Source organism: Gossypium arboreum, chromosome 11 (assembly GCF_025698485.1).
Source record: "Gossypium arboreum isolate Shixiya-1 chromosome 11, ASM2569848v2, whole genome shotgun sequence".
In the NCBI taxonomy this organism is placed as follows: Eukaryota; Viridiplantae; Streptophyta; class Magnoliopsida; order Malvales; family Malvaceae; genus Gossypium; species Gossypium arboreum.
In genome coordinates, this window is record NC_069080.1 from 132,787,989 (window position 1) to 132,855,992 (window position 68,004).

A 68,004-nucleotide genomic window follows, 5' to 3' on the forward strand; every position below is an offset into this window, starting at 1 on the left:
TTCTTAATGAACTCAAACCTGATAATGAAGGTAGCATTAGAGCTATGGAATTCATCCTTCCTCTTTGGCTTACCTTGAAAAGAGAAAGGAGATTTATTTTTAACTTAGACGGACCCTTGCATCCACTGAAAGACAAAATTTTAAGATTTTTCAATTGAGAAATGAAGGAGGGTGGTTCTTTTATGGCTGTTTCACTCAAGTCAAGCTCTTCCAAAAATTCTGCTTGCTGCAAATTCTCTGGCAAATATTCAACTTTACAGCAACCAGACAGATGAAGAGTTTTTAGATGTTCCATTTTCCCATCAATATCTGGAAACCTTGCAAGATTTGAGCAACCTGAAAGAATTAAAGTTTCAAGGGATTCCATTCCAATTTTGGTTGGAAGACTCCTAAGACTTCTGCACTCCCTTAAATTCAAGAGTTTAAGTCTCTTAAGCACTCCAAGTGATGGATGAACATCTACTAATCTGGTACAAGCTTCCATAATCAAAACTTCGAGATTTGGGGCTGTTGTAAAGTCTGGTGTCTTGATTAGGTTTTGGGACTCTTTAAGGTTGATTATTTTTAATTTATACAAGGGCTGTCCAAAACAAAAACATATTACTCAGAAAACAGAAAACATAATAAAAACTCATTTTTATTATTTTTATTTTTATCTTATTCAAATTGAACTGGTTTTATTAAAACAAGCTAAAACACAAGGAGTAGATGAATTTAATTCTTACTCTATTCCCTTTCCATAGTTGTTCAATGTGACTATATGGTAAGAGAAGAACGACAAGATTATCCGGTTGAAAGCTTGAAGGCAATGATCTTAAAGGATATCCTGTCCAATCTAAAAGTCGTAGCTCATTAGAAAGATATTTGAGATCATCACAATTTGAGAGACAAAGTACTCTGAGCAATCTCAAAGTTGTCATCTTCGAGAAAGCATTGGCACTCAAATTGAGTATCTTGCTCGATTCCCTAAAAACCATAAGCAAAACAAAAATAAGCATTAAAATATACAAAACATTCAATACCTCAAAGCAATGTTTCTCCAATACTATTTTTTAACGACTTGTATCCTGTTCTTATATCTAACACGTGTCCAAATATAGATATTGATATATGATCCTTCAAGAACTCATTAAATACATAAAAAAAAAAAGCTTTTTAAAGAAATCACACATACCCATTTTGGACATATATATCTATCTAACACTCACATTTGACTTTGAATTACCTAAGCCTTAGAAACTAAAAATAAAATTTTGATTTATATTGGTGCAATGATAATGCATAATTCTATTCATTGTTACTGAACCAAACTAGGACACATCATTAAAAATGAAATCAATTGGTTTTATTTTTAAAAACTTTTGATGACATATTAAAATTTTGTCCACTAAGATACATTACGAGTGCATCAAATACAAGCACTTAATATTAGAAAGGATATATCTCTAATGTGTTTGTTTTGAAAGAGTAATGCATAGCTAGATAAATTTTATAAATATGACATTAAATATTCAGCCTTAAAGGTTTTTTCCATTGATTCTTATTGGATACTTTTACCCCAAAAAAAAAACTAATAACAATATTAATAATATACATCATAAATATGTACATATATTTTCTTACAGTTTATTGTCAATGATCATGCCTTCAATTATTTCGTAACCTAAAAAAAGAAGAATAAATCAAAATAAACGGTGTAAACAGTATGATAAAACTTATAAAAGTTGCATACATATTTAACACTATCATAACCTTTTGGTCGCAATATAGTATATAAAGCATTTTAAATGAAGTAAAATATTTCTAATGAGAGTGATTCAACGAAATTAAATGTTATTTATATAAATCCTTACTAAGAGTTATAATCAGCAAAAGGAATTTATGTCAAAAGCTACTGAATCTCAAATTTTTTTTTTTGGACTCTACTATATAAATAAATTCCTCTAAGTCTTTTTTTTTAATTAAAAATTCTATAAAAAATAGAATGTAAGTTTTGTTGAATGACTTACTGTGTTTTTTGTTAAGACATGATGGACATCTTTTTCCTCCCACAATCTGCAACGTTTCCCAGGTTCATCAACAGATTTTTCCCTAACAATTTTTCTTCCCATTTCTTGTATCAAGCGATGCATCCACAAATGCTTGTGTTCATCAACTTTTATGAGAGATTTCTTAATGAGAACATCTATTCCAATATTTGAGAAAAATTCACAACCATCCAATACTTTCTCCTCTCCATTGAAGAAGCATGCTATATCTAGAAATATATTCTTTTCGCTTTCTTCCAATCCATCAAAGCTAATTCGAAGCCTATCGAGAATTTCTTTGTTAGAATTTCTTTGAAGTCTTTCAATTGCACTTCTCCATTGAGCTACATCTCTACCGCACAAAAATGAACCCAAAACTTCAAGAGCTAAGGGGAGACCACCAGCATAATGTACAATATGTTTAGAAAGTTCAATGAAATCATCTTTCAATGTTGTATCACTACCAAAAGCTTTCAAATTAAAAAGCCTAAGGGCATCATTAGGATTCAATGCTGTAGGCTTATACACATCATCAACTCGGTAAGATTGAAGCAAATGTTCGTCTCTTGTCGTTACAATGATCCTACTTCCTAAACCAAACCAATCAAGTTTTCCAACCAAGCATTTCAAGTGTTGTAGGTTATCAACATCATCAAGAACAACAAGAACCTTTTTGCTAGACAACCTGCGGCTAATTATGGTATTCCCTTCGTGAACATTGAAAAAATTAAAGCATTCATCAAGCAATATCTGGGAAAGAAGTTGTTTTTGTAAAAAAACAAGTCCACATTTATCCGAAACTTCTCGAACATCAGCAAGAAAGGTTTTGCCTTCAAAATGAGGTGACATTTGAGTATAAGCAATCCTTGCAAGAGTTGTCTTACCAATGCCACCCATTTCGCAAATTCCTATAATACGAACATCATCTTCCCCAATGTCTATTTTTGAATACAACTCCTCTAAATGTAAACTAATTCCAACCAGGTCATCAGGAACAACAGGATAGGTCTGACATAATTTCGCTGATATCCTCTTAACAATATCTTCAATAAATTCTGATTCATGCCTATAAAAAAATATCATTTAATTCTTTTAAAAAATTTGTTGCATCATAATATAGTGTGGAGCAAACAAAAAGCAAGAATAAGAAAGCAAGATCTGTTACCACATCAAAATGCACAACTTTCTCTTTCGTTGAAATATTGAACTTTACAATTAAATATGTAGCAACTATATTTTGCTTGGGTAAAGCTAAAATTGAGTTCGAATTTTATATTTTTAAATCTTATTATTTCTTATTATTGTAATTTTATTATTAATTAGAATTATAGCTATTATTTATTAATAAAAGGGAAAGGAAAGAGTTAAAAGAGAGAGAGAGAGAGAACTAAAACAAGACACACCCAGCGACAGGGTGAGCCAATAGAAAGACAGAAATAAAACAAAGAAATTATTGCATGCCTAAAATAGTTACATTTCGTTGTTAGGTATGTTATTAGAAAACGAGGGAATATTCTAGAGCCATAATAATTTATGAGTTACGGTCGAAATATTTAGTAATTATTTATCGTAGAAGAATACTCTTTTCCATTAATAATCAAAGTGATTGTTTTAAAAGTTTTAATCATGAATTTTTATGGGGTTGTAGCTCGAATTTTTGTTTTAAAATAAATTCATTTTATTCATAATAAAATTATTTTATAACAAGAATTATTTTTAAATATTAAATATAAATTTATTATTTTAAAATTAAGAATAGCACATGATTACATGATACCTTTTATCACATGTAACTGTACAATCAATTTTAAAATTTTATTAAAGGTTCCACCAAAAAAATAAAAAATTATATATTCTTAAGTGGGCAATCACACCTAACTAAAACAATTGAGTGGTGACCAAAAAAATAGTCTAGCGGACCTGAATACTGTTTCGACAAAACACATATATAGGAATATCCAAAAAAATAACAATCTTGTTAGACACTAAAACTAGAAAATAGAGAAGAAAGAATGACCTGTTATTTAAATGCCATCCCTTGATGTTAGCCACTTCCCTCAAAGCATTTCCCCACCTTTGGATCTTTTCTCTATCTTCCTTATATCTCTCTTCATGTTTTGCAAACGCTTCTTCAACTTTTCCCTTCTGTTTTCTTAAATCGGATGGATCTACATCGTAGAATATTGGAAATACTTTATGTTCCTTATCCTTTTTTTGTTTAACTATCTCAGCAAGCTCCTCCAAGCACCAACTTGAAAAGGCATAGGTTTTTGAAAAAACGATGATCGAGCACCATGATTGTTGAATTGCTTTAAAGAGTTCAGGTGCGATCTCTTCACCCGCCTCCAACTTTGGATCATCTCTAAAGGTGACAATCCCACGCCTCGTTAGAGCTTCGTAGAGATGATCTGTGAAGTTTTTGCGAGTATCTTCACCTCTAAAACTCAAGAAAACATCATATTCCTTTTTAGAAATGGACGATGGAGTTGAAGGTAACGACAACATGAAGATATATGAGAAGAAAAAGATATCTCAATCTAGTGCTCAAAATCAGAAAATAGTTCGCTCAATACCACAGAAAGAAACTGGGAACAAGGGGTTGATGAGGATAAGAAAGAGAAAAGCAGATCTACAAATAGATGAGGGATGATGTTCTTTCCAAGAAGGTGAGGGTTGATTTTACGCCGGGTATATATAATAGTGCTGTTGTTAAATTATTTTTATGCAATTATTGAATGAAGGAATCATAATTTCGAGGCTAGTTTAATTAATCGTAAGTAAGAAATAAAAATGTTGGAGGGTTTGTATTTTACGTACTTAACAAAAAGAGTGGGGTTGTTAGGGAAAAATAATAATTAAAAACATGTGATGCAAACGTATTGGCTGATTTTATATCCGATATATATAATAGTGCTGTTGTTAAATTATTTGTATGCAATTATTAAATGAAGTTTAATTAAAAATGTTGGCTCCAAACAGAGAAGCTAATATAATATAAGGGGCTAAGCATGAAATTAACCCATTAATTTCCCAATTCATTCTCGAAAAAGCTGAAGAGGCTACAGAGAGCGGAGCAACACCGGTGGAGTTTGTAAAGCCAAAGACTATCTATCCTTCCTTTTGCTAATTAACAGCCCACTATTCGATGATGGCGCTCTTCTCAGGCGGCTATCTCTTTGTTCTTTCTAATTATCGGCAAACGACTGGCTTCAAAAACCCCCATCCCCGTCTTCATTCAAAACATCTTCGCAGCTTAAACTTGGATTTTGCTTTGCACCAGAAAGCCAGAATTAGTAATACTATTGTGAGTGGCAACACCAAAAACTGCACTGCCACCTTCAATCTGATTTGGCTTATGATACCGTCTCTAAATATCAAGTTTTGGATACAAGTAAAGTTGTCTATCACATCCTCTCTCTATCAATCTGTTTTAAAAAATAATCATCTTCGTTTTTCTAAACGATGTGGGGTTAAATTAAAATAGTCATTTTAAGGGTAAAAAACAGAGGCGGATACGGAGGATGGCAGGGCCTGCCCCTAAAATTGAAAATTTTAATTTAGGCTTTTGAATTTTTTTTAAATTTTAAATTACTAAAGGTAAAATTATACTTTGTCCCCCCTAAAATTATAAAAATTTAATTTAATCTTTTAAAATTATAAAGATATAGACTATAAAAATTAATATTTTATTCAACCCTTAAAATTTGTTCTCGCTTCATTACCGGTAAAATTATTATAGGAATCTCTATTAAGAATTAGATTACATTCTTAAAAAATAGATAAATCAATCATTATATCTTAGATAAAAAATAAAATAAATATTTTTTAAAAAAATTATCCTTTTGTACTATTAAAACAAATGTGTAAACTGTCGCATGTATTCTAACAAGTACTTAACCTCTTTCAATTGTTGAAACCATTTTTATTTTGAAAAACTGGGGTCAACTTTAAAAATAAAATATGGAGTCGCCACCAATCCTTTTCCTTCTTTTTATTTAGGTGTAATCGGATCACTTCGTAATTTGATTATTTTAATAAAATGTTTTGTTTTATTAAAACAACGATTTTGGTCTACGAAATTCGAGAAAATGAGTTCGGGAGTCGGTTATGTACGAAGAAGGATTAGCACCCTCATAACGCCCAAAATTGGTACCTAATTGATTAATTAATGCCTTAATGTCGAAATTTGAAAACCCAAAAAGAATTAAAAATACGATATGAAGATTTTGCTTGAGTAAATCGAAACGGGTGTTAAAAACCTTTTTATCCCGAAGTAATAAAATGCCACATCCAATACGTTAGGACACAACATTTTAAAACCTCGAGAATGAGCTTGTCTTTTTCAAAACTCATGCGTTTTAATTTTAAAAGATTATTTGGTCTTTTGAATCAAACGAGAAAAATCGAAACCCAGTACGTTAGGGCACAATCTTTCGAATTTCCGGAACACAGAATATTGCCTTTATTTTATGAATTTTAATGAAAGTTGGTGAAATATTTAAAAATGATATATGTGTAGTTTTATTCGAATATGGCTAAAGTGTAAAAATCTCATATCGGATGAACGATAATGCGACATAAATTCAACAAATTAGTAAAGCATGAAAATAATGATAATGAAACAAAATAACAATACGCATAATTTAACAACATTAATAATAAAAATGATGAAAACAACAACAACAATAATAATAATAATAATAATAATAATAATAATAATAATAATAATAATAATGATACAAATACCAACAACGAAAATAGTAATAGTAATAATAATAATAATAATAATACATTAAGAATAATAATAATATACTAATAATGACAATAATAGAAAATAATAATAAAAATACAAAAAATACAAAAAATTGAAAATAAAATAGAAAATTAAAATATAAATAAAATTAAGGGAGTAATTTGTAAATAAATACATAAATAATATTGATAGTAAAAAAAACATACTCAATAAAAAATAAAATAAACAAAGAATAAATAAATAATGAATTGGCAAATAAATAGATTTATTAAAAAAGGGACTTAATCGGGATAAAAATGAAATTAAATGTAAAAACTATAATAAAATAAATAAATAGGGACCAAAATGAAATAAAAATAAAAAACGAGGGGCAAAATTTAAAGAAAAGAACAAAATAGGACCAAAATTAGATGCGCGAACGAAGGCGGGGACCGATTAGGGAATTATCCCTATTCCCCAAATGACACCATTTCAGATGTCGACCTCTTCAAACGGTCTTAGGGCCAAATTGAAAACGAACTAAAATTAAAGGAAAAAATTTAAAAGAAATAAAATAGAATTGGACTAAGTTGAAAAAGATTGAAAAAACAGAGGGATCAACGGTGTAGATAACCCATTATTAGAGAAAACACGTGGATCCCCTGAGCAATGGATCAAGTCGACCCGTTTCGCGTCAAAACGACGCCGCTTAGCGCCTGGGATGCTAAATCAAAACGACGCCATTTCTTGTTGTTATAAAAACCTAATTTTTTTTTTCAATCTCTCATTTCAACCCTAACTCTAAAAAAACCTAAAAGCTTTCCCCTTTTCTCTCCTTTCTCCCTTCTTCTTTGGCCAATATGGTCATCGTCCAACCACCATGGTCGTCGGCCTCCAGCGTTGGTGGCCGCCGTATATGGTGGTGGGTGTAATACGAAAAGAAGTCTTTTTACCGTTTGGTTCTCCCCAACCCCGATTTAAAACCTAAAATTCTAGAAAAAGCCTTTTAAAAGTAAAATAAAACAAACAAACCCTTGGTTCCCCTCTCTGATCTCAGAAAGGTAACTTTTTTTCTTTGAATATCTATATATGTATGTGCTTTATTCGAAAATAAACTTGCAAAGGAAATAAAAGAACAGAACGAAAGACCACCTTGATTCTTTTTTTATCCGATTGCTATTTTTTTTGTGTGTCTCCTTCTAAAAAAACTACAATGAAAAATGTTTATGGCTTTGTAGCCGAGTGATTACAGTTTTTTTTTTTTGTTCTTTTTTGCTGCTATTTCTTGCTGTTGTGTGGCCTTTTCTTGTAGGTATAAGGCTGGTGTGGCATGCTAGTACACGGACGTGGAGGCCGTTCGGAGGTTGCGCTGTAGGCTGGGGGCTGCGACGCGCCTAAAGAAACCCTAGGGTTTCTTAGTTTTTAATTTTCGGGCCAATTTAGTTGGATATTATGTAGTTGGGCTCGGGTTATGATTTTGGGCTGTGTAAATTAGACAGTGGACATTTTATTTTTGTTTATCTTATGGTTTTGGGCCCAAGCTAAATTGACCCATTACATCAATTAATGTGTAGGATGTGTCAACAACTTATAATTTGTTTTTTACTATAGCGCAGTTGTTGTCTTCAACCCCATTTTCAGATTCAAAAGTTTCTAATGAGCCTTGCCTTTAATTTTTTTAAATTTTGACTTATTTTATATCGGATATATAATGTGTAAATTATTTGTATGCAATTATAAAATGAAGTTATCAATACTTTATTAAGTTATAGAGAAGCTTTGAGGACATCTATCGGTACCCATATGAAAGTATCGATACCTTATTCTTTGTATTGATACATTTTTATTGTTAACTTAAAATTTATATTTTGAAGCTAAAAACGATATCGGTACTTAGCTTGAGTATCGATATCCATGCCCAATTTTTGAAAAGTTTGAAATTTGGTCCTTTGACATGTTTGAATTGATTTATTAACATTTATAAGTCCAATTAATTTTTATTTTTGTTTGTAGATCCTATTATGTATGAAATTGGGAAATGACTTAAAGTATTTAAATTTGAATGTAATTTGTATGTAACTATTTCGGTGATTGTAGTAGCATCTCACAGCTTGGGTCCGGAGATCAAGCTGGGTGAGGGGTGTTTGTAATACCCTAAATCTGGCCTAGACAAAAAGACTAAGTTTAGAAAGTCACAAAGTCTCACCAGACCAGTCATACTTAAAGCAAGTCTTTCACTATAATTAAGTTATAAAACATTCAATATTCAAAACATAATCAAATCCTAGAAATTTTGAAATACGAATTCAAAGTTATAGATTCACTCACATATAAACATAGTAAGTACTACAAATGACTGAGTCCCCCATCCGTCGACCGTTTAGTCCTATGAGTTCCCTGAAATTCATACGAATAGTTAGAGTGTTGCAGCATATAGTGAAACATAATTGAACTATACTATATATAAGTACTCGGATGATATTGAGTGTCCAGATACAATTTGGTATCATCATTCAAGTGATAACCAAAAATAGATTCAGACACAACATAGTCCGAAAATACAACAAATCAATTATAGATGCACATATAACACAAAGACATCAGTAGATACAGATATCATGTTGATACAAATACAAATGCAAATTCCCTAGTCCAACCGCTACACACCATCTCCATTTCCCCCTCTTTTACACACTAATAAGTATATTATACTCGTCCATCCCTACACACCTCATTGTGTCGGTATGACACGTTACAGCGTTTACAGTCTCACTGCCAAATTAACATAATATATGGGTGGTTTGACCACCGATTCAATACAGAACACTTCATTCACTTCATAACCTCCCCACATGCTGTTTCAGAACAAATATCAATCACATATATATAACATGTTGCAAAAATAGCCAGACATGTTAATATACAAAAGCCAATGTTAGAAATATCTAACTCATTCCAATGTCCAAGATCAAATAACATTCATGATAAATAGATTCGTACATCTCAGTTCAATTCATACTACGGCTTACCCCACCTTGCACGTCAATTACCACACTAATAGGGATTCAAAATTCAGGCTCACACACTCACATGACCTAGCATACGCACGTGTGTCTCAAATATAGACTCAGTGAGTCACACACCTGTGTGACTCTAATATGAACTCGGTGAGTTACACGGCCTAGACACGTGCCCGTGTGTCTCACCCGTGTAACCCCTGCATCTCATTACCCACACATGGCCTTTCTGACGCCCATGTGTTTACAAATTTGAAGTCAGGGAGTTACACGGCCTCCCACATGGCCATGTGAGTCACATGGCTAGCACACACGTCTGTGTGGCCACCCGTGTGTAGTCAACACTCTCGATTCTGCCAAAGAAAAAACACAGAAAAAGAGGGGTTTTAACACCCACCTGTTACCCGACACTGAAGAAGCACCTAATTGCAAAATCCAAGCCTGAAACAAGTCTAAAACACTCAATTCAATCAAACTTCAAAAAATACACAACCACCAACAATCAAACATCGTCAAAACTTTTGACTCACTACACTAAACAAGTGAAAAATTACTTACCACGGATTCCTAGTACTCACTCAATTCCTAAGTAAACGATAGGCGTTAGGCGTCTTTTAAATTCCTCCATAATGTATGGAAACAACGCATAACAAGTTATCAGACCTCAAGACTTTTGAAAACCCCAAATTCACAATGACAAACTTTATGAAAATATCGACTCAACTTACCTTGAAACACACCAGAACAAGCAAACACGCGATCTAACGGAGCAATTTATACAGAAGAACATACAACAAAAGAAAAGAATTAGGGAAATATGAACAGAAAAGAAAGAAGGAAAAAAATAATTTGGGAAAGAAAAAAATGAAGAAAATCGTCAAATCAAAGAGGGAAGGACATTTAAATTTCAAATCAATTTTTACTGAATATGCAAAAATAAAATCATTGTTGCAAACATCGTAACTTGAATATAGAACTAAAGAATAGACAGACATTTAACTAGTGAACCAACAAGCTCATTCTTGACATAATCTGCACAAAACTAAACTTGAACAAAGAATCCTAAGTTAAGGGTTCAAGTAAGAAACATAACAAAATTCTAAAATTTATGTAATTCAAATCTCAAACCTTTAGTGAGCAAACAGAGCACACAACCACGGAAGCAGACACATATTCATTGACACAACTTAGCAATTAAAACTCAAATTTTGAGGCGTTACAGTGTTGCAAAGCTAATTTGTAACAAGACATATATATAAATTGAATTCAAACCATGCATAAAAGTACAAACCATATTCGTTTCTTGTCTACGACTCTCGCCTTTCCTTTTTCTCGAGACAATCTAACATCATCTTTAGCTACGTACAATAATATAAGTATAGAAACGATATTAGTTTTTCATCCAATCACATTAAAAACAAATAATCAAACATATTTTACATTTTATTAATTTTAGTCCTTATATCCAAATACTCATATTTTCCAATATTTAATAGCGGATCAAAATCTGATTTCATATCCTTTCATTAGAGACATTATACTTTTAATCTATAGCATAATTTATTAAAATGATCAATTTATTAAATTTCATCCCTAAGGTCACAAAATTATCTTTAAAGCTTAACTTGATTTCTAAGTTTACTAACAAACAATCTCTTCAAGTTCAAGCTTAATTTTATCAATTATACATCAATGATAACTTATTAGAATCTAACAATTAAAGAAATCGATACATGGGTAGCTAAACCAAACTCTAATGATTCAAAATTCATAAAAATCTTAAGGAAAGAACTTAATTACCTTGATTAATTTTGGATTAAAATGAAAAAGGAAAGAAAGAAGTTTTTCCTTCTTCTTCTTACCTTGGGACGACCAAACACAATAAGAAAGATAACTTCATCTTTCTCTCCACTCACTTTTAAAATCTTAATTAGATTAATTAATCATCATTAACAATATAATGTTAATAAGTTAGTCTTAATTAATCAAGTCAATTAAGATCAGTGGATGTAATCATACCATTGCACTATCATATTTTATTAATGATCAATTTATTTCAAGGTCCTTAGATTAATTATTAATTAAGTCCTTAATTATTTTCTAAATTAAAATTTAATAGCGATTGAACTTTTAAAATTTACGTCCTAAATTGATTTTCTCGACTTAATTACCTGTTTCTTAATATATTTTTATACTAATTTTGTCTATACTTCCGTTCATATTTTCTGTCTCTAAGTGAATATATAATGAAAAAATTAATAAAAAATGAAACCAATCAAAGTGTACACATTTCAATTATATAAAAAATGAATTAAATGACTAAAATTTTAAATAGAATATGAGCTCATGTTCAAAATGAGTTTGAATGAAAATTTTAATTTTTTTTGGTATATAATGGAAAGATGATATCTCGAATGCAAATAAATTTAGAATGATTACTATAAATGAAATAAAAGATATAAACAACGTAGACGTGTAAAAAAAATTCAGGACAAGGTTGGTTAAGTAGCTTACCACAGTTAATGCTTCTTCGATTGACCCATTATAAAATTCAAAAACTTTTGCATCCGTTTTGGTTGTGGCCCTTCTTCCCCTGCTTCCTTGTAGATATTATGTTTTTGTTTTATGTGAGTAGTGCTACCTACTAATCCATCGTTGTGAGCAGAGTGTTGGTAGCTGTGCTCAGAATTTGGAGAAGATTGAGTGGTATGGAACTGCAACTCTTTTATTTCTTCCAAATCTTTCTCATACACTATTCTAACACCACACTTCTTCACCTTAACACTGCGTCCAAATGGATCTATGAAAGACACCTCAAACTCATCCCATTTTTTATCTAAGCAATCTGTTGCCCATAAATTATTGGTTTCACAGTCACCATATTTATCCTCCAAAGAAGATGAATACAACTTATCACGAGACCAATAATGAAGAAAAAGATGATCTTTCATTATGGGCTCGTTACGTTGTTTACCCACCAACGAGCCTGTCCAATCAATCAGTCGAGGATTTTTACAGTAGATAAATGTTCCACAATTGATAACCTCGTCATCCCTTGAAGCGTCATTATTGACAAAAATGCAGCAAGAAGCAACTCCAATCCATTGACTATCTTTCCGAAGGTTGATAGGTAGCGGTATCTTAATTGAAGAGTCACCTTTTTGTTGGCTAAACCATTCTGGGATTTCACTTCCGGGCATAATAATGTCAAACCTTTTTATTGAATTTGCAAATGCCTGCAAAAAAAAAAAAAAAAAAAAACACAAGTGGTTTGGTAACTAAAACCATAAATTCTAAATTTTTGAGATTTTGTAAGGGAGAATAAAGAGATTAATCGACCTTAAGATGCTCTTTCAGCAGTGTTAATGCATTGATATTCTCAGCCAATTTGAAGCAGTTAAAGGCTTTAACGGCACCCGAGTCCACTGAATTGCATACTTTTGATGGACTTGCAATTACTTCAAGTGAAGAACAACCATCTATCTCCATATTTCTTATGGTTGTTAGAAGCCCAGGCAATGATTTAAGCTTTCTGCAATTAGATAATGCAAGCAATTGAAGCCTGGAAAGTTGAGTAAGAGCCAAAGGAATGGTGATGAAATTGTTACCCCTAAGTTTAAGATAACTCAAAGCGGATAGACCATGAATATCCGCTTCACCAAGAGTGCACATGTTGCAATTTGACAAATCAAGAAACCAAAGCTTCGAGAGTCGAGTAAGAGATGCAGGTATGCTGATGAAATTGTTACCACTAAGATCAAGATCTGTCAAGGAAGATAGGCTAGAAATATCACTAGGAATATCTCCTTCACGAAGATTGCAGTCCCTTAGCTTCAACTCTCTTAATAAACTCAAACTTGACAGCGAAGGCAACATCAGAGGCATATTTGGTCGTAACTTAGATGATGGTCCTTTGCACCCATTGAAAGACAGAACTTTAAGATTTTCCAATTGAAAAATCAAGGATGGTGGTTCTGTTATTGCCGTTTCACTCAAGTCAAGCTCTTCCAAAAACTCTATTTGCTGCAAATTCAATGGCAAATATTTAATTTTATAACAACCAGAAAGATCAAGAGTTTTTAGACTTTCCATTTTCCCATCAATCTCCGGAAACCTTATAAGACTTGAGCAACCTGAAAGAATTAATGTTTCAAGAGATTCCATTCCAATTCTGGTTGGAAGACTCCTAAGACTTTTGCAGTCTCTTAAATTTAAAAGTTTAAGCATCTTGAGCACTCTGATTGATGGATGGACATCTACTAATCTGGTACAACCTTCCATAATCAAAGCTTCAAGTTCTGGTGCTGTTGTGAAGTCTGGTGTCTTGATCAAGTATTGAGACCCTTTGAGGTTGATCATTTTCAACTTACACAAAGGCTGTTGAAGACAATAATAAATTAGAGAGAAAACATAATAATGCTATTTTTTTTACCTTAATCAAAGTTAAATAATTTATATCAAATAAGCTAAAACACAAGGATAAGATAAGTTAATTCTTACTCTATTTCCCTTCCATAGTTGTTCAATGTGACTATATGGTAAAAGAAGTGCAACAAGGTTATCCGGTCGAAAGCTTGAAGGCAAGTATCTTAAAGGATATCTTATCCAATCTAAAAGTCGTAGTTCATTAGAAAGATATTTGAGACCATCACAATTGGACAGGCAAAGCACTTTGAGTAATCTCAATTTTTTCATCTTCAAGAAAGTATTGTCACTCAAATTGAGCACCTTGCTCGATTCCCTAATAACCATGAGCAAAACAAATATGAGTTTCAAAATATAAAAAAAACATTCAATGTCTAAAAGCAATGTTGCATCGATTTTGTTTTTTTAAATACCTACATCCTACACTTATATCTAATGCATATCTGAATATGGTATTGAGATATGATTGAACATATTAGACAATAGTCTATCTAACACTTACATTTGACTTTTAATTACCTAAGCCTAAAAAACCAGAACAAATATTTTGATTTACGTTTGGTGCCAGTGAACCAAATGATGGCATGTTATAGCCTAGTTCAATATTGATATATATTGTCATTACATCAAATATGAACCATTAATATTAGCAAAGACAATAACATACATCTCTTTAAAATTTCTTTTGAAAGAGGAATGTGTTTCTATATAAATTTTGTAAATATAACATTGAAAAATTAAGAATTAAGGGTGTGTTTCATTGGGTGGAAAAGTGAAAAGGACATAAATTTGAAGTGTGTATTTTACATCCTAATGTATAAAAATCGATCATTCCAAATTGAAATAATCAGAATTATGCTCTTTTTCTTCAAATGTTCTATTTTTTCTTTCCTTCCCAGTTTCCACTATGTAAAGCAATAGTGTGAAGGGAAATATATTTTCTATTCAATTTTCCATCTTTTCTACCAAGCACACCTATAGAAAGAAAAATATATTTTCTATCCCTTCAAATTTTCATCCTTCCAATTTTTTTCACTATACCAAGCAAAGCAAAAAGGGTTTTTTTCTTTCATCGTTTGTTATTGGATTTAAAAAAAAAAATAATGACAATATTAATAGTACATATTGATAAATTTATATTTATGTTTTCCTACCTTTTATTGTTGATGATCATGCCTTCAATAACTTCGGTGGCCTAAAAGTAATCAAGAATAGGCAATAAGAAGGCAAAATAAATGCTTTAAATTGTACGATAAAACTTATGAAAATTTACATACATGTTCAACATTATCACAATCTTTTGGTCAAAATATAGTAAATAAAATATTTTGAACTAAGTAAAACATTTTCTAATGAGAGTAATTCAATAAAATTAAACATTTATATTACGAATCCTTATTAATAATTATAATCAATAAATCCATACGTAAATCAATTAGACTAAGCTTTGGATTTACATCATATATTGATAAAAAAATTGGTATGTAATTTTTGTTGGATGACTTACGGTGGTTTTTGTTAGGACATGATGGACATCTCTTTCCTTCCACAATCTACAACATTTTCCAGGTTCATCAACACACTTTTCTTCAACAATTTTTGTTCCCATTTCTTGCAACAAGGCATGCATCCACAAATATTGGTTGTCATCAACTTTTATGAGAGATTTCTTAATGAGAACATCAATTCCAATATTTGAGAAAAAATCACAACCATCCAATACTTTTGTTAGAATTAAGTGACCCAAATTCTTATTTAAATAAAATACGATGGAAAATAAAATAAAAGTAAAATCCATATAGAACTAGACTTCTTTTATTTTATTTTAGAATAAGGTTTTTAAACCTTATTAAACTCCATCTATTTTATATTGATTAGGATAAGGTGTTTCAATCCTACTAGAATATGGCTTTGCAAGCCTATAAATAGACATAGTCTATTCCTCTTGTATTTGAGTAAAAATTTTCGACATAGTGAATTTTCTTCTCCTCTCTCGTAGTTTTTTCCGAAAGGGTTTCACGTAAAATTTATGTGTTCTTTATTTTTATTTATTTTATTCTATTTTATTTTCACAAATTGGTATCGAGCTTAGGGTTATTCATCTCGATCACGGTAATGGCGTCTTTGAAGTATGAAATTCCTCTGTTGGATCGCAACACCAGATTTGCGTTGTGGCAAATTAAGATGCAAGCAGTTCTTGCACAGATGGATCTAGAGGATACCTTGCTAGGGATAGATAAGATGCCTTCGACATTAACAGATGAAGAGAAGAAGCGTAAGGATCGAAAGGCATTAACACAATTACATCTGCATTTGTCCAACGAAATTTTGCAGGATGTGATGAAAGAGAAAACTGCCGCTGCATTATGGAAGAGGCTAGAACAAATATGTATGTCGAAAACTCTAACAAGCAAGTTGCATATGAAGCAGCGTCTTTATGCTCATCGTTTGGAGGAAGGTGCGTCTGTACACGAACACTTAACAGTGTTTAAAGAAATTTTCTCAAACTTGGAGGCCATGGAGGTTCAGTATGATAAGGAAGATCTAGGGTTGATTCTACTTTGTTCGTTGCCCCCGTCTTATTCAACTTTTAGAGACACGAATTTATATAGCCGCGAGTCTCTCACAGTTGATGAGGTTTATGATTCTTTAACCTCGTATGATAAGATGAAGCATCTTGTGGTTAAACCCAACTCTCAGGGAGAGGGTCTCATTGTTCGTGGAAGACAAGACCGGAATGTTGATGATGATCGTGGTAGAACACAGGAACGGAATCCTCGTGGTAAATCTAAGGGTAGATCGAAATCTTCAAACAGAGGTAAAACTTGCAACTTCTGCAAGAAGAAAGGGCACATTAAATCTGAGTGCTATAGGCTACAAAATAAGATTAAAAGGGAGGCTGCGAATCAAAAGGGAAAACAGCCAGAAAATTTCGGTGAAGCTGATGTTGTAGAAGACTACAGCGATGGTGAACTTCTAGTTGCTTCTGTCAATGATTCTAAAGTAAGCGAGGAGTGGATACTTGATTCAGGCTGCACCTTCCACATGAGTCCCAATCGGGATTGGTTTACAACTTATGAAACAAGATTCTGAAGGTGTTGTTTTGATGGGAAATAATGCTTCATGTAAAATCGCAGTGTTGGAACAATTAAAGTTAAGATGTTTGATGGAGTTGTCGAACACTTAGTGACGTGCGGCATGTTCCGAATTGAAAAGAAATTTAATTTCGTTGAGTACTCTTGATTCAAAAGGTACAGATACACAATGAAAGTGGGGTTTTAAAGATTTCAAAGGGTCCCTTGTTGTGATGAAAGGGCAAAGAAAGATTGCCAAGTTATATGTTTTACAGGGTTCTACTGTTACTGGTGATGCAGCTGTCGCTTCCTCTTCCTTGTCAGATGATGATATTACTAAACTTTGGCATATGCGCCTAGGGCATATGAGTGAGAATGGCATGGCAGAATTAAGCAAAAGAGGACTTCTTAATGGGCAAGGAATTTGCAAACCAATTTCGTGAGCACCGTGTTTTTGGGAAGCAAAGAGAGTTCGATTCATTAGAGGAATCCATAACACGAAGGAAACGTTGGAGTATATCCATTCTGATCTGTGGGGGCCGTCCAGAGTGCCTTCGAGAGGTGGAGCTAATTATATGCTAACCTTTATTGATGATTTTTCCAGAAAAGTTTGGGCGTTCTTCCTGAAGCAGAAAAGCGATGTGTTTTCCACATTTAAGTCTTGGAAAATTATGATTGAAAAACAGACGGGAAAACAGATAAAATACCTCCGTACAGACAATGGCTTAGAGTTCTGTTCTGATGAGTTTAATAGATTGTGCAAGTCAGAAGGGATCATGAGACACTTGACAGTTCGTCATACTCCACAACAAAACGGCGTTGCAGAACGAATGAACAGAACGATCATGGAGAAGGTTCGATGTATGTTGTCAAATGCCAACTTACAAGTCATTTTGGGCGAAGCGACCTCTCTCGCATGTTTTTGATCAACCGATCTCCATCCGCTGCCATTGAGAAAAAGACTCCACAAGAGGTATGGTCCGTAATCCCGCTAATTATTCGAATTAAAGATTTTTGGGTGTCCTGCGTATGCTCATGTTGATAATGGAAAATTGGAACCGAGATCCATTAAATGCGTTTTTCTTGGTTATAAAGCTGGTGTAAAAGGCTATAAGTTATGGTGTCCTGAAAATAGAAAAGTTGTGATTAGCAGAGATGTTGTTTTTGATGAAACTGCTATGCTACCTAACTTATCTCTTAAAGACTCTTCCAATAAAGAAAACCAAAAGCAGGTGGAGCATCAGATTAATACAGAATCAACTCCTCAAGCCAGTACAAAAATTGAGAATAGAGTTGCTTCTTCACCGCAATACTCTATCGCCAAAAACAGGACAAGAAGAGAAATTAAACCTCCAAAGAAGTATGCCAAGGTTGATCTAGTTGCTTATGCTTTAAATGTGGCTGAAGATATAGATGCGAATCAAGAGCCATTTAATTATTCTGAGGCGATTAGCTGTGAAGACTCAGAAAAGTGGATGTTTGCTATGCAAGAGGAGATGGAATCACTCCACAAAAACAGAACATGGGATCTTGTAAAACTTCCTAAAGGTAAAAAGGTTGTTCGTTGTAAATGGGTGTTTAAAAAGAAAGAAGGGACTCCAGGAGTTGAAGAACCGGATATAAAGCAAGGCTTGTTGCAAAGGGTTACAGTCAAATTCCAGGAGTGGACTTCACAGATGTATTCTCTCCAGTTGTTAAGCATAGTTCGATTCGAGCTTTGCTTGGTATTGTGGCCATGCATGATTTGGAGCTTGAGCGGTTAGATGTAAAAGCGCATTTTGCATGGAGAACTTGAGGAAGATATTTACATGCAACAACCGAGAGGGTTTTATAGTCTCGAAAAAAAGGACTATGTTTGCTTGCTGAAAAAGTCCCTTTACGGTTTGAAACAATCACCAAGACAATGGTACAAGAGGTTTGATTCCTTTATGACTTCTCATGATTTCAAAAGAAGTAGTTTTGACAGTTGTGTCTACTTTAAGAAAAACAGTGATGGTTCTTTTGTGTATCTACTTCTTTATGTTGATGACATGTTGATAGCAGCAAAAGATAAAAGAGAGATAAGAAAGGTTAAAGCCCAACTAAGTGAAGAATTTGAGATGAAAGATTTAGGACCAGCAAAGAAGATACTTGGTATGGAGATTCTCAGAGATAGAAAAGCAAGTAAATTGTACCTAAGTCAGAAGGGGTACATTGAGAAAGTTCTTTGCAGGTTCAATATGCAGAGTGCTAAGCCTGTTAGTACTCCTTTAGCACCCATTTCAGACTTTCATCGGCCTTATCTCCTCAATCGATAATGAGATTGAGTACATGTCACATGTTCCATACTCTAGTGCGAGGGATCTCTCATGTATGCTATGGTTTGTTCACGTCCAGATTTATCATATGCAGTCAGTGCAGTTAGCAGATACATGGCGAATCCTGGTAAAGAACACTGGAAAGCAGTTCAGTGGATTTTAAGATACTTACGAGGCACTACTAATGTTTGCTTACAGTTTGGAAGAACTAAAGATGGAGTTATAGGGTATGTTGATGCTGATTTTGCTGGAGACCTTGATAGAAGAAGATCTCTCACAGGTTACGTCTTTACAATCGGAGGTTGTGCAATTAGTTGGAAAGCCACTTTTCAAACTACGATCGCTTTGTCTACCATGAAGCTGAGTACATGGCGATTCATGAGGCTTGTAAAGAAGCTATTTGGTTGAAGGGACTATTTAGTGAACTCAATGAAGACCTTCAAATCAGCACGGTATTTTGTGACAGTCAGAGTGCCATCTTTCTTACAAAAGATCAAATGTTTCATGAGAGAACAAAACACATTGATATTCGGTATCATTTTGTTCGTGATATTATTGCTCGTGGTGATATTGTTGTGAGCAAAATTAGCACTCATGAAAATCCTGCAGATATGATGACTAAGTCACTTCCTATAACCAAGTTTGAGCATTGCTTAGACTTGGTTGGTGTTCATTGTTGAAGTTAAACCCTTAAGGGGTTTTTGGAAGAGGTGAAGAACTTGTTTATTGAAAGTTCGCGATGAAGAACTTGTTCATTGAGAATTTGTGTCAAGGTGGAGATTGTTAGAATTAAGTGACCCAAATTCTTATTTAAATAAAATACGATGGAAAATAAAATAAAAGTAAAATCCATATAGAACTAGACTTCTTTTATTTTATTTTAGAATAAGGTTTTAAACCTTATTAAACTCCATCTATTTTATATTGATTAGGATAAGGTGTTTCAATCCTACTAGAATATGGCTTTGCAAGCCTATAAATAGACATAGTCTATTCCTCTTGTATTTGAGTAAAAATTTTTCGACATAGTGAATTTTCTTCTCCTCTGCCCGTAGTTTTTTTCCCGAAAGGGTTTCCACGTAAAATTTATGTGTTCTTTATTTTTATTTATTTTATTCTATTTTATTTTTCACAACTTTCATTACCAAATCTTTCTTCTCCCGATTGAAAAAGCATGCTATATCTAAAAATATATTCTTCTCCTTTTCTTCCAATCCATCAAAGCTAATTCTTAGTGTCTTAAGAATTTCTTTGTTAGATTCTTGTTTAAGTCTTTCGATTGCACTTCTCCACTGCATTATATCTCTACCGTACAAAAATGAACCCAAAACTTCAAGAGCTAAGGGAAGCCCATCAACATAATGTACAATATGTTTAGAAAGCTCAATGAAATCATATTTCGGCACTGTATCACTATCAAAAGCTTTCAAATTGAAAAGCCTAAGCGCGTTGATAGGATTCAATGTTCTAGGCTTATACACATCATCAATTCGATAAGATCGGAGCAAATGTTCATCTCTTGTTGTTACAATGATCCTACTCCCTAAACTGAACCAATCACGCTTTCCAACCAAGCATTTTAAGTGTTGTACGTTATCAACATCATCAAGAACGACAAGAACCTTTTTGCTAGACAACCTGTGGCTAATTATGGCATTCCCTTCATGAACATTGAAAAAATTGAAGCATTTATCTGGCAAAATTTGAGAAAGAAGTTGTTTCTGTAAAGGAACAAGTCCACATTTATTTGAAACTTCTCGAATATCAGCAACAAAACTTTTACCTTCAAAATGAGCTGACATTTGAGTGTAAACAATCCTTGCAAGAGTTGTTTTACCGATGCCACCCATTCCGCAAATTCCTATAATGCGTACATCGTCTTCCCCAATGTTTATTTTCGAATACAACTCCTCCAAACGTAAGCTAATTCCAACCAACTCATCTTGAACAATTGGATATGTCTGACATAATTTTGCTGATATCTTCTTAACAATGTCTCTGATAAACTCTGATTCATGCCTACAATGAAATAAAAAATCGCTGCTATCTTTCAAATGCACTTTTTCGTTTTTAGTGCAGTGAATCATGAAATATAATATAGTTGGAAGCAAACAAAAAGCAAGAATAAGATAGTAAGATCTGTTATAGCATCAAAATACACAACTTGCTCGTCAGTTGAAATATGGGAATTCTCAATTAAATACAAAATTATAAAAAATAACATGCAATCCAAAAAAAAAAAACCAATTTTTTAGTCATTAAAATTAGGAAATAGAGAAGAAAAGGAAGAAATACCTATTATGTAAATGCCATCCTTTGATGTTAGCTACTTGAGTCAAAGCATTTCGCCACTTTTGGATCCTGTCTTTTTCTTCCTTGTACCTCTCTTCATGTTTGGCGAAGGCTTCTTCAACTTTTTCTTTTTGTTTTCTTAAATCGGATGGATCCACATCATAGAAAATTGGATATACTTTATGTCCGTTAACATTTTTTTGTTGAACAATCTCAGCAAGCTCCTCCAAGCACCATCCTGAAAAGGCATAGGTTTCCGAAAAAATGATTACCGAGCACCATGACTGCTGGATTGCTTTCAAGAGTTCTGGTGCGATCTCTTCGCCGGTCTCCAGCTTTGGATCATCCCTGAAAGTGATGATCCCACTTCTTTTTAGAGCATCGTAGAGATGATCCGTAAAGTTCTTGCGGGTATCTTCACCTCTAAAACTCAAGAAAACATCGTATTTCTTTCTGGAAATTGATGAGGAAGTCGAAGGTAATGACGACATGACGATTTATGAGAAGAAAAAAATATGTGGATGTAGTGTTCAAAATCAGAAAATAGATCGCTCAATACCTTAGAAACAAAGTAGAAACAATGAGCATGAGGAAGGAGAAAATTAGATGAAATTTACAGGGAACAACAAAGGACTTTTCCAAATGAATCTTTCTGTATGATAATACCTATGAAAGGGAGTCGGTAACAATAAATTCGGGGGCCATAGATGAGCGTTAGATGTTCTTTTCGGGAAGACTGCAAGAAGGTGAGAGTTGACAATTGCTGCCTACTTTAATTACAACTAATAACGATAAAGTTTTAACAGTTTTTTCACTATTAGCGTCACATCTGATAGTGAAGAAGAGGCCCAATAGGGTAAACAGGCAATGCGCGTAGGCGTAGGTCTTCCACTATCACCTCTGGTGTGCCACTCGTCAGTTGAGAAACCTGGGGGAGCTATCTTCGTGGTACCAATGACTGGGGGCAGGGGCCCATTATATAAAACAGGGCAACTTAAACATATGCTTTGAAGGTGGAGCCTATTGCTACAGAAGGGAGGCCGGACTTTTCCAACTATGGCCTTATTTATTGCTAATAAGATAATGCAAAAAATGGGCTATGACTTGGAAAATCCTGTCGGACTAAAAAATGGGAAGGGGCTTGACGAAGGCACAAAAGAATACATTAAAAGAAGGGGAGGCTATCCGCTTTCCGACGTACGGCCTGGGGTACATCCCAGATTATGGAACGAGAGATGGGTCAGAATTTGAAGCTTATGAGTCGTCCACTACTTGTTAAAATGTGCCACAATTTTATGCACTTTTTGTAAATTTAAAATTTAGTCTTTATATCATTAATTACTAAATTATGGGTAAATTTTTATTTTGATTATTTAATTAAAAAATTATAATTTAATCATTGAACTTTTCAAAATTATTTTTTTGTCACTCAACTATTAAGTGACACTTTTTTAGTTAGTATAATATATGTGGATGTAGTGTTCAAAATCAGTCACTCAATACCTCATAAACAAGAAGTAAATGAGCATGAGGAAGGAGAAAAACAGAAGAAATTTACAGGAAACAACAAAGGACTTTTCTAAGAAATTTGTGTATACGTTTCCCACCTTTTACTTTTCCAAATGAATCTATCTTGATAATACCTATGAAAGGGACTCGGTAACAATTAACTCGGGGGCCATTGATGAGCGTTAGACGTTCTTTTCGGGAAGACTCCAAGAAGGTGAGAGTTGACAATTGGTGACTACTTTAATTACAACTAAAAATTATAGAGTTTTAAGGGTTTTTTTCTGGTTAAAATGTGTCACAAGTCATCGTGCTTTTTATAAATTAAAATTTAGTCCCTACATCATTAGTCATTATTCTATGGGTAAGTTTTTATTTTGGTCACTTAACTAAAAAAAGTTACGATTTGATCATTAAACTTTTCAAAGTTATTTTTTTGTCACCCAACTATTAAGTGACACTTTTTTAGTTGGTATAATAACAATTTTAGTCCTCAATTTTTATATTTTTTTGCCAATTTGACACCGATTATATATGAAGTAATAAAATTTAAAATTCGTTTTAAAAATTTTAGAGAACTCTAGATATTTAAATTAAAACAAAAGTAAATAAAAAATTCAAAAATAGATAAAGTGAGTGAAGATGAGCGAAAAATGTTTTAAACCCTCCAAAATTTCTCTTTGTATTATCTTTATAGAAATATTGAATACCAATTCTTTAAAAACAAAAAAATAAAAATATTAAGTAAAATTATTGGTTCTTTCTTCTTCTTCTTTTCCTTTTCTATTTCTTAATATGGCTTTTCCGTTATAAGAAAAGAAAATTCAAAAATAATTTGTTTTCACAGTTTGGATTTCTAAAAATAATTTAAATGAATTAAAAATTGAATCGAATCGAGTCTAAAAAGGAAATTTTGTGGTATATTTTGTATTCTTTTTCTAAAAAATTACATTAAAGTCGATTTCACAAGCCTTTGTAATATCAGTTTTAGATGTTCTTCAAATGTATGGAACTTGACTTGAAAATATTACTAATTTCGTTTCAAAAAACATTGAGGAAGCGCATAATGATCTAACATTGTTTTATTTTGTTCTATTTTTAATTTTTTATAGGATTCTATTGAAGAATAAATTTCTATATTTTCCATACATATTAGTTCTTGAAAAATAACATTTTCGAGATTTTATTTTTCTATAATTTTCATATAGAATTTTTTATTTTTTAAATAGTTTTGATTTTTTATAATTTTATATAGAACCATGGTGAAGTTTACAAAATATAAAAATTGAGGACTAACGTGTTATTTTACCAACTAAAAAGTGCCATTTAATAGTCAAATGACCAAGAACAACAATTTCGAAAAGTTTAGTGACCAAATTGTAGCTTTTTGTAGTTAAGTAACAAAAATGATAACTTACCCATAATTTAGTGAGTAATGATGTAATTTACCCTAAAAAATAGTGGCTTGGATTTGGTCGTAAGTCCCATTGGAACATACAGACTGTAAGGGTATCATTACCCAATCTATATAATATAATATACATAAAAACACGATTTTGAAAAAAAATTTGAACCGACGAGAATATCCTTTATTTTTCATCAAATTACTAAGTTCACATTTAAAGGTTATGCTAATTTTATTGATCTAAAATAAAGTTATTACGTGAATATAATTCTCAGCATCTTAATTATCCCTAAATTAATATTAGAGTTACACATCAATTAAAAATTTAAGTTTAAGTTTGTAAATAACATCGAATAGTTAGACATATTTGATTAAATAGCATGTAAGAAAAATCATTGACAAAAGAATTGGATATTGTTAACTCAGCCAAAATTAAATTATGATCTAATCCTCATTAAAGGATTTTTCACCTTATTATTAACTCAAAAGCTATCCATTTTCACCATATTTCTATCTCAATTGATTATATTTATACTTCAACCTACAAATAAAATATAGATGTAAGTGAATATATATAATGAAAATAAAATTTTAATAAATAAAAATGAAACTAATCAAAATGTACGCATTTCAATTATATAAAAGGAATGAATTAAGTGACTAAAATTTTAAATGGTAAATTTAGTATATAATAAAATGATTATATCTCATATGCAAATAAGTCTAGAATGATTACTTTAAATGAAATAAAAGATCTAAACAAGGTAGATGTGTAAAAATTTTAGTAGGACAAGGTTGGTTAAGTAATTTACCACAGTTAGTGCTTCTTACCTGATAGACCAATTATAAAAAATTGAAAAAGTTTTGCATCCATTTTGGTAGCGGCCCTTCTTCCTCTACTTCATCGTAGAGGTTTTTGATTTATGTGAGAAGTGCTACCTGCTGATCCATCGTTGTAAGCAGAGAGTTGGTGGATGTGTTCAAAAATTGGAGAAGATAGAGTGGTATGGCACTGCAACTCTGTTAAAGGTGGCAACAAACAGCAGTATGTGTAACATCCCTTACCCGTACCCGAGGCCGGGATAAGGTACGAGGCGTTACTGGACAAACATACAAACATTAAACTAAAATACGGGCCATAAAATTTCATTCATATTTCAAAACGTTCATTCACTTACACATAGTCCCTTATTTGAGTGTACAGAGCCCAAAACATACTTTAGAAAGAGTTTGGGACTAAACCGAGAACTTACAAAAATCTTGGAAATTTCATGCTTTAAGGCTCCACACGCCCATGTCCCAAAGTCGTGTTCCATACACGGCTGAGACACATGGTCGTGTCTTTGCCTGTGTGGAATATACCTAGGCTATTTTCCAAGCTTTGGTCAACCTTAATCTCTTACACACTTATACAAAATCAAAAGCATATAACATGGTATTCATTTAATGATTAAATATTCTCAATTAAACCACAAACATAGCATTTGTATGTCATCATATATGTGTCTCTCATACTCATTTTACCTTGTTTATTATAGTACCACTTATACATTTATACCAAGATTATCATCTTACAAAATATCTTCACTTAATCATCAAGCATTCATATTTAAAACTATATCATATCTTTATAAAATACCACAATTCAGATCATAAAATAACATGTTTGTCTGAAACATTTCAATTTAACTCCATAACCAACAAGCATTACATTGAGACTAGTCATACATATATATATATATATATATATATATATATATATATATATATATATATATGTCATGATACATATCATTCTCTTTCTGCTTTTCTTATAAACACATATCATTTATTTCATTATATCAATATTTCATATACCATAGTTTCCATGTATTCCACATATATTTATTTTCCTCCTCCTCCTCTCCATTCCACATCCTTAATGTATATAGCATTCTTGTAAGTACGATTTCACAATTTACTAATAAATGCTCACATCAAACTATCCACACGAGTCATAGTCACTTACTTATTTATAATTCGAGCTACAGAGCTTCAAATTAAGATCCGTAAATTTCCTAAAACTAGACTCACATATCTTTCCACCATAAAATTTTCATAATTTTGGTTTAGCCAATTAGTACAGTTTATTCATTAAAATTTCCCTGTTTCACTTTCCGCAGTTCTAACCTCTCTTCACTAAAATTAATTATCTCACAAGACAGAACTCGGATAATGTTCTTGTTGATTTATCTTGAAAATAGACTCATTAGGGATTTTAAAAATATAAGTTTAAGACTTTAATTATTTTTATCCAAAATTTTGTGATTTTTCAAATTCAGAATAGGGGATCACGTAATCATTCTGAACCAGTCTCACAAAAACATAAATGTCTCAAAATATAGAACTCCTTTTTTTTTCTCTATTTCTTTTATATGAAAATAGACTCATTAAGCTTTAATTTGATATCTCATTCAGTCTATGATTCAATTTCTACTATTTTTGGTGATTTTTCAAAATCACGTCACTGCTATTGTCTAAAACAGTTTTATTGCTAATTCACTCTTTCACACTTTCTTTGTATTAACCTCATTTTAACATACATATCACAAATCATTTTCACCACATTTCATACATCACAAGTATAGGCCCATGATCACAAGGTCACCATAAAATCATCCTCATGTATAACTTACTTGTTTATAACCTCACCACATCCTGGTCACTTAATGAACACATCATTCACATAATCAAGTTCCTGCACTTATTCATCACAAAACTCACAAAGCAATACATAGAGAGTCTCCCGTTGAACACTTCGGATCAATCCTTGATACTTGGTGGTTTCAGCACATAGCTCTACCCATCATATAGTTCGGCTCTCTTGTACACATGGTGAACACTTAGTACCACCCATGTGACCTAGCCAGTTTATCTCGTAGCTCTCTTGTCTACATGGTGTCCTTCACCTGGAACCACGCATGCGACCTAGCTACATATATCCCGTAGCTCTCTTGTCTACATGGTGTACACATAGTATCACCCATGCGACCTAGCTACATCATAATGTCTTGTAGCTCTCTTGTACACATGATGTACACTCAAGACCATACATGTGACCTAGTCTGCATACTATCTCTATCATTCAATCTTTCAAGGTTCAACCGGATTTCTCTCTTTTCTAACAATTTCACCAATCAAGTAATTATCCACAAACATATTTCCAATATTATTATAAAATATCATAATACAAGTAATATTGATGTATTACTTACATATAAACTTACATCTCATTTAATATCAAGGCAATAACATTAAATTACACATTGCCTTATTAAAAATCATATGAACTTACAATTTCCCATAATATCCATAATCATAGAAATCACATTTATGTATGATAATTCAATGCACTTCATGTACCATAGACATATTTTAAATCAATTCATAAACTTGGCACCATAATCATTTAATTTAATATAATTCAATTAATATTTCACTAAATTTAACTTTCAAATATAAATTACAAGATTATTGTTTATTATTATCATACCAACTTACATACTTTCAACACCTCGGAAATCATAATGAATATATCAATTTTACATTGAAACATGCATAAATTAATGCTTATTATACATATGAACTTACCTCGATACTAAAACGGCCATTTTACCAACTTTCTCAATTTTCGATTTTTCTCTCATTCTAGGTTCAAATCTCGTTTTCTGGGATCTAAAACATCATATTTTACTTATTTAATTAATTTCATATTCAAAACAGTCCTTAATTCAAACTTTTGAAAAATTACAATTTTGCCCCTAAACTTTTGCATATTTACACTTTTGCCCCTAGGCTCGGGAATTAAACTTCATCCCTTATTCTTATGTTTTATGACATGCTGATCACTTTTCCCTTCTATGGCAACATCAAATTCTCACTCTAACATATACTTATGACTATTAGGTATTTTTACCGATTAAGCCCTTTTACTCGTTTTCACTCAAAACCAAGTAGCACAAGTTGTCTAACATAATTTAAAACCTCATATTCTATTATAAAACAGCAAAATAAACACATTTCACCTATGGGTATTTTTCCAAATATGAACCCTAGCTTAAATTATTGTTAGAATAAGCTTAATCAAATTAACGGGGTTCTAAAAACGTAAAGAACTTGAAAAACGGGGTTAGAACGGACTTACTATTGAGCTTGGAAAGCTTGAAAACCCTATCCATGGCTTCCCCCATGCTAATTTCGGCCTCCATGAGAAAGATGAGTCAATTTTGGCTTTATTTTCCCTTTTTATTTCTTTTAATTACCAAATGACCAAAATGCTCTTCCTTACTAAACTTTCAAAAATTCCATCTATATCCAATTTTTGTCCATCACTTAGAAATTGGTAAAATTTCTATTTAAGACCTCCTAATTAATATTTCAAAGCAATTTCATACTAGAAACTTCTAGAATGCAAGTTTTGCAACTTATTCAATTTAGTCCCTAACTTCAAATTGAGCACTATATGCATAGAATTTCTTCACGAAATTTTCACACAATCATGAAATCATATCATAGACCTCAAAATAATCATAAAATAATTATTTCTATCTCAGATTTTGTGGTCCCGAAACCTATGTTCCAACTAGACCCAATTTTGGGCTATTACAGTATGTATGTTACCCGGATGAAATACAGTAGCATATAAATGTACGTATGTTGTCCGGATGAAGTACGTATTTTGTAACGACCGACCTGTATATGATTTGACAGCTACTTTTTGAAGGATAAAGTAAATCAGTGCTTTGCAGATTTAGGCAGGTCCTAGGTTATTATTGAGTTGTTTTTTAGCATGTTCTTTTTAATCAAATTTATTGCTCTTTCAATGTAATAGTACCATATATGTACATCTTATTTTTTTTAGTTGAAAAATAGTTATGAGAGTTGCCAATTTGTTCTCTCAATTGCTCATCCCTTTTGCTTCTATTTTAAGCTTTCAATACAAATTCTTTTCTCTACTTTAAAGTGTTGTTCATTTGATTAAAACTCAACAAATGATATCAAGAGCCTAAGTTTTTGAGGTGGTTGTGTTTTGTTTGTGAGTGATTTGTGTTTGAAAGAAAAGAAGCAAAAGTTGTTTTTGTTGGTTAGTTTTGTTGCTGTAAAGATGAGTTTTATACCACCACCACCACCACCTGTATTTGCTGGAGAGAATTACCACATTTGGGTAGCTAAGATGAAGGCATATCTCCAAGCGCATGATTTGTGGAATGTGGTCGAGAATGATCTGAACCACCTCCATTGAGGGTCAATCCAACCATTGCACAAATGAGGCAACACAGTGAAGAGTGTGCCAAGAAGCATAAAGCAATGGCCTACTTGCAGAATGGGGTATCTGATGTGATTTTCACTCGGATAATGGCTTGTGACTCACCAAAGCAAGCATGAGAGAAGCTAAAGGAGGAGTTCATAGGGTCAGACAAAACAAAGCAGCAGCAATTTATCAACCTTAGAAGGGATTTTGAAAACTTAAAGATGAGGGAGTCAGAGACCATCAAACAGTACTCTAATAGGATAATGGCCATAATCAACAACATTAGGCTCTTTGATGATGATTTTAGTGAGAGCAGAGTTGTTGAAAAGGTTATTGCAACTCTTCTTGAAAAATTTAAGTCAAAGATCTCTTCATTGGAGGACTCGAGGGATTTATCAACCATCTCATTGTCTGAGTTGGTGAATTCCCTATATGCACTTGAGCAAAAGAGGCCCAATAGGCAGGAAGAGCATCCTGAAGGAGCTTTCCAAGCAAAGGCCAAAGAAGGCTCAAGTTCTAGCCAAAAAGGGAAGAAACCTTGGGTCAATAGAAGGGAAAAATCAAGGAGAGATGCAAGGAAGAAGAGGTTTCCACCATGCATTCACTGTAAGAAGAATACATATTTGGAAAAGAACTACTGATTCAGGCCAGATATTCAGTGCATAAGCTATAAACAGTTTGGACATGTTTAGAGGGTGTGCAAAAACAAAGGGAAGGAACAAGCTCAGCAGCAAATGCAAGCTCAGGCTGCTGAGGATCTTCAAGTTCAAAAGGGCATATTTTTACAGCCTCCTGTTTTGCAACCTCAAGCAATGTCAGATGTGACTGGCTAGTGGATAGTGGCTGCACACACCATATGGCAGTTGATGAAAGGCTGTTCAAGTAACTTGATAAAAGATTTGCCTCAAAGATCAGGATTGGTAATGGAAACCTGATTGAAGCCAAAGGTAGGGGTAATATGGTGATCAATACACAATCAGGTAACAAAGTGATTTTTGATGTGCTTTTTGTGCCTGACATAAATCAGAATCTACTTAGTGTTGGTCAGCTTGTAGAAAAAGGTTACTTACTTGCTTTTAAGAATGGCTCATGCATTGTTGAAGATTCTTATGGTTAGGAGTTGGTCACAGTAGCAATGACTGATAGGTGTTTTATGCTTGATGTCAATCAACTTAAGAAGAAGGCTTACACCAGCCTTCTTGATGATACTGGTTTATGGCACAGGAGATTAGGCCATGTTAATTACAAGTCACTTGATCAGTTGCGCAAGTTGAACTTGGTTGAAGACATGTCAAAAGTTGAAGCCAAAGACACTACTTGTGAAGTTTGCCAGCTTGGTAAGCAAACCAGATTACCTTTTCCAGTTGATATGGCATGGAGGGCTCAAGAAAGACTTGAGCTGGTTCATTCTGATGTCTGTGGACCAATGAAGACTTCTTCATTGAATGACAGCAAGTATTTTGTGCTGTTTATTGATGATCTGGCCAAGTTTTGCTGGGTCTATTTCTTGAAGCAGAAGTATAAAGTGTTTGAAGCCTTTAGCAAATTCAAGGCATTGGCTGAGAATCAGTCAAGTTGCAAGATTAAGGCTTTAAGAACTGACAATGGCACTGAGTACCTATCTGAAAAGTTTCAGAAAGTGTGTGAGCAAGCTGGGATTCACCATCAGCTAACAACAGTCTATACTCCTCAGCAAAATGGGGTATGTGAGAGAAAGAATAGAATTATGCTTGATATGGCTAGATGTTTGCTATTTAAGAGCAAGCTGCCAAGCAAATTTTGGGTTGAGACTGTCAATACCTCAGTTTACCTGCTCAACAAGCTGCCAACTCATGCTATGAAAGAAAAGACTCATTTTGAAGCCTGGCATGGACTCAAGCCTACTGTTTCACATTTGAAGGTGTTTGGCTGTGTTTGCTATGCCCTTATTCCAGTTAAGAGGAGAACCAAGCTCGAGAAAAGGGCTGTTCCAGGAATATTTGTTGGGTACAATAGCATCAAGAAGGGTTACAGAGTGTATGATCCCTCAACAAAAAAGATTTTAGTAAGTAGGGATATGAAGTTTAATGAAGCAAGCTATTGGAAATGGGATGGAACTGATGCAAGTTTACTTGAAGAAGACTAGAATGATCTTGACCTACAGCATGATGAGATTGAAGCTGAAGCAGAAGGTGATTAAGATGATCCTCTTATTAGAGGCACTAGGACACTAGCAGACATCTATAAAAGGCGTGCTATAACCATGGTTGAGCCTTCCTGCTATGATAAAGCAGCAAGAGAGAACTGCTGGCAAGAAGCTATGGAAGCTGAACTAAGGATGATCCATAAGAATGACACATGGGAGCTGGTTGATAGGCCAGTAGATAGGAAGATTATAGGTGTCAAATGGGTGTTCAGAACCAAGAAATGCAGATGGGTCTCTGAACAAGCACAAGGCTAGGCTGGTTGTAAAGGGGAATAGTCAGTAACAAGAAGTTGATTTCTTTGAAACCTTTGCGCCTATTGCAAGGTTGGATACCATAAGGTTGTTGTTTGCCTTAGCTACTCAAAAACAATGGAAAGTGCATCAATTGGATGTCAAATTAGCATTTCTGAATGGATTTCTCAAGGAAGAAATCTTCATAGAACAACCTAAGGGCTTCAAGGTCCCTGGTAAGGAACACAAGGTTTACAAGCTTAAGAAGGCTTTGTATGGCCTAAAACAGGCTCCAAGGGCCTGGTATGACAGGATAGATGCATACCTGTCAAGGCTAGGACTCGAGAAGAGCATTAATAAGCCCACACTCTATGTGAAGAAGGCTGAAAAAGAAACCTTGTTGATAGTCTCACTTTATGTGGATGACTTATTGGTTACTGGTTGCAAAAGTGAGTTGATTGAAGAATTCAAGAAGCAGATGCAAGATGTTTTTGAGATGACTGATTTAGGTTTGATGACCTACTTCCTTAGTATGGAAGTGAATTAGAATGAGCAAGGTATTTTCATAAGCCAGCAAGATTTGCACTTAAAGTTCTAAACAAATTCAGCATGTCAAACTGCAAGCCTGCTAGCACTCCCGTTGCACTAAGAGAGAAATTGTCAAGCACTAGTGAGCATGATCGTGTGTAATGGTCATGAAACTAACTAAAAATTTGACTAAGGCAAGTGCACCTATCGAACAGTAGTATAGTTGTGGTGAGACCGAAAATATCGTATCCACGAGGACTAAAAGTACTAGTAATTACTATCTTTTTATTATCTAGCCTAAAAACTAAAGAGTGTTTTTAAACTAAGACTAATTATCTATTTAACTAAGATTATGATAGAGATTAAAGTTGGAAAATACTTTTGGAAAATGGATGGAGAAGACAATAATACCCAAGGAAGATTCCACCTAGACTTCACTTATTACCTTTGAATTAGACGATTTATTCACTTGACTTAATCCATAGAAATCCCTGATTTATGTTAATATCTCTCTCGAGACTAAGAACAACTGACTCTAGGTTGATTAATCGAAATCTCTTTCCAATTAAAACCCCTATTGTTGCATTAACTCAATCTATGGATTCCCTTATTAGATTTGACTCTAATCCGGCAGATTTATGTCATCTATCTATAGGATTGCATGCAACTCTGCTTATTTATGAATGATCTACTCTTAAATAGGGACTTTTGCTCCACTGAATAAGCACATCAAAAAATTGAATTAATATCCTAGAATATTTATCACCACCTGAAACGAAATTAAATCCAAGTCAAATTAAAACAAGTAAATAAAATAACAAATCAAAGATTAAGGAAGCGAATAAAGAAAATAAATGGAAAGATAGAACATCGCGTATAGAAGTCCTAAGAAGCCTTGGAAACACGAAGATTCCATAACTCCCTTCAAGCGGCTCTAATTTCCCCTCTAAGATAAAAACCTTGGCAAGAAAAAGTTTGAAGATGATCCCCACAATCTAAAAAGATTGTTAAAACTCTTCTAAAAGAAACTCAAGAGAAATTCTTGAAAATAAAACTCAGAGAGAATTTATTAACTCAAAAGAGAAATATAATAATAATGAATTGTCTATTTTGTGTACAATGTGAAGGCTTATATATATAGGCTAGCTAAATAAATCTAAATAAAACTCCTAAGTATACTAGAACTCTAATTTATTCTAAACAGAACTCTAATTTATTCTAAACAAGAAGTAGTTTTAAATTAAACTTTCTTATTAACATAAAATTCCTAAATAACTTAAAATACTTAATAATTATAAAAATTCGGAATAAAACAATAATAAAATAATAAGAGCTGATAAATAAAATATTGGGCTCATATATAATAAAAATTAAGCCTAAAACCCAAACCCAATATGATTTAAACTCGAATTAAAAACCCAAAACTCGTAATTTCCGTCATAATCCCGTTTAGAAATTCTGCTCGCGCAGTCTTCACTAAAATTGTCATAACTTGAGCTCCCGAACTCAAAATCTAGTGATTCAAAATGTGTTTCGAAGATAAGAGATAGATATTCAAACGCCATGAAGACATCTCAACCCAAAAATGCCAGGATCCCACCCAAAAAAGTCGTCGAAAGTCTGCTGATTTCCAAGCCTGAAAATTGACAATATTGATGATTAGAATCTAATAAATTTCACCCCATCTGTGCATGTATCATTCTCCCTTTCCTCAAAAAGATTCATCCTTGAATCTTGTGTTTGATCAAATCCTGATTTGATTTGCTTAGCCTTTGACATTGCTGTTGAGCCTTGAAGTAGTGTGAATCCATCATATCCATGAGTCTGAAATTGTGCCTTGAGACCTCAATCAAAACCTTTCTCGTTGACTGGGTAATGGATTGCTAGGATAGAGGAGACATTTTGGGGGCGATCGATGGGAGGTTGGGAAAGGGGTTTGTGATACAAGAAGCAGAGGTTTGTGTACTAAAAAATCTGAAAAGTTGAAATTATATTTATCATATCATTTTTTATTTATATCAAGGATTTTATTTTACTAAATAACAATCTATTTGTACCATCAAACAATAACAGGGGAAAAACAGAAAACTAAATAGGAGAAAATCTTGAAAAGGCTAGTCAAGTAGTTTACCACAATCACTGCTTCTTCCTCGATTGGCCCATTATAAAATTGAAAATTTTTTGCATCCGTTTAGGCTGCGGCCCTTCTTCCACTGTTTCCTCGTCGATATTACGTTTTTGTTTTACAAGGGAAGTGCTACCTGTGGATTCATCGTTGTCAGTAGAGTGATGATGGATCAGTTCAAAGTTTGGAGAAGATTGAGTGGTATGGCACTGTAGCTGTCTTATTTCTTCCAAATCTTTCTCATACATTATTCTAACACTACACTTCTTCACCTTAACACAGGGAATACTATTTGTGCCTTGGAAAGATATCTGAAGCTCATCGCATTCATGATCAGAACAATCCATTGTCCATAAATTCTTGGTTTCATGTTCACCACGTTTATCCTCCAAGGATAATGGATATAATTTATCGCGCGAGAAATAACAAAGAAACAGGTGATCCTTTGATATAATTTCTCTATCTGAAGGAAAGAAAGTTGATTGGATCCTTCGAGGATTTCTACAACGGATATAAGCTCTACAGCTGATAGCCTTTCCCTCGGAACCACCATCATTGTCGAAGATGCAGCAGAAAGCAACTCCAATCCATTGACTGTCATTCTGAATATTGAGAGGCAGAGGTATTTCAATTACAGAGCCGCCTCTCTGTTGGCTGAACCATTCTGGGATTTCATTTCCAGGTATAATAATATCAAACTCTTTTCTTGAATTCGCAAATGCCTGCAAATTAAAACATCAGTCGATCTTGAATTTGCAAATGTCTGCAAAAATAAAATAATCGATGATAAAAAAGAGAGATTAATCAACCTTAAGATGTGTTTTCAGCAATGTCACTGCACTAATGTTCTCAGCCAATCTGTAGCTGTTAATGGCTCTAATGCTAGCACTAGTTCTCCACTCACTTGTCATTCTTGCTAGAAGCACAGGCAACGATTCAAGCTCACTGCAATTTGACACTTCAAGATTTTGAGGACTGGAAAGACGAGTAAGAGACGCAGCTATGCTGGTGAAATTGTTACCACTAAGATCAAGAATTCTCAATGAGGATAGACCAGAAATATCACTAGGAATATCTCCTTCACCAATATTGCACAGGCTGCAATTTGACAATATAAGAAATTCAAGCTTGGAGAGTCGAGTAAGAGACGCTGGTATGCTGTTGAAATTGTTACCGCTAAGATCAAGGTTTGTCAAAGAGGATAGACAAGAAATAGCACTATGGATATCTCCTTCACCAAGATTGCAGTCCCTTAGTTTCAACTTTCTTAATGAACTCAAACCGGATAATAAAGGTAGCATTAGAGCTATAGAATTCATCCTTCCTCTTTGACTTACCTTGAAAAGAGAAAGGATATTTCTTTTTAACTTAGACGGACCCTTGCATCCACCGAACGACAAAATTTTAAGATTTTTCAATTGAGAAATGAAGAAGGGTGGTTCTTTTATGGCTGTTTCACTCAAGTCAAGCTCTTCCAAAAATTCTGCTTGCTGCAAATTCTCTGGCAAATATTCAACTTTACAACAATCAGAAAGGTGAAGAGTTTTTAGATGTTCCATTTTCCCATCAATCTCTGGAAACCTTGCAAGATTTGAGTAACCCGAAAGAACTAATGTTTCAAGGGATTCCGTTCCAATTTTGGTTGGAAGACTCTTTAGACTTTTGCACTCTCTTAAATTCAAAAGTTTAAGTCTCTTAAGCAGTCCAAGCGATGGATGGACATCTACTAATCTGGTACAACCTTCCATAATCAGAACTTTGAGATATGGGGCTGTTATGAAGTCTGGTGTCTAGATTAGGTTTTGAGACCCTTTAAGGCGGATTATTTTCAACTTATACAAGGGCTGTCGAAAACAATAACAGATTAGAGAGAAAACAGAGAACATAATAAAGCTCATTTTTATAGTTATTATTTTTTATCTTATTCAAATTTTAACCGTTTATATTAAAATAAGCTAAAACACAATGATTAGATGAATTTAATTCTTACTCTATCCCCCTTCCATAGTTGTTGGATGCGACTATATGGTAAGAGAAGTACGACAAGATTGTCTGGTTGAAAGGTTAAAGGCAATGATCTTAAAGATATCCTGTCCAATCTAAAAGTCGTAATTCATTAGAAAGATATTTGAGATTATCACAATTTGAGAGGCAATGCACTCTGAGCACTCTCAAATTTATTATCTTCAAGAAGGCATTAACACTCAAATTGAGCATCTTGCTTGATTCCCTAAAAATCACGTGCAAACAAAAAATGAGCATTAAAATATAGAAAAATATTCGGTACCTAAAAGCTATGTTTCTCCAGTACTATTTTTAAGGATTTGTTTCCGATACTTAGATCTAACACCTATCCAAATATGGGTATTGATATATGATCCTTCAAGAACTCTTTAAATACATAAAAAAGTTTTTTTTTTAAAAATCACAAATACCCATTTTAGACATATATATCTATCTAACACTCACATTTGACTTGAATTACCTAAGTCATAGAAACTAGAATTAAAATTTTGATTTATATTGATGCAATGATAATGCATAATTCTATTCATTATTACTGAACGAAACTATGACAAATCATTAAAAATGAAATAAAATGATTTTATTTTTAAAAAATTATGACATTAAAATCTTGTTCACTAAGATACACAATCACTGCATCAAATATAAACACTTAATGTTGGCAAAGGATATATCTCTATCATGTTTCTTTTGAAAGAGTAGTACCTTTTAGATAAATTTCATAAATATAATATCAAATATTAAGCATTAACTTAATTTTTATTTGATACTTTTACTAAAAAAGAACTAATAACAATATTATAATACACACCATAAATGTGTATATATATTTTCTTACCTTTTATTGTCGATGATCATGCCTTCAATCATTTTTGTAACCTAAAAAACAAAAATAGAGAATAAAACAAAATAAATGATGTAAATAGTATGATAAAACTTACAACAAATTGCATATATGTTTAACACTATTATAATCTTTTGGTCTCAATGCGTAAATAAAGCTTTTAAATAAAGTAAGATATTTGTAATGAGAATGATTCAATGAAATTAAATATTTATTTATATAAATCCTTATTAACAATTATAATCAACAAAAGGAATTTACTTCAATGTCACAATTTTTTATGGACTACTATACAAATCATTTGGACTAAGCCTTTGTGTTGATTAAAAATTTTATAATAAAATTAGTTTCAATTTTTTGTTGAATAATTTACCGTGTTTTTTGTTAGAACATGATGGACGTCTTTTTCCTCTCACAATCTACAACGTTTTCCAGGTTCATCAATAGATTTTTCTCTAACAATTTTTCTTCCCATTTCTTGTATCAAGCTATGCATCCACAAACACTTGTGTTCATCAACTTTTATGAAAGATTTCTTAATGAGAACATCTATTCCAATATTTGAGAAAAACTGACAACCATCGAATACTTTCATTATAAAATCTTTCTCCTCTCCATTGAAGAAGCATGCTATATCTAGAAATATATTCTTTTCGCATTCTTCCAATCCATCAAAGCTAATTCGAAGTCTATCGAGAATTTCTTTGTTAGAATCTTGTTTAAGTCTTTCTATTGCACTTCTCCATTGATCTACATCTCTACCGTACAAAAATGAACCCAAAACTTCAAGAACTAAGGGGAGACCACCAGTATAATGTACGACATGTTGAGAAAGCTCAATGAAATCATCTTTCACCATTGTATCACTATCAAAAGCTTTCAAATTAAAAAGCCTAAGGGCATCATTGGGATTCAATGTTGTAGGCTTATACACATCATCAACTCGGTAAGATCGAAGCAAATGTTCGTCTCTTGTCGTTACAATGATTCTACTCCCTAAACCAAACCAATCACGCTTTCAACCAAGCATTTCAAGTGTTGTATGTTATCAACATCATCAAGAACAATAAGAACCTTTTTATGAGACAACCTATGGCTAATTATGGCATTCCCTTCGTGAACATTGAAAAAATTGAAGCATTCATCAAACAAGATCTGGGAAAGAAGTTGTTTCTGTAAAAAAAACAAGTCCATGTTTATCTGAAACTTCTCGAACATCAGCAAGAAAGGTTTTACCTTCAAAATGAGGTGACATTTGAGTATAAGCAATTATTGCAAGAGTTGTCTTACCGATGCCACCCATTTCGCAAATTCCTATAATGCAAACATCATCTTCCCCAATGTCTATTTTAGAATACAACTCCCTCAAAGGTATACTAATTCCAACTAGCTCATCATCAACAACAGTATAAGTCTGACACAATTTCGCTGATATCTTTTTAGCAATATCTTCAATAAATTCTGATTCATGCCTACAAGGAAATATCATTTAATTCTTTAAAAAATTGTTGAATCATAATATAGTTTGGAAGCAAACAAAAAGAAAGGATAAGAAAGCAAGATCTGTTACGACGTCAAAATACACAACGTTCTCTTTAGTTGAAATATTGAACTTTGCAATTATCTTTTTAATCATTTTTAATTTTTATTTTAAAATTTTATTATGGGATATGTTTTTAGGTGGCCAATAGTAAGAGGATTGGTGGTTGAGGTTAACGAATTTTTTTTTATAAGAAAAAATTAGTCTAGCGGACCTAAATACTGTTTCGACAAAAACACATAGGATTATATATATATATATATCAATCCAGAAAATAACAATTTTGTTAGACAGTAAAACTAGAAAATAGAGAAGAAAGAATGACCTATTATTTAAATGCCATCCCTTGATGTTAGCCACTTCCGTTAAAGCATTTCGCCACCTTTGGATCTTTTCTCTATCTTCCTTATATCTCTCTTCATGTTTCGCAAACGCTTCTTCTACATTTTCCTTTTGTTTTCTTAAATCGGATGGATCCACATTGTAGAATATTGGAAATACTTTATGTTCCGTATCCTTTTTTTGTTTAACTATCTCAGCAAGCTCCTCCAAGCACCAACTTGAAAAGGCATAGGTTTTTGAAAAAACGATTACCGAGCACCATGATTGCTGAATTGCTTCAAAGAGTTTAGGTGCGATCTCTTCGCTCGCCTCCAACTTTGGATCATCTCTAAAAGTGACAATCCCACGCCTCTTTAGAGCATTGTAGAGATGATCTGTGAAGTTCTTGCGAGTATCTTCACCTATAAAACTCAAGAAAACATCGTATGTCTTTTTAGAAATGGAGGAGGAAGCTGAGGGTAACGACAACATGAGGATGTATGAGAAGAATGTTAACATTAATGGAAGACAATTAATAATGGTTGCCATTAACATTAATGGGAGACAATAAAAAATGACAACCACCAACTTTGGAAAAGTGGCATGGGATAATTTTTTTTGGTCCTTGAGATAATGGGCTATTTATAGTTTGGTCCTTGAACCTCAACTATAAATAGGCCTTCTCATTTCTCATTTCATCATCCCAACCAATCTTTCTCTCTTAGTTTTCTCTCTTCTCCCATTTGAGAATTCTTAAGGAATTCTATTTGTTTGTAATATTTTGAAGATAGTAAAGTTATCATCTGGTGTTAGTGCCCGAGGACGTAGGTATAATTTACCGAACCTCGTTAAAACTCTTGTGTTCTTTTTGTCCTATTTTTCTTTCAATATTTGAGGTATAATAGTAGTATTTAATTGTGCTATTAAATTACGTTAGAAGGAATATTCTGACTAAGGAAAGACTTGGTATTTAAGAGATCCTTGTGATCCACCTCTCTTCCCTGGGAATTGAACTTTGTGTGATTTTTTAGTACAATAATTTACACGCTCCAACCCTATTGGAACAACAAGTGGTATCAGAGCCAAGGTTAATCGTAGTATGCTCTGTGGTTGCAGTTTAAACTGATCTTCCACATCAGAAAAGATTTCCTTAGGTATATTGAAAGATTATGGAGAAAACGGTCGGTGTAGGAGCTTCAACATCGTCCATATGGACAAGACCGACAATTGCAAATGCAAGATTGGCCGTGGAGATCTTTGATGGCACGGGCCATTTTGGTATGTGGCAAAGTGAGGTTCTAGATGCCATTTTTCAGCAGGGTCTAGACATTGCCATTGATGAAGAGAAACCAGATGATGTACAGGAGAAAGATTGGAAGGCGATCAATCGGTTGGCATGTGGCACAATTCGATCATGCCTTTCTCGAGCAGAGGTATGCTTTTTCAAAGGAGACTTCGCAAATAAGTTGTGGGTGGCACTTGAAGAAAAATTTTGAAGAAAAACAGTCAAAATAAGCTCAACTTGAAGAAAAGACTGCTTTCGCTTCACATACGTCCCAAGTACCACAATGAATGATCACATCACCAAATTTAATCGTTAGTCACCGATTTGTTGAATATGGATGAGACATTCAAAGATGAAGATTTGGCTTTGATGTTGTTGGGGTCACTTCGAGGAGTTTGAGTTCCTAGAAACTACTCTACTTCATGGCAGGAGTGATATATCTCTGAGCGAAGTCTGTGCGGCCTTATACAGTTATGAACAGAGAAAGAAGGACAAACAGAAAAACTCAATCAGAGATACAGAAGCTTTAGTAGTCCGAGCTCGTTCATACACTCGGAAGAAAACTCAAAAGGGGAGATCAAAGTCAAAGTCCAGACTCGGGAAAGATGAATGTGCCTTTTGTCATGAGAAAGGCCACTAGAAGAAAAATTGTCCAAAGCTGAAGAATAAGGGAAAAGTTGTTGTAAATGCTTGTATTGTAAAGCATGATACCAGTGACTCTGAACTATCACTGGTTGCATCATCATCGTCGTTCCATTCAGATGAGTGGATATTGGATTCAGGTTGTACCTATCATATGTCCCCTAACCGGGAGTGGTTCTCTGATTTAGTAGAACTAAATGGAGGAGTTGTTTATATGGGCAATGACAATGCCTGTAAAACTGTTGGGATAGGTTCAATCCAATTAAAGAATCAAGATGGATCAACCAGAGTTCTAACTGATGTTCGGTACGTGCCCAGTTTGAAGAAAAATCTCATCTCATTGGGAGCCTTGGAATCCAATGGTTCAGTTGTTACTATGAGAGATGGGGTTTTGAAAGTGACATCTGGCGCACTTGTGATATTGAAGGGCATCAGGAAAAATAACTTGTATTACTACCAAGGTAGTACAGTTATTGGAGCAGTCGCTGCAGCTTCTAGTAACAAAGACTTGGACTCAATGCAGTTGTGGCATATGAAGTTGGGACATGCCAGCGAAAAATCCTTGCAAATTCTGGCAAAGCAAGGATTGTTGAAAGGTGCAAAGGCTTGCAAATTAAAATTTTGCGAGCATTGTGTTCTGGGAAAGCAAAAGAGAGTGAAGTTCGGCACTGCTATCCATAATACAAAAGGTATTTTGGAATATATTCACTCAGATGTGTGGGGGCCTTCCAAAACACCTTCGTTGGGAGGAAAACACTACTTTGTTACCTTTGTTGATGACTTTTCCAGAAGAGTTTGGGTGTATACCATGAAAACTAAGGATGAAGTGCTTGGAGTTTTTCTTAAATGGAAAACTATGATCGAAAACCAGACTGGCAAGAAAATCAAGCGGCTTAGAACGGACAATGGAGGCGAATATAGAAGTGATCCATTCTTCGATGTGTGCCAAGAGTATTGTATTGTTCGACTCTTCACAGTTAGGGATACACCGCAGCAGAATGGAGTGGCAGAGCGTATGAATCGAACATTGCTGGAGAAAGTTCGATGTATGTTGTCCAATGCTGGGTTGGGCAAGCAATTTTGGGCTGAGGCTGTGACATACGCTGGCCATCTTGTTAATCGTTTGCCATCATCTGCATTAGAAAGAAAAACTCCTATGGAGGTATGGTCTGGAAAACCGGCTACAGATTATGATTCCTTACATGTGTTTGGATCCACTGCATATTACCATGTGAAGGAGTCAAAGTTAGATCCGAGGGCAAAGAAAGCTCTCTTTATGGGAATCACTTCTGGAGTGAAGGGATTTCATCTTTGGTGCTTAGACACAAAGAAAATGATCTGTAGCAGAGATGTTACCTTTGATGAATCTGCCACATTGAAAAAGGTAGCAGATAAAGATATTCAGACGAGCGATACTCCACAGCAGGTGGAGTGTACTCCAAAACAGGTGGAGTTTGAGCAGATGGGGATTTTCCCAGTTAATAAGTCTAATTCTCCAGCCACAATGGAGGAATTAGAGGTTGAAGAGGTTCTGACCCAAGAACCATTAAGTACACCAGAACCAGTTGCAGTTGCAAGGCCAAGGAGAGAAATTCGTAAACCTGCTCGATTTACTGATATGGTGGCCTACGCCCTTCCCGTTGTTGATGATGATATTCCTATCACTTATCAAGAAGCAATACAAAGCTTAGAAAGTGATAAATGGAAAAGCGCCATGGATGAAGAAATGCAATCTCTCCTGAAGAAAAATACTTGGGAGTTGGCGCAATTACCGAAAGGTAAAAGGGCAATCGGATGCAAGTGGGTATTCGCAAAGAAAGATGGATATCCTAGCAAGAAAGATGTTCGCTACAAGGCAAGGTTGGTAGCTAAAGGCTACGCTCAGAAGGAGGGAATTGACTACAATGATGTATTTTCCCCTGTTGTGAAGCATTCCTCCATTAGAATTTTGTTGGCCTTGGTAGCACAGTTGAATTTGGAGCTAGCTCAACTTGATGTTAAGACGGCTTTCTTGCATGGTGAGTTAGAAGAGGAGATCTATATGACTCACCCAAGGATACAAAGATGCTGGTGGTAGAAATTGGGTTTGTAAGCTGAAAAATCGCTATATGGATTGAAGCAATCCCGAGGCAAGATGGTACAAGCGATTTGATAGCTTTATGAAAAGGCGTATACACAAGAAGCAAATATGACAATTGTGTGTATTTGCAAAAGCTACATTACGGATCTTTCATTTATCTACTCTTGTATGTTGATGATATGTTAATCGCTCAAGAGCCGAAAAGAGATAGATAAGTGAAGGCTCGCTTGAATCAAGAGTTCGAGATGAAAGATCTAGGTGAGGCCAAGAAGATTCTCGGCATGGAGATAAGTAGAGATAGACAGAGAGGCAAGCTTTGCTTGAATCAGAAGCAATATCTGAAAAAGGTATTACAATGTTTTGGTGTAAATGAAAACACAAAACATGTAAGTACCCCACTTGCTTCTCATTTGAAAATTAGTGCTCAATTATCTCCGAAAACTGAAGAAGAAAGAGAATATATGGCAAAAGTCCCATATGCAAATGCAGTTGGGAGTTTGATGTATGCGATGGTGTGTACGCGGCCTGACATTTCACAAGCTGTTGGAGTTGTGAGCAGGTATATGCATGATCCTGGAAAAGGACATTGGCAAGCTGTGAAATGGATTCTACGGTATCTTCGAAAAACCGTAGATGTTGGTTTAATTTTTGAACAGGATGAAGCACTTGGTCAGTTTGTAGTTGGATATGTTGATTCCGACTTTGCTGGTGATTTAGATAAACGTCGTTCAACTACGGGGTATCTGTTTACTCTTGCGAAAGCCCCAGTGAGTTGGAAGTCTACCTTACGATCTCTGAGTCTGTGTCTACTACTGAGGCGAATATATGGCGCTATGTAAGTCATTAAGGAGGCTATTTGGCTTAATGGATTGTTGAAAGACTTGGGAGTTTATCAAAGTCACATTAGTCTATATTGTGACAAATCGAGCGCTATTCATTTAGCGAAAAATCAAGTTTATCATTCAAGAACCAAGCATATCGACGTAAGATATCACTTTGTGCGGGAAGTCTTTGAAAAAGGAAAAATTCTACTTCAGAAGATTCCGACAGCAGATAATCCCGCAGATATGATGACCAAGGTGGTAACAACAATCAAGTTTAATCATTGTTTGAACTTGATTAACATCCTGAGAATTTGAGCACCTTCAGGTGTATGGCGGCACTACAAAAGATAGCTTTATCAAATTTGGGGAGTTGAAGGAAGTGTGTGAAGATGTGATTATCCTAATCAAATCTTCAAGGTGGAGATTGTTAACATTAATGGAAGACAATTAATAATGGTTGCCATTAACATTAATGGGAGACAATCAAAAATGACAACCACCAACTTTGGAAAAGTGGCATGGGATAATTTTTTTTGGTCCTTGAGATAATGGGCTATTTATAGTTTGGTCCTTGAACCTCAACTATAAATAGGCCTTCTCATTTATCATTTCATCATCCCAACCAATCTTTCTCTCTTAGTTTTCTCTCTTCTCCCATTTGAGAATTCTTAAGGAATTCTATTTGTTTGTAATATTTTGAAGATAGTAAAGTTATCATCTGGTGTTAGTGCCCGAGGACGTAGGTATAATTTACCGAACCTCGTTAAAACTCTTGTGTTCTTTTTGTCCTATTTTTCTTTCAATATTTGAGGGTATAATAGTAGTATTTAATTGTGCTATTAAATTACGTTAGAAGGAATATTCTGACTAAGGAAAGACTTGGTATTTAAGAGATCCTTGTGATCCACCTCTCTTCCCTTGGGAATTGAACTTTGTGTGATTTTTTAGTACAATAATTTACACGCTTCCGACTCTATTGGAACAACAAAGAAAAAGATATCTCAATCTAGTGCTCAAAATCAGAAAATAGTTCGCCCAATATTGCAGAAAGAGAAAAGCAGATCTACAAATAGAAGAGGGATGATGTTCTTTCCAAGAAGGTGAGAGTTGAAAAACTGGAGGATAGTTTATTTAATCATAAGTAAAAATTAAAAATGTTGGACGGTTTGTATTTTCCATACTTAACAATTAGACAATGAAAAATAATAATTAAAAACAAGTGTTGTAAACGTATTGAGTTATTTTTTATTGGATATATAATAATGCAATTATTAAATGAAGTTATCAATAGTTTATCAATTTACAGAGTACAGATCTAGCCACGGAGTTATCAATAAACGACGTAATCGGAGGATGGATGATTGGGATCTGTAGACGATGACACTCAATGAGCGTGCAGCCTTCCTTGAGTGGACAACGGCAGCATTGGGTTCACACCTGCGTGTGGAGAAGACTTTGAAGCCTTCACAAATCATGTAAAGAAGATGAAGAAAATGCTAAAAGCATGTGCCAAATGTACCATGATTAGGGAAATGAGATACAACAATACAAGGCATGAGTCCAACTAATAAAATTAAAGCTGATTTGAATTTTATAGGATGGGATAATTTCATTTTCGGTCCTCTATAATCCGCACTATATGCGTAGCTCCTGATTTTAGTTTTTCTTATTTATTTAATTCAATCCTTATTGTTATTTATTTTAGTTTTTTAATTATTATTTGTGACTCTTAACATTATTATTGTAGGTATTTAGATAACATTTTTACTATTTGTATGCATAATTTTTTTAAATATTAGAAGCTATTATTCACTTATCTTTAATTACTTCTAATAATTTTGAATTGTTATTAAACAAGTGCACTCTATTACACATTATATTGTTAAATATATTTCACGTGATTAAATTTTATAAAAATGATATGTATAGATCTGAAATTTATTCTCTGTACTTTTATTTGTAAGAATTTAGTTCATCTACTTTTCAAATTTCAAAATCTAGATTCAATTGTTAACACAATTTTTTCGTCAAATTTGTTTGTGTGATATTTTGAAAAAAAATACACTTGTTTTTTAATGTAACTAAAAATATGACGTTGTAATATCTTGAATTTAACAAAACAATTTTAACAATGTTAGTAGTTGGATCTTAATTTTGAAATCTGAAAAATAGAAAAATTAAATCCTAAAATTAAGATCCTAAAACAATTTTAACCAATAATGGGCTTCGCTGGTAAGTAAGGACACAGTTCTTCCTAACTTTTTTTCATCAGAACACACATTTGCTCAAGGATTTTCTCAACACCCTCAAACCAATACTCAGCCATGGTAGGACAAGATTCTCTAACACCACTAAGCTCCTTACCACCTAGAGTTCGCAGACGCTCCAATGGCAATCCACGGTAGGCAGGCGCGATGTTGGCACCAGCAACTCACTAAAATGCTCCAATCATTGCTTGTACCAACGACTCCAAGCCATCTTCCAGGATGTTTGCCCTGTGGGGTCGTTCATGCATAGCCGAAGTCTTGTCACCTTCAGAGAGATCGGTAGCTTCGTTTACATGGTTCGCATTCACTCCACGGGGAGGATTCTAGCTTACTCTAGACGTACATGAGACACTAGCTTAGGTAAGACATCAAACACACGTGACTGGGTATCCAAACTTACAGACACAATTCACACCTGACAAACTTACATGCGAACACAATTCGCCAAAACACTACTTACTAGAATGGCAAACAACAGAGGGATGATCTGAGGCATAATCCTGCAAAAGATACACCTGAACCAAGGCGATGTTATTCCCGATCCGACCCCAAATCAAACAATTTCACACATACAGCACTTCAAAACTTATTTACAAACTTGGCGAACTTATTATTTGAATTATTTCTATCTCCCAAATAGCAAGAAATCATAGCCGACCCTTTCAAAAAAAGGCAATCATCATTGGCTAGTGGTTATGGGATTGAGAGAGTTTTTTTTTTTTTTGGGGAGACTGTAAAAAATCTAAATTTTTATCGAGATTTATAAGCATCAATAAAAGACAAAATAACCACCGGTTATTTCTATGTCCCAATGAACCGCCAGAATGCCGGTAAAAATTTACCGGCAAACTAATCACAGGCATTGGTAAAGTGTGAAAATTTGTAGTTTCTTCGACACTTTTAACCTCCGTTATAGCTAAGATAAAAATAAGTACAGGGAAAATTCATATTCACATTATATTTAAAATTAAATTTCATATTTCTTGAATTAGCTATTTTAGTATTTTGTTAATTCGAGACCATTATTAATTGATTTTACCCAATTTCATAAAAAGTACCATATATCTCTTACTAAGTTCCACAAAATATCGTATACCAAAGAATGTGATAGAACTTACAAGGTCGAAACTAAAGATTACAACAAAATAAAGGTTCTTACAAAACATAAAGTTTGAGTTTTAAGCATTCTGAAATACTCCCAAACTATCCGAAAAAGCTTTCATCCTTGCTGCTGTAGGATGAAAACTGAACAAGCAATCAACACCCATACATTACGCACCAAGGATGAACATGAAACACACTGACAAATTTAAATCCCCTTCTAGCTTGTTAATAAGAAGCAGAAACCAAAATTGTAGAATGAAAGAATATTTGAGAAAAGAAACTTTTTTTTCTGTGTTTTTGGGGTATACAACACATGAAATTCCTCTTCTATTTATAAGCGGTCTTATGTCTCTTCATAGGGACATAACTACCAAACGGATAGTCATATCTTTAAACATAAACATAATTATTCAACAGGTATTAACTTGAATAATTATGACAATTTGTTATTAAATAAGTGATATAACTTTTGGTGACAAGAGACATAACTGATCACTATGAATAGTGACAATTCTTGCTTAATTTTAAAAACGAATTAATTCTAGTTTGGTAAATCATATGATTTTATAGTTTAATGTTAAAAAACCAAAAGTCGACGAACGAAACACAAACCAAAACTTAGTCAAAAACATATTTACAATCCAAAAAGTCCAGAATAATAAATTATGAAAACAATCTTATTTTAATTAACCAGAAAATAATCTAAGCTCTCACACGCCATCTAGTCCTAAACTTGTAGATTACCTGAAACATATTAAACAACCAATGAGCCATACGAGCTTAGTGTATAACACAACACAAGCAACAAATCAGATATGCATAAATAAACATATATGTTCTCGGATACAGAAGTCAACATATTCTCATATACAGAATCAGATGTATTTCCTTAATTAGATAGTAGACCTTGGTCCCAATATTCTGTTTTTGCAGAAATTGATAGAAGGAGGGCCTGTGCTGGAAAGTTAACATTTTCTTTTGCTGAGGAGGGTGGAAATGAAATGGCAGATGCCTTAGCTTCTACTGGCATGAGTAGACCTTGTTTGTTTAAGGCTTGGTGGTGAGTTTGGTCTATGAATATTATGAGCTTTTCAAGGTTTGTTCTCACGGTGATAGGTATGCAAAGGAAGACGCTGCTGGAGGTTTGTTACTGCTGATATGTTTTGATCAGATACTGTTATAGGTTTTTTGGAATTGAGTAATGTTTCTTGATGTTTTTGGTTTAGGTGATGTGTCCAGCTGTTTGGGTATGATCTGATTGTAAAAGCTTTGTTGCATTTGTCAGTGTTGCCTGACTATGTGCTTATGTACTATTTTACTGAGTGAAAAAAAAAAGATACACATGCACATATCGTCTTAGAATTTTACTTATTTTGTACGCATATGTAAATTTCAGATCAAAATGTCATTTATACAAACTTACAAATCAAATTAGAACAAATCCTATCCCAATCCACTACACACCAACTCTGTCCAACCAATCACACCAAATAGGACTTCATGATTCCATCCATCCAATCACATCGGGTCGTGGTGGTATGCCACTCATAATGGTGCAGCTGAGCTGCCAAACAAATATTGTGGTTTAACCGCCAAAATTACAATAACACTGCATGAAAATGCTAACATACAATCGTAATGAATTAAAAATATGACATGCTTATGTAAAATTCATTAATATAGATAATATCAAATAGCCTACACAAGGTTTATTAATCCAAGTCAAGCTTACCATACATAATCATACTTTTGGATTTACTAGAACACAGAACATAAGCATATTCTCACATACCTTACACATAACACATGCAGTCACATATCAACAACGTCACATTTTGAGTATTATTTAAGCCAAATAGACCACACAGATGTCTAAATATGATTTTCGGAGTCAAATGGTCCACATGAAAATTTATGAAAAATGGGTCCATACGACCGTATAGCCCACACGGCCTAGCACACGACCGTGTGACACACACTATCTACCTAACTTGCCCTTGTAATCACACACGCTCGTGCACACTTACACAGCCTACACATGACCAGCCAAACTACCTTATGGTGCACACGGTCTGCCACACGGCCAGACCATGTGACGTCGACAGAGAACTTCCCAGCATTGCATCGTTCGTTATTTTTTAAGTTTTTCGTTACACACCTAGCCATTTTTTTATTTCAATTCCAACCATAAGATTTCCAAAACCTACAAGTATCATTCAACTAATTTAATTAGCACCCAAATCTGAGACACAACCCTTGTATTCATAAAAATGAAAGTCTAAACTTATAGGCACTTGACTTTAACACCAAACGGAACACTTACCCCAGAAAAACGACAGCCTAAAATGGTGTTTAAGTCGCCAGAGAGAAGTCGAAAACACCACCCTCTCCACCTATCGAGAACCAAAATACTTAATAATCGAATCTTACAAAATACCACCCCCAATTGACAAACGGAAACTTACCATCGAAGAACATAATTGCAATACTTACTTGTTAGAAAATCAATGACAAAGAAACGGCAAGACAGAAAATGAAGAATGGGATCAAAGAAATCCTTAGCAGCCCAAAATTTTCAAGAAAGAAAATTGGGAAAGGAAAAAAAAAAAGAAAAACACAGAACTAAATCAAATTAACTAACCACCCATCAAATTTTCTCAGAGTTAAAAACAAAAACAATTTTCGTTTTATACACACAAGGATTTAAACATCAAACCAAAGGGTAAGTTGCCTACCACTAAACCAATAGACTTATTCTTATTAACAATTCAATGAAATTAGTTTTTTAAGTCTGGTATTCAAAGATAGGAGTTTAGGCAAAAATAACAAAAAAGTAAGGAAAATGGTTTGAACCCGGAACCTTGCATATACTACTAACAACACTTAACCATTGAACCAAAATAAATAACTTGATAAAATTTTCACAATCTTAACTCAAAAATCAAGGTGTGACCACTCTTGGTTTCACAAACCCAATTTCTTCTAACCCGGCTTTTGGGATGTGACGCAATTAGTTCGAGCTCACACTCGAAGTAGTTCGGGGTACGAGAATTGTAGAGAAGATGGTTTTATTAAAAGCCGAAAAACATCAAGGACCCACTTATCTGAAAACACAGATCAATATCGATCTAAGGTTTGTTACTATAAATATCACAAACCAAGTCGATTTTCGAAATTTTAATTTTTCTCTATGCAATAAAACTGTTTTCAAATCAGATCTTTCCAACAAAAGGTGGAGTTGTGCTTATGGGAAACAATTCACCCTTTAAGATTATTGGTATTGGCATGGTTCAGATCATGATGCATGATGGAATTATGAGGATACTGTCAAATGTTAGACACATGCCTGATTTGAAGAAGAATCTCATCATGCTTGGTTTGAAGAAGAATCTCATCTCTTTAGGTATCTTCGACTCAAATGGTTGTAGGATCGTCATCGAGTCAAACAACATCAAAGTATCTCGTGGAGCTCTTGTTTTGATGAAAGGATAGAAAATTAGTAGCCTATACATTTTGCAATGTTCAATGGTGACCGATGCAACGAAAACTACAAAAGCAATGATGAGGACTCCCATGATGTCGCGACGACACAAGGAAATCCCCTCTGTATGAATTCTGAATCAACTCAGTTATGGCACATGCAACTTGGTCATATAAGTAAAAAAGGTATGACCGTTTTGAGTAAAAATGGTCTTCTCACAAGTATCAAAGTTGGAAAATTATATTTCTGCGAACATTGTGTTTATGGGAAGCAAACTTGAATCAACTTCGATTCGACAAAGTGCATGACAAAAGAGACCCTTGATTACATTCATTCCGATTTATGGGGCCGACCCCAATCACCCTCAAAGGAGATATCAGAGATCTTCTAACTTTTTCTATTCTATCTAGTAAAACATTAGGCAAACAAAATTGATTATGAGACATTTCAATAAAAGTTAATTTTATTTTTCATACAAGTTTCGTTTTAAAGTCAATGTCAAATGGATTTATGGATGGTTTTTATTTATAAATTTAGAAAACTTTAAATGTAATTTATTTGGTAATAATTATAATGCAATGATTAAAGAAAGAAAGAAAAAGTTTGTGCAGAATTTTGAATTTTGGATGGCGCTGGAATTATAAGTCGCAATGTATAAAAGAAAGAAAAAGTTGTGCAGAACTTTCAATTATACGTCACACCATATTCACTAAATTATACTGTTTGCCCTCCTTTTCTTTTAAAATTTTATTTATTTTTGGTGAGAAAATATACATATATTCCTTTATGGTAAGTGGTGATTTGTTAATTACTATGAATATTGTATATTATGAATCAAACTTTATTTTATTATTTCTGGTGTTTTGTAAGTTGTTTACAAGGAGATGTTTTATTAGGATTAATTACATCAAAGATCATTAAACTATTAATAAGTTTATATTTTAGTCATTAATTTTCTTTTTAGAAAAGAATTAAAACTAAAACAAGATACAAAAATAACTTACCCCTAGCAGGAAGTCCTCATATAAACATAAATTGTTCTATGATGAGCTAGTTTAACCAATCTATTTGCATCCTGATTATCTTCTCTAGAGATGTGACGATTATGCCAATGGCTGAAGTGCTTCAACAACGTGTATTGTTCGAACCAAAGCAGAATTAGAACCATTTGATGTCTTCTCCTGAATAACTTGTACTCCCTCAAGATTATCAGTTTGAATAAAAACTCTATCATAACCACAGTCAATTAAGATTATCATAACCACAACTTAGCATCGAAAATAGAACTATTTAAAATTTTTATTTAAATTATTGAATTATCCAAAATTTTTATTTAAATCACTAATTTGTTACATTTTTATTTTTCTTTTAAATATATATATACTTATTAGGAAAGGGTCAAAGTTTTGATTTGTTTATTTTAGGGATAAATATCAAATTTATATATGAACTTTGGTTCAATGTGTAATTTGATCCATGAATTTTGATTTATCCATATGAAACTTAAATTGTAGTTCATATATATACATGAAACTTTGGTTTTGATTTAATTGTACACATTTAAAGAAATGACTACATATAATTATTTTTACATTGTATTAATATAATTGTTTGTGTATGCCAAATATGAAAGTAAAATGGTACTAATTTGATAATGGTGTTAGTAATTTGTGAAAATTGGATCAAATTAAAGTTTCATTTACAAAACCACACAAAATCGAAGTTCATATATAATATAACACATTGGATCAAAGTTCACATCTTATGTTATTATCATGGATGATACATTGATTTAAAGGAGCTCAAGTGTTCATAGTAAGGAACTATTATTGAGTGTTGATTTTTACTTACAGTAGGTAAAATGAGTTGGGAGAGAGTATACTTGACTGTACAATAGTGAGGTTGCACCAAATTAGGCTTGAATAATTTCTTCGTATTGTAAAGTTTATAGTGGATTCATCTTTTTGGGTAAAGCCTAACAGATGTAGGATGAGTTTCAAACTATGTAATCATTTTGGTTATACTCCTTATTTTGCATATTGCATATTACATACCAACTCAAAAATTAACACATTTTTGGCTTTTAGTGTTTTAGACAATATTCCAACACAAGGAATAATATTGTCAAAGCACGCCATTTTTTAGCAAATTCTAAAAGATAATAAAATATTCATAGAAATAAGGATTTAATGTATATACATATGTGGTAAAAATAAAATCAGAAAAATATTCATAGAAATAAGGATTTAATGTGTATACATATGTGGTAAAAATAAAAATCAGATTCTATTAACAGTTCGGATGCATTAAAACTTAGATTTAATTTTTCATATTCATTGCCCAATAACATGAGCAAATTTATGTAGACACATTCTACCTGATATATTGTTACAAGCAAATGAATGTTGTGGAATTTGGTTATATCTACGAGATTTATTCGTTTTAATTGTGAATTTTCCCTAATTTTGGCTTTGGTGAGCAATTTTGAGTGGTTTCCAGGATTTTTAATGGTGGGTGATTATTACGTCTTTATTGGGTGTTTGATTTGATACATGAACTTTAATTCAGTGCAATTATACAAATGAAACTTTAATTGTGATTCGAATATATACATAAAACTTTAATTTTGACTCAATTATATATATATACATAAATAAAGACGTTAATCTATTTTTCTATTGAATAAATATAATTATTTACATATACATAAAAAAACAAAATGTTAATACATACATACATTACCAGTAGAGTCAATTTAGTCTTTTAAAGATGTCACCCACCCACCCACCCACCCATTAATTAATAATTAAATAATAAGTTATTAATTTTATATTAAAAACTTATTTAAGGGACGGTCTTTCTTTATAAATTTTCTGCAGTTTTCAGTGTAATTTTCTGGATGATAATGAATAGCAGCACATGATGCTATGAATAAAGAACAAAAGTTGGGTAGAATTTTCAATTGAATTTATTATATTATATACTTTTTAAAAGGGTAAAAGTGGGATTGGCCAAGAATCGAATTTAATTTTAGTGCTAATTGAAAATTCAATCACAAGTTTTTATCTCTCCATATATAGTTTAAATACTCTTTTATACTACTCTTATTATTAATTATTAATAATGTTGATGTAGGTTAGCGTCTTCATATTTGTTATTAATGGTAGTAGCATTTTAATTATTTTAATATACATTTATTTGTTATTTTTGGAAATTTTTTCCCATTCTTTTGTTCCATGTCATGTTCGAAAAAGAGTTTGGAATGGTAAAAATTGGCACGTTTAACTTTTTAATTACGTGGTTGTTGATTTATCTTGTTGAGCAATAAATTTTGTACCAAAATTATGACATGATCGTCATCATCTTTACCAATGACTTGGAGAAGAAGTAGAGAAATTTGAGATAATTAAAGCTAATATTATTTACATTATTGTCATGCATTTTTGGATAGTTTTTTTTCCATGTACATTTTACTAATCATTTTCTCATGTTTTCAACATATTAAATTTTGTTAGGCTTTTTTTAGGGTTTTAAGTAGAAAAATAAAAGTATAATTTTGGGTACTAGGTAGAAAACAAAATGTTTGTTTCTCTCCACTCATTGCGCACGTCCATTTACGTATCCTATCAAGTGGCAGTAAAATAGCTATGCCTTTGTGATTTCTCTTCAAGTAAGCTATTCACTGGAATTAAATATGTTTCTTATCATCCTACAATGGGTGATGATTTGGGGTTTTACTAACTTTAATAAGCGATAATGAGAAAATTTCAAATGCCTTGTTACACCTAAACTACATATAATAAACCGTAAGAAGCATTAAGTAGAGAATCTTCCATCGACTAATGTGGTTCTGCGAAATAAATCTTGGATATGGAGAGATATTATCCGAACTTAGTTTGGGCAAGACAATCTTAATGACTTCTTCGCATCGGGTATTCAATTTTAGGTTGGGGACAGGAATCGAAAATCTAATTATTCAAATGGATTGTAGCAACCTCAAACAGCTCCATCGTCTTTGAAGCACACTATAATCTTATGCAAAATTTTCATCTTGAATAAAAAAAATTAAAGCACAATGAAAATAAAATTCCTAAAGTTATATGAGAAATTAATGAATGTTTCAAGGTGTATAAATGTTATTTTCTTTAAGGTTCTATTCGCCTCTACCTATATATGGTGAGCAAAAGAGTTATTGGCATATAAACCTCGAGGATATAATAAAAGCTAATGACGATCTACGTTTTCATTGACGGAAACAGTCCACTGAGTAGAGCATAACAAAGATATCAATTTCTATATAAAATTTATACAATAATTCTTTATAGAACAATCTAAGAATATACAATATGGTGGGGGATCAAAAAGAAACTTTTTTTTTTTTTTAGTTTCTGGGTGTATGTATGCAACAAATGAAATTCCTTTCCTATTTATAGAAGATCTCATGTCTTTTCACAGGGACGTAACTACACAAACATATAGTCATATTTTTAAACACAAACATAATTATTCAATAGGTATTAACTTGAATAATTATGAACCTTTGTTATTAAATAAGTGATATAACTTTTGGTAACAAGAGACATAACTGATCACTATGAATAATGACAAGTCTTGCTTAATGACAAGTCTTGCTTAATTAACAAAGTGATATTATTTTTGGATCACTTAATAACTTTTTCAGTTATAACTATTGGAACATTAAAAATATTTTGAAAATGTTTCAACACAGTTCATGGTTTTTAAGGTTTGAAGATCTCCAAGGTGGAAATCTTCGGTGTGAATTACAATCTTCCCTTCCCAATTGAATTTAAATTACTCTAATAGATTTGGTAATTTTAATCTCAACAATGAAAATACAAAATAAATAACTAAATATAGTAAATTTTATATGCTTGTTGGTGAACAAAACATCACACAAACCAAGAATTGTTTGTTTTTGGGTGCCCGAAGAGCTTTGCGCATGGTCGCTCTTTAGTACAACAATATTCAAAGACAACAATTTCTAACTTGTGTAATGTTTCGCACATCAATAATACCATTAAAAATTTATTTTGAAGTATGTGAAATGTTAATAGAATTTGATTTCTAATTTTTATTATATATTATATTTTTTTAAAATCTTATCATAGGTTCTTATCATATTTTCTCTTTTGATACAATACTTAGAATTATACTTAGTCCCTCTCCAACCCTTAAATAGGAGGATAATGTGTCTCAGCGTACTCAAACTCATATACTCCTGCACTAGTAACAATGTCAATGTCAATCGAGTTAAGACTCAAACCCACGTGTTCTTAAACCACTATGCTTGATAATCCTAGGAAGTAATCATAGTTTAGATGAGGTTGGGAGATAAGTCGAACCGAGTAAATCGTAATTTATCCTGGTTGAGAAAGTGAGGTTGGGAGATAAGCGAATATCAACCAATTGATTAATTAGTTAGAGGCCCGGAGGTAATAATTGGTTAATCGGTAGCTAATCCACCCTAAAACCCTAATCTTAAGTTAATTACAAACCCTGAAGCGAGTTAATTTTCCTAATTGGTTTATTGATTTTAGTCGTTTGTTATTTTTCTTATTTGTTTATTTTAGTTATTTAAAGTTGCTCATTAATCTATTTTATGGTTTATCTTAATATAGATATTAATTACTACCACTTACACTTTTTATTGTAAAAAGGTTTTCGTAGATTTATTCCATCTTCCATTGAGTACAATCCTCGGAATACTTCCAAGTATTTCGTTGTACTAACTATATTACAATTTGATTCATGCACTTGTGAACACCACAATTCTAAATTCTTATATATTTTTGGTGTATTATTTTACTATAAACAATAACTCATTTATAGGCAGTCACTCGCTTCCCTTTTACCATTCCCTTGGCCCACTTTAGGTACAGAAAGACCCTTGCTTCAAACGAATTGGGTCAGTGGTTGGACCTTCCCCAGTACTACCTTTAGCCTCAACCAAGACTCCCTTTCCTGTTTTTATTAGCTTCTAGAATTATCTCCCCTGTTTCCCCCTTCCTTCCCCAATATCATTGACAGAATCAAGAACTTTAAATCTAGAATCCCCAAACAAAACCCCCTAGTTAGAATTACCTGGCTTCCTAGGATCCTTAAAATTATGCCTTAACTTCCTCTTTACAAGCATCCATGGTCCATAGACTAGTGACTCCTCTAGTCTATCATCTTCAACCATCACCGCAATATCCACTTTAGCACCTTCACCGTCCATATTTGTCCCATCTCCTGCAATTGAACAAGTCTTCGTATTTGGACATATTTCTTTTGCATGCCCATACCTACCACATGATAAATAGACTTTTGGTAAGTACTCATACTAAACCCTTTGTAACACTCCATTAATCCAGACTTGGAAAATCAACGGATTGTGCAAATTGACATAAACCGCCATGTGAGCAAACCTACCCCTTACTCCATTAGTAGTGTTAATATTCAATTTAACAACCTTTCCCACCATCATTCTGATCTCCCATAGAACCTTCTAATTATAAATGTGTCCCAGTAACCTAGGCAAGCGTATCCAAGACATTACCATACTTGGAAAGGGCTGAGCAGGGTTAAAATGAACACACCACAACTTCACTATTAGATATTACCCATAAATAATCCAAGGACCCTAGGAAATAACCTTTTTAAAATCTTCACAATTTTGAAACTTGGCCAGAAAATATTCATTCTCAATGTCCATAAGTTGAAGCGACATCGCTGGTCTCCATAAATTTGAAATTCTGTTTTGAAGAGCCACATATCCAATATTTTAGCCTAAGAGTTTGATCACAATCATATTTGCCATATCCTTGACCAGAAATTGTTGTACCCTCTCTGAGAAAACAATGGAAGGTGTTGGAATTTTGGACAAGAAACAGTCAAGGTTCACAGAAGCTTGAGCAACAAGGCTCGATACTTGCTGTGTAAACAAGAAATATAATTGAGCTCAAAGAACAAAATGAATGCAAGGAAATTAGAGAGTATTTGATGATGAATTTTGATGAATTTTTATTAACATTGAATAATAGCATAATGCTAATACATATACCAGACATAAGCTAGTAAAAAAATAAGCAAATTTTACCTAATCACTTACCTACCTCCACTAATTACATTGAAACTTGATAACCTATACTAGCACAATTTGTAAAGCTGATTTATCAGCTTAAATGTCAAAAAAATTACATCAAGTACATTACCAACCTAGTTTTAAACAAACCAAGTTACAAAATGTTAATTTAAAGTAACAAAATTAGCAGCATTGTCTTCAACTGCGACATGCATGGCTCGGGCAGCTTGTTCTTCTTCTTGGTTGCTTCATGTACTGCATGTAGGCCAACTTCAACACTCCTCTTTTGCTTGCATACTGTATACTCCCAGCTTAGCTCGCAAATCCATAAACCTTGACACACAAAGAGGCTTTGTCAAGATGTCAACAAGTTGATCCTCTAAACTGCAATGAATCAGTTTCACTTCTTGTGCTTATTTCATTTCTCTAACAAAATGAAGCTTAATGTTGAAATGCTTTGTCCTTCCATGGAATACTGGATTCTTTGCAATTGCAACATCAGATTGGTTGTCACACATAATCTCTGTTGCTTCCCTTTGGTGAAGATTCAAATTAGCTAAGATTTTCCTTAGCCAAATGGCTTGGTTGACAGCTCTTGCAGCTGCCACATATTCTGCCTCTACTGTCGACTGAGCAACAACAGATTGCTCCTTTGAACTCCAACAAAAAATGGGTGAACCAAGAGTAAAAACATATCCTGAGGTACTATTCATGTCATCTATCGAACCAGCCCAATTACTGTTAGTATAACCAATCAATTTCAAGCTTTTGGCTTTACTAAACAACATTCCATAACTCAGTGTACCTTTGATGTACCTGAGCACTCTTTTGGCAGCCTGAAAATGCTTCTTATTGCAACAATGCATGAATCTTGAAAGCAAACTCACAGCAAACATAATGTCTGGTCTAGTGGTAGTCAGATATTACAAACAACCTACCAAGCTCCTATAGACATGTTCACTAACCTGCTCAAAGTCACCTTGGCTTGATAGTTTCTCTCTAGTGGCAACTGGTGTGCTTGTTGCCTTGCAATTTTACATGAAGAATTTGCTCAGAATTTTGGAGACAAAAGCCTTCTGACTTAGGAAGATTCCATGTTGTGTTCAAGTCACTTCCATACCAAGGAAGTAAGACATTTGTCTCAAATTTGACATCTCAAACACTCGTTGCATTTTACATTTGAAGTCTGTCATCATTGCTTGATCTCCACCTGTCACTAGTAGGTTATCAACATATAGAGACATTATCAATTGAGTTTCACTACCTTACTTCTTCATATACAAGGTAGGTTCACTGATGCTTCTTTCAAATCCAAAGCTAGCTAGGTAGCCAATGATCCTGCTATACTAGGCTCTTGGTGCCTATTTCAAGCCATACAAGGCTTTCTTCAGTTTGTAGACCTTGTCCTCTTTACTAGCCACTTTAAAACCCTTAGGTTGTTCAACATAAATCTCTTCTTCAAGAATACCAACCCTAAGGTTGTTCAACATAAATCTCTTTTTCAAGAATACCATTGAGGAAGGCTGACTTCACATCAAGCATCAAGCTGATGGATTTTCCATTTCATCTGTGCAGCTAAGACAACTAGTAGCCTTATGGTGTCAAGCCTAGCCACTGGTGCAAACGTTTCAAAGTAGTCAATGTCATACTTTTGGCTGAACCCTTTTACAAGCAGCCTTGTTTTCAGTTTGTTCAAGCTTCCATCAGCATTGTGCTTGACTTGAAACACCCATTTCACCCCAATGACCTTCCTGTTTACTGGTCACTTAACTAGCTACCAGGTTTGATTCTTTTCAATCATACTAATTTCATCAGCCATTGCCTGTTTTCAGCCTTGTTGAGCTTTAGCCTCTTCAAAGTAGCTTGGTTCCATTGCAGCCACTTGAGCTCTTTCATAAATCTCAGCCAATGGTCTAGTGCCCCTGACTGGTTCATCATCAATGTCCATTTTAGGACTATTTTGATCAAGTTCAATCTAATCTGCCACAAAATCTTCAAATACTGTCTCTGGTTCATTCTTTTCCCAAGTCCAACTTGATTTCTCATCAAACACTACATCTCTGTTCACAAGCACTTTGTTGCATGAAGGATCTAGGATTCTGTAGCCCTTCTTCACACTGCTATAGCCTACTAAAATACTAGGTTGAGCATTCTTGGCCAACTTGTCCCTCTTGACAGTAGGAACATGTGCATAATAGATGCAGCCAAAGACCCTTAGGTGAGCCAGAGATGGTTTGAACGTAAACCAGGCCTTGAATGGAGTTTTCTAAGCCAAAGCCTTGGTTGGGAGCATGTTTTGGAGGTACACAGCAGTGTTGACTGCCTCAGCCGACAAAGTTTTGGGCAAATTCTTCTCAAACAACAGGCATCTGGCCATATCCATGAGACTTCTATTTTTTATTTCACTAACACCATTCTATTAAGATGTGTAGGTGTTGGTGAGCTGGTGTTTGATGCATGTTTCATCACAAAAGGATTGAAACTGAGTTGAGGTGTACTCAATTCCATTATCAGACCTCAAAGGCCTGAGCTTGCATCCTGATTCTGTTTCTACTGCAGCCTTAAACTTCTAAAACACTGAGGCTACCTCAGACTTATGCTGCAAGAAGTAAATCCAGTAATGCCTTGAGTAATTATCAATGAATAAGATGAAATCCCTGTTGCCATTTAGAGACTAAGCCTTCATGGGACCACACATATCAATGTACACAAGTTGTAGTCTTTCAGAAGCTCTTCAGGCTTTGTTTGAAGGGAATAGAAGTTTGACTTACTTTCCTAGCTGACATATTTCACAAACCTTATCTTTCTCAACTAAATTATTAAAGTTTTCAACTAGGTCTTCTTTGGTTAGCTGAGCCATTGATCTGTAGTTAGCATGGCCAAGCATTTTGTGCCACAGTTTGGATTCATCTGAAACAGCTGTGTAAACACTATCTAAGTCTTTGTTCCAGTCAACAATAAAGCCTTTGCCAGTCATGGTTACTGACATGAGTTTGGATGCACTTGGATCACTAATTTGGCATTCCTTAGCTTTGAACACCACTGAGTAGCCCTTTTCTAGCAATTGAGCTATAATGAGCAGGTTTCTATCAATTTCAGGCACCAATAGTACATTTGAAATAAATTTTTTGCCTGTGGGGGTGTTTATCAGCACATCTCCCTTGCCTTCTATTTTGATGAAGTGACCATTTCCAACATTCACCCTTGTTTTGAAGCTTCTATCAATTGACTTGAAGTGGCAGCATCAAAGGTCATGTGGTTTGTGCAACCACTGTCTATCAGCCATCCACTTGTGACATTTTCTTTGGAAGCTGAGCAAGTGACTATAAAAACTTGCTCTTCATGATCACTGCCTTCTTCTACTACTCGAGCCTCAGCTATTGGCTGCTGGGGTTGATTTTGTCTTGGTTTTCCCTTGTTTCTACAAACCTTTTCAACATGGCCCATCTTTTTGTAGACTTGGCACTGTACATTTGGCCTGAACCAATAATTTGTCTCTGGATGACCAGGCCTTTTGCAATGTCTGTAAGGTTGATCTCTTCTTCTTGCACCATCTAACATAGGCTTGTCTTTCTAGGTTTTCTTGCCTTTGTAGGCAGAGAAGCTTGAGGCTGGTCTGGTTTTGGCTTGGAAGGCACCTTCTTGGTGCTCCTCCAGTCTGCTTGCTTTCATTTGCTCTTAAGCATAAACAACATTGATCAGCTCTGTCAATGAGATGTTGGTCAAGTCCCTTGAGTCTTCAAGGGATGATATCTTTGCCTCATACCTCTTAGGCAAGGTTGAGATCACCTTTTCCATAATTCTTGCTTTACTGAACTGTTCTCCAAGTAGCCTTATGCTGTTTACCATAGCTATGATTCTGTCTGAATACTGCTTGACAGTTTCTTCCTCCTTCATCTTCAAGTTTCCAAAATCCCTTCTCAAATTCAGTAGTTGTTGCTACCTTGTTCTGACAGTCTCTTGGAACTCCTCCTTCAGCTTGTCCCAGGCTTGCTTTCGTGATTCACAAGTCATGATCCTTGTGAAGATCATATCTGACAGACTGTTTTGAATGCAAAACATAGTTTTATGCCTGATGGTCACTAAGCTAACTAAAAATTTGACTAAGGCAAGTGCACCTATTGAACAACAGTATAGTTATGGTGAGATCGAAAATATCATATCCACGAGGACTAAAAGTACTAGTAATTACTATTTTTTTATTATCTAGCCTAAAAATTAAGAGAATGTTTTATTTAAAACTAATTATCTAATTAATTAAGATTGCGACAGAGATTAAAGTTGGAAAATACTTTTTAGAAAACCGATGGAGAAGACAATATCCAAGGAAGAATCCATCTAGACTTCACTTATTACCTTTGAATTAGACGATTTATTCACTTGGCTTAATCTGTAGAAATCCCTAATTTATGTTAATATCCCTTCCGAGACTAAGAACAACTAACTCTAGGTTGATTAATCAAAATCTCTTTCTAATTAAAACCCCTATTGTCGCATTAACTCGATCTATGGATTCCCTTATTAATTTGACTCTAATCCGACAGATTTATGTCATCCTATCTCTAGAATTGTATGTAACTCCACTTAACTGTGAATGATCTACTCTTAAACAGAGACTTTTGCTTCATTAAATAAGCACATCAAAAATCTGAATAATATCCTGGAATATTAAAGCAAGGGTTAATTTCACAATTAAGAATAAGAATAAGTATTTATCATATATATAACTCAAATAATAATAAGATCTATCTTAGGTTTTATCTCCCTTAGGTATTTAGGGAGTTTAGTTCATAATAATAATGGAAAACATCTCAAAGTTTGGAAAACAACAAAACATAAAGAAACCCAAAGAACTTCTAAGAAATTGGATGAAAATCTTTAGTCTTGATGTAGATCTTGCCTCCGAGGTGATTCTGATGGCTGTCATTGAGTATTTTCTGCCTTCTACTCTATGTACTCTATATGTCCCTCTAATCCTCTTCTAGGGTCTTTAAATAGACTTTGGAATGTCTGAATTCACCCCAAATTATCATTTTCCAAGTAGAATTAGACTTAGGCTCAACAGGGACACGATCGTGTGCCACGCCCGTATGAAGGTACTTAGGCTGTGTGCAATTCTGAGTTGATTTAATGTCGATTCGGCCATGACACATGGATGTGCGGTCTACCCGTGTGGCACACACGAGCATGTGGATCACCCGTGTGAAAGTGTCTAGGCCGTGTGCTACGCTAAATTAGGCCCATTTTGTTCGTTTTTGGCCCGTTTCTTGCTCTTTTCACCTTCCTATGCTCACCTAAGTGTAAAACATGAATTTAAAAGATTAGGAGCATTAAATTCAATAAAACAAAGGAAAAATCATCCATAAATATGCCAAGCATGAGGTAAAAATATGTATATATATTACAGTTTATCAAATATCCCCACACTTAAGTATTTGCTTGTCCTCAAGCAAAATACTCAACTCACAATTAAAATAAATCCTTCTCAACTTATAATTCTTATCAATAATGTTCAAAATATTCCACAAGTAATCATATGTTAAGAGCTTAACTATAAGAACATTAAAGTTTCAAACAATCCAAATTGAACATTTCAATCATAAAATTATAGGTATCACCCTTTATCTAAGTAATCACCTTTAATTCCAAATTGACAAGGTTGACATACTCACTAATGATTCACTCAAATCACTCAAAGTGTTTAAGGTTCAATAATTAAGCACTCAATAGCCAAATATGAAAGGTTATTACCATAGGCTTGCATTAAAATCAAATCTCCACCACTATAATGAGATGATACACAAATCAAACGGTCTTTAACCGGGTTGTAATGGGGCTTGGGTTAAATGTGTGGATAAAGGCTAAAAAAGAGGGTTAGAATTGAGACTAATTTTATAGGTTACCAAATTTAGAAAAACAAAGCTAATTACTAAATTACAAACAAGTGTCAAAATTAACACTAACCAAAACTAATGAAGTGAGCTTTTATCTCAATAATGACTTTAACTTATCCAAGCTCTTTATAACAATATGTAATTTGAATGAATATAAATATATATATATATATATATATATATTTAAGAATAAGAACAAGTACAATAATGGAAAATACATAATAAGAAATAATTCAACAACTAGAATGAACGAACAAAGTTAGGTAACTAATCAAATCAAATCTCGAAAAAAAAGGAATCAATGAAAAGGGAGAAATTCTTAATGAATCAAAAAGGTTAAGTTGTGGGTTAATATTAAAGGGAAAATCAAGAAATAATAGTTAAGGCTCAAAGGGGTTCACTAGGGGTCAATTATGTAGGTAGGCTTTTTATAGGGTAAATGGGTTAAAACCTAATTGCCTTTATCATTTTAATATATCAAATCAAAGGTGTGGTCTCGACATGTATAATTGATGCAAGTTCTAGAATAACAAATCAATGTTGACACACTCATAACCAATAAAATCAGTGAGCAAGAAAGATATATGCTCTAAAAGGCTCAAGATCTTACAAAAATTATGGGTATTGGATGTCAAACCTGTAAATTCAAAACTTCAAGATAATACCTCAATTCAGGGAAATAACCTAGTAATTTTACTTCTCAAAAGTCAAATTATCATGCTTGATTCTCTAATGTCTTAAAGGTTAAACAATCAATGCATAGTTACCTATGATTTAATTCAACACATATCAATAAAAATCATAAATCAACTAAAATTTACTCTAATAATGATAAAAGAAAATTATTTGAGAACAAGATAAATATTTAGGGATTTTCTAATAATTACATAAATAACCTCCCTACACTTAAGATGTACATTGTCCTTAATGTACAAAGATATATAATAGCAATATAAGCATAATATCAGAAGAGAGAGAGAGAAGCGAAACTGCCCTAAAATTTTGGATGAAATCCTTGGAATGATGGAAGCTAGAACTATAGATAATGCTAATGAAAAGCATGATTCTGAGTTACTAGTAAGAAAATAAACACAACTGTGGAAGAGAATTAAGGCGTCACTCGATAATAATCATAAAGAAAAACATAGGTCAAAATATAAAACATAAGTCTTCAAAAAGAAATAAAAGGCAAAATAAAATAAAAATAAAATAAAAATAAATATAATAGTAAAATAAAGGGGCTCAAAGGTCGTCATCATCATATGCCTCGTGGGTCGACGGTGCCGAAGGAGAGATGTGGAGGTGGTGGCAAATCTGTCGAAAAGTGGCATCAATGCTATCGAACCGTTCAAAGCACTGCTACTCAAAGCGAGTGAATCGCTCGAATAAATCTATCAAAGTGGCAGCAGGAGGTCGGTGACTCGGTGGTGGTGGTGGGTGTGGGTTGGTGGTTAAGAGAAAAATTGAGAAGAAAGATGAGGGCTGGAGTGTGAGGGTGGAGAGGGATGGGCATGGTTAGAGGGTGAGGGGGTTATTGGTGAGGGAATAGAGAAGTGAGGGAGGGTAGGTGAGGTTGGGGCACTAGGCGAGGGGAAGTGAGCTGGTTTGGTTTGTGATGGAAAAGGGACCAATCGGGGTGGGGGAATGATTTGTGGACTGGTGGCTGAGTGTTTGCGCACAAGGGGGAGATGGTGGTCGAGAGAGTAAGTGACGATAGTGGCCGGATGGTAAGTAAGAGGGACTACGGTGGCCGGAGTGGGGGTAAAGGTTGCGGCGGCTGGAGGTTGAAGAAGAGAGGAAAAAGACAAAGTAAGAGAAAAAAGAAGGGTTAGGGTTTAAAAGGGGACACGATCGTGTGAGGCCCGTGTTGGGCCACACTGCCGTGTCACACGCCTCTGTGGCTCGGGTTTACCCTATGTTAATCGCAAAAATTTAGTGCCTATTCGTCACACGGCCTGTGAACACACTCGTGTGTCTAAGCCGTGTCGCATGGCCGTGTGCTTCGCTGTTCATTTCTCCCACGCCCGTGTGGTATCCAACAAGCCCGTGTGTCTGAACACATGACTGTGTGCTTTGCCCGTGTAACTCTCTGACTTGTTTGAAAATTAAAAATTTAACTCAAGTTTTCACACGGCATAAGACACGCCCATGTGTCCTGGCTGTGTGGCTCGATACTTAGGGATTTTTAACCCTATTTCCACACGGCCAAAGACACGCCCGTGTGTCCAGGCCATGTAGGCCACTGTACCTGTACAAAAATACTAAAAATAGCTAAAATAAACTAGTTAGTAGTGTTAGTGCTCGGGTTACCTCCCGAGAAGCGCTTATTTAAAGTCTAAGCTTGACTTACCTCAATTTCGTGTGATTACGGTGGATTGATGATTTGAAACTCCTCACCTCTGCTATCAATTTTATCAAAATAAGGTCTGTGTCGAGTACTATTTACTTTGAAATTTTCGAATTCAGTGTGGGTTACCTTGACTGTACCATGTGGGAAGGTTTTCAGTACCATGAAGGGAATTGCTCCGTTTGTATTGTGCTCTAAAGTAGAAATTCGGGGGTCCTTTTCATCTAACAGTACTTTGTCCCGGACCTTAAATTGTGTTTTTTCATCCCTACGCTTGTCGTGGTGTTGCTTTGATTCATCGTGCACTTTTGGTTTCTCCTTGACATGTGTTTGCCATTTGTCTAGTTCATCGATTTGTAGTCTTCGTTCCTCATGGGTCGTTCCGTTTTTGTCACATGGACTAGAATGTGTCTCCATCACGTTCTTCCTAGGGGTTTCTTAAAAAGAAGTTTGAGCCATAATGTTATTTATATCAACAGAACTTGTATAGCCATCTTGCTTACTAGAAAATTTAATTGAATCACGAGTTTGGAGAGTAATCGTGTCATCTCCTACACGACGTATTAGTTCTCCTGTGTCAACATCAAGTCCTAATAATTTCTAAAAAGGGTCATCCTAAAATCAAAGGCACGTCACTATCTTCTTCCATGTCTAGAACAACAAAATCAATTGGGAATATAAATTTATCAATTTTGACAAGCACGTCTTCAATAATACCCCTAGGAAATCTAATTGTTTTATCTACCAATTGAATGCTCATCCTAGTTTGTTTGGGTTTCCCAAGACCTAGTTGTTTAAACATTTTATAAGGCATGACATTAATGCTTGCCCCTAAATCAGCCAAAGTATTATTAACATTTAAGCTACCAATTAAGCAAGGAATCGTAAAACTCCCTGGATCTTTCAACTTGTTGGGTCATGAGATGCATCATCTAACTTTTGTTTATTAGCCAAGAGCTCCTTTAAAAATTTCACTGCGTTTGGCACTTGTGAAAAAGCTTCAATAAACGGTAAGTTAATATGTAACTTTTTTAATAATTTAAGGAATTTACCAAATTGTTCGTCTGTGTGGTCTTTCCTTTCGCATTGGGGTATGGCACACGAGGTTTATACTCTTTGCTTACCAGTTTTT

The 68,004-nt window shown here is 33.9% G+C and overlaps 5 protein-coding genes and 1 pseudogene across 6 annotated transcripts in view; 1 reads left to right on the forward strand and 5 right to left on the reverse strand.

The window, feature by feature from the left end:
- Window positions 1–5,507, reverse strand: part of LOC108474284 (disease resistance protein RPV1) — a 7,258-nt gene extending 1,751 nt beyond the window's left edge. Inside the window, exons 1-4 of the mRNA XM_053021423.1 lie at window positions 4,045–5,507; window positions 2,010–3,093; window positions 726–1,037; window positions 1–580 (exon numbers count right to left, since the gene is read on the reverse strand). The exon at window positions 1–580 is cut by the window's left edge and continues 455 nt beyond it. Coding sequence (XP_052877383.1) covers window positions 1–580; window positions 726–1,037; window positions 2,010–3,093; window positions 4,045–4,532 — 2,464 coding nt within the window. The 5' untranslated portion in view covers window positions 4,533–5,507. The remainder of the gene's footprint in view (window positions 581–725; window positions 1,038–2,009; window positions 3,094–4,044) is intronic.
- Window positions 5,508–12,295: 6,788 nt separating this feature from the next.
- Window positions 12,296–14,500, reverse strand: LOC108472068 (disease resistance-like protein DSC1). The gene is made up of 2 exons (XM_053021424.1): window positions 13,116–14,500; window positions 12,296–13,012 (listed from the first exon to the last, which is right to left on the reverse strand). The coding sequence occupies exons 1-2, from the start codon at window positions 14,133–14,135 to the stop codon at window positions 12,296–12,298; spliced, it is 1,737 nt and encodes a 578-aa protein (XP_052877384.1). The 5' UTR covers window positions 14,136–14,500.
- Window positions 14,501–20,644: 6,144 nt separating this feature from the next.
- Window positions 20,645–22,586, reverse strand: LOC128283626 (TMV resistance protein N-like). 2 transcript variants are annotated; one of them, XM_053021038.1, is made up of 3 exons: window positions 21,868–22,586; window positions 21,356–21,591; window positions 20,645–21,265 (listed from the first exon to the last, which is right to left on the reverse strand). In XM_053021038.1, exons 1-3 carry the CDS (start codon window positions 22,353–22,355, stop codon window positions 20,685–20,687), a joined length of 1,305 nt encoding a protein of 434 aa, XP_052876998.1. In that variant the 5' UTR covers window positions 22,356–22,586; the 3' UTR covers window positions 20,645–20,684. The 2 variants fall into 2 exon arrangements, with proteins under 2 accessions (XP_052876998.1, XP_052876997.1); XM_053021037.1 differs by having other exon boundaries at window positions 20,645–21,591; window positions 21,868–22,583.
- A 7,700-nt stretch (window positions 22,587–30,286) lies between these two features.
- LOC108472069 (uncharacterized) lies at window positions 30,287–31,182 on the forward strand. Its single transcript, XM_017773586.1, has 3 exons — window positions 30,287–30,671; window positions 30,777–30,879; window positions 30,981–31,182. The coding sequence occupies exons 1-3, from the start codon at window positions 30,287–30,289 to the stop codon at window positions 31,180–31,182; spliced, it is 690 nt and encodes a 229-aa protein (XP_017629075.1).
- A 3,963-nt stretch (window positions 31,183–35,145) lies between these two features.
- Window positions 35,146–36,882, reverse strand: LOC108472070 (disease resistance protein RPV1-like). Its single transcript, XM_017773587.1, has 2 exons — window positions 35,944–36,882; window positions 35,146–35,856 (listed from the first exon to the last, which is right to left on the reverse strand). Exons 1-2 carry the CDS (start codon window positions 36,880–36,882, stop codon window positions 35,146–35,148), a joined length of 1,650 nt encoding a protein of 549 aa, XP_017629076.1.
- A 1,533-nt stretch (window positions 36,883–38,415) lies between these two features.
- On the reverse strand, window positions 38,416–40,413 carry LOC108472071 (disease resistance protein RUN1-like; annotated as a pseudogene).
- Window positions 40,414–68,004: the final 27,591 nt, after the last annotated feature.

Bases quoted from the DNA above. Each gene is read 5' to 3' on its own strand.
- LOC108472068 (XM_053021424.1), bottom strand. From the start codon at position 14,135: ATGATCAACCTCAAAGGGTCTCAATACTTGATCAAGACACCAGACTTC. The intron at 13,013-13,115 runs GTCGATTAATCT...TTTTTTTTGCAG, and splicing joins TGCTGAAAGAGCATCTTAAG to GCATTTGCAAATTCAATAAA.
- LOC128283626 (XM_053021037.1), bottom strand. From the start codon at position 22,355: ATGTCGTCATTACCTTCGACTTCCTCATCAATTTCCAGAAAGAAATAC. The intron at 21,592-21,867 runs GTATTTCTTCCT...ATTTCATTGTAG, and splicing joins GGATGGCATTTACATAATAG to GCATGAATCAGAGTTTATCA.
- LOC108472069 (XM_017773586.1), top strand. From the start codon at position 30,287: ATGAGGGAGTCAGAGACCATCAAACAGTACTCTAATAGGATAATGGCC. The intron at 30,672-30,776 runs GTAAGAAGAATA...GCAAAAACAAAG, and splicing joins GTTTCCACCATGCATTCACT to GGAAGGAACAAGCTCAGCAG. The intron at 30,880-30,980 runs GTCAGATGTGAC...CTCAAAGATCAG, and splicing joins GTTTTGCAACCTCAAGCAAT to GATTGGTAATGGAAACCTGA.
- LOC108472070 (XM_017773587.1), bottom strand. From the start codon at position 36,882: ATGGAAGGTTGTACCAGATTAGTAGATGTCCATCCATCGCTTGGACTG. The intron at 35,857-35,943 runs GTTGATTAATCT...TTTAATTTGCAG, and splicing joins TGCTGAAAACACATCTTAAG to GCATTTGCGAATTCAAGAAA.